Below are 72,089 nucleotides of genomic sequence, written 5' to 3'. Positions count from 1 at the left end.
GAGTTTGATGCTAAATATCCTGACTTTGCCAAAGAAGCAAGGAACTTGCGTCTAGCGCTCTCCACAGATGGAATGAACCCTCATGGAAACATGAGTACCCAACACAGTACTTGGCCAGTTGTGTTGGCCATCTATAATTTGCCCCCATGGGTTTGCATGAAACGGAAGTATCTGATGTTGTCTTTGTTGATATCTGGCCCTCGACAACCTGGAAATGACATAGATGTGTATTTGGAACCACTTCTAGATGATCTGAAGATTCTGTGGGAAAGAGGGATACCGGTGTTTGATGGTTATAAGAAGGAAAGTTTCAATCTGAGAGCTATGTTATTGTGTACAATAACTGACTTTTCGGCGTACGGCGATCTTTCTGGAAATACTGTACATGGAAAAGAGGCTTGCCCATTGTGTGGGGGTGATGTTGAATCAGAATATTTGAAGCATTCTTGCAAGCATGTGTACAGGGGAAATCGTCGATGGTTATGCCCTGATCATCATTATCATAAGCTTCACAAGGCGTTTAATGGGTGTCCTGAGCAACGTGGGAGTCCTCAGATTTTGAATGGTCATGAAGTGTATGAGAAAGTGAAAGATATTGAGATAACATATGGGAAGAAGGGACCTAAGTTGTCTACTCGTGGTTATAAAAAAAACCATGTTTTTTACCAAACTTCCGTACTGGCGTGACCTCCCGGTTAGACATTGTCTAGATTTTATGCACATTGAAAAGAACGTTTGTGATAATATAATCAATACTCAGCTGAATGTCCCGGGTAGGACAAAAGATAACAAGGCAGCTAGGGATGATAAGTACCTAAAAAAAAGATAGGGGAAGCCCTCAGATCTTGGAAGTTAAAGATTGCTGAGAACCACTTGTTCAACAAGGAAACTGGGGAGATGAACAAGAACCCACCAAAAAATAAGTATCCGTATGTCAGTCAGGACCATTGGGATAGCTATATCGCTTATAGGCAGTCTGACAAGTTTAAGGTAACTTAATAATAATAATAAGTAAAGAAGTATACTTAGTTTAGTGTTTGGTCATGCTTACGTACGTTTCTTGATACAATTTATTTGATGAAGGCTATGAGTGAGAGGAATAAGGCGAACATTTCAAAGAAAAAGACCGTCTTTTACGGCTCCCGAGGTGGTTATAGATTGATTAAGAAGAAACTTGTAAGTACATAATTGTTATAGTATTAGACTACTAGGTGTTTTAGTCGGATGTTATATATTTTCATAGTAATCATACATATTTTGAGAGGATATCAATGTGATGAATGAATTGTAGGCGAAGCTTGGAAAATTCAGTCGTCACGACGCTTGGGTGGAAGGTCACACTCCTAAGAATGGAAAGACGGAAACTGAATATGATAAGGACATCAAAGAGAAAATTGTAAGTTTGAATAAATATGTCACTCCTACCACTGATAGTCGGAGTTATATAATTGTGAGTTGCTTAATGGTTTTATGTGTATGTAGAGGATCTGTGAGAAGGAGGTAGAGGAAGAAAAATGGAAGCCTGAAGGACGTGATGACATTCTTGCTAGGGCAATCGGCAAAGCAGAGCATCCAGATCGTGTGAGGGGGGTAGGAACGCATGTTGGTATCACTAAGTATTTTGGGAAAACTACTTGACATGGTGATGCTTCCAAGAAGGTAATCTATAAATACTGTATTTGAGCCAACGTAATTAATTCATAACTATATATGCTGACATTAATTTCTACTACACAGCTACATAAAATAGCCAGGTTGATGATGAGAATGTTGGAAATTAGGGAAAAGCCATCAGAAAAGGAGTTGGATATGGTTCAAGAAGTCATAAAGGAAGCAGAGGAGGAGGAGGAAGAGGAGGAGGAGAAGGAGGAGGAGAAGAAGGAGGAGGAGGAGGAAGAGGAGGAGGAGGAGGAGAAAGAGGTAATAATATTTGTCATATATACAGTGTGTTATATGATTTGGAAAATCAGTACGTGTTATATGGACAAGTGTTAATGTACAGAAGGAAGCCGATGATGACATGACAAGGGAGAGGGAAATGGGAAAGGAGACTGAAGTGGGAGCCGAGGATCGATATCAGGCAGTTGAAGAGGAAGAGGATGCCAGGAAGGCCGTGACACAGGATGAAGTTGAGGTAGTTGATGATCAGATGTTCTTCTCAACACCGAAAAAGGTAATAGCTGCTAGTTTATAATTATTAATATCATACACGTTTTTTACTTAGGAAATTTATTAAAGGTAGTGAATGTATGTGTACTAATTGATTAAAGCTAACGTGAAGGGCGATTGCAAGGTGGCTTCTCGTCTGTCCTATTTACAGGGGAAACATAAAGTTGTTGTTGCCAGCGGATACGTGTTCAATTACGACCGGCTTCAGCAAGTTAAGGTTCATGGTATACCCCTTCGTCACAATTGCAAGAAAGTGGAAGTGTCCCAATTATATAAAGATGAGTATGAGGAAGTAAAAGTACCATTTCCTACTGAGGAGGTCACTTATTTGAAAGAAGCTAAGCCCTGAGCTCTTATGTGCAATGGCCTGACAAACTCATCAATGTTGTCATCCCCGAGGTACCTATATGCAGACGTTAATTATTACTTGTTCTTTAAATATATTAGGGTACGAATATTAACATATCGTAAGTACTTTAATCTTTACATTTGCAGAACTTAAGCAAATCCATGATGGCAGCTAAAGCAATTACTACTACGTTAACGAAAGTTGTTGCAGGCAAGCCTGCTTATGATTCTTATTATGAATCGTGTGAATATAAGAAAAAGATGAAAATTGCTTCGCTGATGGCTTTGCGTAACCTGGCTGTAAAGAGGTCACCTACAGGTGATGTAGTCATGATTAACATTGAAAAGGAAGTTATGGGCGCAGCTGATATAGCCATACTGGACCCGAAGCAACTGATGGAATTTGTCGACCTTGACAATTTAGATGTTGTTCACATTTTGATTTGAATGAAGTAAATTTTATTAATATAACTATTTAGTCATTTTCATTTACGAATAATGATGTTTGTTAAAATTATCAATTACAATAACAATCTTCGTTCCATGTGGTGTAATCGGTACCTCAATAATCAGTTCGCTGAGTGGAAGGTCCCTAGTCACGCCTACGGATTCTTGAGTCCTAAGGCGTTCTCTGTTAACAGAATTTCATACGAAGAACAAATCAATAGTATCGCTCGTCGGTTGATGTCGTCCTAAAAACTATGGCGTGCCCCCTACAATGAGAATATGTATGTATAGTACATGATTATTGTAATGAATCACAGTTGTATAAATTTATTATTAACATGCTTAAATGCGTGTAAATGAACTAACGGTTCAATGTCTCAAAATGAATAGGAAGCATTGGGTGCTACTGGCAATCCAAGTGGAAACAAAAACAGTGTACTGGATTGACTCTCGCGAAGGCAAACCCTCTGACAATTGTGTAAGGATGATAACTGAGTAAGTTTACAACCTTCAATAATGTCATTTGTTATTGTGTGACTTGAGCCATATATATGCAAATAATAATGGCATGTGTGTATATTTATGAATTAGTGTTTTTGAAGCAAAAAAAAAAATTATGTCCATTTGGGAAATATGAAAGCAACACTGATCTCAATTTTATCACGCCAATAGTAAGTGTATTCTTAATAATTACTCGTACCATTTAATTGATGTTTACGCGAGAGGTTGATTATCTAATTCAGCTGATTTGTGTGTGATTTATATAATAGTCTCCTAAAGCACCAGACGACAAACAATGCGCCTTTTACGTTTGTCACTCCATGTGGAAGGTTATCGACGGAAAACTTTCTACCATTCCGATACGGGTTAGTGTGATTTAAAAACTATTTCAGATGTAAATTGAGTTCAATTCTGTATACTTCCATGTATTATATCTATTTTGATTATATATATTTTAAATTGTAGTTTCCACTAATACTCAACAAAGCCCCAGAATATTCGCCAGAGGACATCAATCAGATGAGAAATATGTGGGCCAGTTATGTTGTTTCATTAGCGGAGTCTCAATAGTTTGCTCATGCTTTATGTACATGTGTGTGTGTATATATATAGTGCCATTATGTATTGACTTCTTTTGTTTTTTTGAGGAAGTTGTGTTTTGGCTTTTGATCATCCTGTTTATACTGTTTTGAAACTGGGTTTAATTGATCACGGGGTGTAATATTTTGATGCAGGATTGAATTTTTGCAGTGCACATCTGCTGGAATGCTATTTTCAGCAGCAGCTGAAAAATAGCATTACAGCAGCTGCTACAAACGCTGCTGAAAAAATAGCATTTCAGCAGCTGCTAGAACAAGCTAAAATCATTTTTTTTAAAAAAAAAAAAAAAAATTAAAAACGAAAACGGTTAAATCCGTTGCAAACAATTATTTGACAACGGTTTTATTTAGATAAATAACCGTTGACATCTTTTCCTTCCCATTCAAACCGCCAAAAATATAAGATAACGAACGATAACCGTTGTCGACTTCAAAATGTTAACAACGGTTTATTTAAGAAGAACCGTTGTCAAAGTTTCATCAATTGATAAATATAACAACGGTTTATCACACAATAAAACCGTTGTTAAATATTGACATTTAATTAAATAAGATAACGAAATGAACTGTTATCATAGATAATATTTAACAACGGTTTTGGAACCACTAAACCGTTGTCAATAGTAAACTAGGACAACGGATTTGAAACCGTTATTAATATCTAATAACGGTTTCTTAAAAGTATACCCGTTGCCATAAACATAATTAACAACAGTTTTATAACGGTTCTTGAGTAGTGATAACGGTATTATAGATCCGTTATTGATGTTATATAACGGTCATACAACCATGGTATATATTTAACAACAGTCGTTGCAATAACGGTTCCGTGTTTCTATTTAATAACGGTAATTGCATTATTTGACCGTTATTGGATGTCTTATTTGGCGTAGTGAAAAGATACGAGAATTATGCTAGGTTGTCAATCAAGCATTTCATCAAACATAACATGTGCATAAGTTGAAAGTACAATAAGCAAGCATTCATGTGAACTTATTAAGCATAGATCTATCCCATGATTACTCCCCTAATACCCCACTAACCCTAACTAGAAGACTACTCACTACACATCATGATTATTATGCTAGTAATGGTGTCAAACATCACAACACAAATGAACATTGATAAAACAAGAGATTAACAAGTAAATAAACAGGGATTAAGAAGGTTACCAACTTGGAAAGTAAAGAAGAACATAAATAAAGGAGAATCCTTGAATAAAGATGGAGAGTTGTCACTTAGTCTTCAAATACATACCCAAGAGATCCAAATGTAAATAACTTGATTTGAACAAAGGAAATTTGAAGGATAATAGAAGAAACCTTTGATTAATGATGGAGATTTGTCAATTCCCCAATACAAACCCAAAAATTCTTCAATTACAAGGCTAGATCTAAGATTGTTTGAGAAATAATTAAGCAAAGATTAAAGTATATATAGGGAATGATTAAAGAGTAATCTACTCCTAATCTAATCTAAGAGGGATTAATCTACTCTAAGGGAACTTAATCCCTTAATTATTACAAATGAAGTATATATAGTGGGTAAAATATTAGGTTAAGTAAGGGTAGATTAGGAAACATGCTTATGTGTCGAAGGAATAATCCTTTGCACGATTCAAGAGGATTCGCGTGAGTTATAGAGTAGTCTAGGCATCAACCCGAGTGGATTGAATCTGACTCGAGCGGGTTGTTCCCAACTCGAGCGGGTTGAGCGGCAATTCTTCTCCCTTTGCTTCTATGCTTATGATGCTTCCATATACTCCTTATCCCTATCATCCTTGGTCACCATTATTGCATCCTCTTAATACTAGTCCGTCCAAGATCATCAACAAGCTTCCGAGTATGCGCGAGAGAAGGGAATTTCGCCTCATTTATCTTCTTTCCTACAAGACATATGAAATGCACTAGGAAAGCAAATAGGAAGCAATTGGCGAATAAAATGGCTATGAAATGTTATATTCTTATGCAAAATAAGGTTAGTTAGGGGACTAAATGTGCGTAATTATGACCCATATTAGGTAGTTTGATGGTGATTGTCGGTAGCAGTAGTTGGTGGTGATTGTTGTTGGTGGTTGAGACTAAAGTTACACACGTCCTCTAGTAAAGTTGCACACTGCATGTATTAAAGTTATACACACGATACATTAAAGTTATCATAATTCAAAATTTATATAAAAATGACTTAAAATGACTAAAGTTACACCGTCATGGACTAAAGTTACACCGACATAGACTAAAGTTACACTAGAATTAAAATTGTATTAACTTGTCTTCAATTTTAAAAAAATTCAATTAAATTATCAAAAAAGAGTAAAGTTACACTATTATGGACTAAAGTTACACAGGCAGTGAACTAAAGTTACACTAAGAAAAAACTAGAATTACATAAACACAAAATAATGTATAAAATGGACTATACGACTGAAGTTATATTATTAAGGACTAAAGTTACACCTTTAAAGCACTAGAGTTACATGATTTTGAGTATATAAATTTAATTTATATAATTCTAAGTCAATATTGTAACTTTAATCCAAAATTGTGTAACTTTAGTCCATATTTGTGTAACTTTAGTACAAAATTAATTGAATTTATTAAATTTTAAGACAAGTTTATATAATTTGTCCTACTGTAACTGTAGTCATTTTTTGTATAACTTTAGTACAAAATTCTGTAACTTTAGTCCAAAATTGTGCAACTTTATTCCAAAAAAAAGAGAAATGAGAAGAATAAAAGATTTAATATTTTAAGGGTATAACTTTAATCCATAATAATATAATTTTTGTCTTAAATAGTGTAACTCTAATGTTTAAAGGATATAACTTTAGTCGTAAATAATGCAACTTTTAGTTGTAAATAGTGTAACTTTCATCACAAGTAGTGTAACTTTAGTCGTATAGTCCAAATTTATGTAACTTTTATATTTGAAGGGTCAAACTTTAGTCATAAATAGTGTAACTTTAGTCCAAATTTGTATAACTTTAGTCCAAATTTTTGTAACTTTACTCCTTTTTCATAAATTGGAATTTATATAATTTTATGTAACTTTAGTCCAATTTTGTGTAACTTTAGTCCAAAATCGTGTAACTTTAGTCCAAAATCGTGTAACATTAGTCCAAAAATAAAATTATATTTTAAACCAACACAATAACAAGACGAGATTGAAGTTGCACATAACGTCATTGAAGTTGCACATAATGTGTAATAAAGTTGTACATGATGTCATTGAAGTTACATGTAATGTGTAATAAAGTTGCACAAAATGACATTGAAGCTACACATAATGTGCAACTTTAGTCGTATTCATAAGACAAATGTTAAGAAAGTTAGACAAATTTAGATCTAAAAAATTATTAGTTCTAAATAAAATATATAACAAGACAAATGTTAAAAAATATAATTTGTTACTAAAAATTAAAAAGTAGATCTGGAAAATTCAAAAAATTTTAAAAAATAACAAATGTAAATTGTCAACAAAAATTAAAAAATAGAAAAAACCGTCTCACAACAACACCGACACACAAATACCAAAGAAATAAAAAAAAGCGAAAAAAATAAACAAATTGAGTTATACAAAATAGATCTGTAACTTTTCTATTTTATAAGTGTAACTTTAACCCATAATTATATAACTTTTGTCCTAAATGGTGCAACTTTAATGTTTGAAGGGTATAACTTTAGTCGTAAATATAGTGCAACTTTAGTCGTAAATAGTGTAACTTTAATCAACAACATGTGTAACTTTAGTCCCAACAACCATATTAGTATAAAGTTACAATAATTCATATTTTTATACTCCCTCCTAGTCTTTATAATCCCCCCCCCCCTTTATCTTTGGCACGATACTTAAAGATTACTATTAAAAATGAATAAAAGACATTGATGGGTTGTTGATAGGAGAGGGGGATGGATTATTAGGAGTTAAATAAAGAGTTGTGAGGTCAAAACATTAAGAAAAGTAATAAAATAGGAGTGAAAGAGTTGTGTGGGGTTTGGTGATAGGAGAGAGGGATGAATAAAATAAGAGTAAAAGTTACCAAAAATAGAAAGCGGAAGATTACTTGAATAATCCATTTTAGGAAATAGAGAAGATTATAGTGAATAGGAGGGATTATATAAATATATAACAAGACGATTTTTCATAAGACGAGATTTGAAAACAAAACCTGAAGAAAAATATATAACAAGACGATTTTTTAAGACGAGATTTGAAGAAATATAAAACAAGACGATGTTTGAAAAAAAAAAAGACGAGATTTGAGAAAATAAAAAAATAACCAACTCAAATCTGAAAACAGAAAAAAAAAAACACATAGACATATAAAAATAACTGACATAAAAAATAAAATGAAATAAGAAGTAAAAATAAAAAATACACCAAATATAAAAAAAAAAAAAGCAATGAAATCTAAAATAAAAAAAAATCGGAAAAAAAAAAGAGAAATGAGAAGAGCATCCGCTTCACTGCCACCGCCTCCACCACGGCAGCCTCACCCCCATGACACTAAACCTCAGGCGACCTTCTTTTTTGCATATTCGGACGAAGACATGAAAGATGAGGGGGTTGTGGTATGGTGGTCGTGGCAGGCAGGAGGTGTCGTGGCATCGTGTGTCGTCGTGGTGTCGCATCGGGTTAAATACGAGGTAGGTGGCAGAAGGTTGTGAGGTCGGTGGTGGTCAGATCTGGACGGTGTGATGGTGGTGAGTGGTCTGGTGGTGGTGTGTCGTACATAAGAGGATGACGATATTTTTTTTTGTGGTTTCGATTTTTGAGGAGAGGAATGAGGGTGAGAAAGGTGGTGACCGGAATTGGTGGGGTGGTTGGGTTGGTGAGCAGTGGGTGAGGAAGAGAGAAGAGGGTTTATTTTTAGGTTTTTATTTTGTTGGTAGTTTTAGAGAGAATGAGATATAGAGATACAGTAGGTGGGTGGGATAATGAGAGGAGATTAGGACATGCTAAATGTTTAAGGAGCTTGAATGATTAAGGGGGCTAATTAGACCAGATTAATTTGTAGCCATCCATTGAGATGTAATCTCATCCCTCCATTCCGTTCATCCAAAGGCCCTTAAAAAGACTTAAGGACTCCTAAGATATGAAGGACTTACTAGAACTCTCCCCATCCCCCCCCCCCCCCCTCCTCTCTCTCTCTCTCTCTCTCTCTCTATATATATATATATATATATATATATATATATATATATATATAAGAGAGAGAGAGAGGGGCAGGATCTCGTGAGTTTGGTTCTTACGGTGAGTTGTGAGTTTGGAAAATCTCAGCCACTAGATAAACAAAAATAAAGGACTGAGATTTAGATATCTTAATATTTTAAAACAAAAAAAACACACACATCACACTCCAGTTTTCACTACCCTAAAAAACACAAAAATCCCCAAATCAATTTTTTCTCTGTTTTCAAACCTTCATCAATGGCTTCCAATCTCCTCCCACTCACCTCACTCACTACCACCTCCACCATCGTCGACACCAAACATTCTGACATCAACCGTCGCAAATTCGCCATCAGAACCACCGTCAATGGCAAATGGTGGACTCCGCTCTTCGACATGTCGCCTGACGCCGATTACATTGACGGCGGTGAAAATAACGGTTGAATTTCCGGCAATAAAGGCTGCGAAGATAGTGGTACTGGTTAGGCACGTGCAAAGCACGTGGAATGCGGAGGAAAGAATACAAGGGAGTTCCAATTTCTCGGTACTTACTCCAAAAGGCGAGGCTCAAGCAGAGACTTCTCGTCAAATGCTTCTTGATGATTCCTTTGATGTTTGCTTCACTAGGTTTTTCTTCCTTTTATTCTTCGGTTTTTTGTTTGTTTGATTGATTTGATTTTTTATTGTTATGTATGATTTTGTTGTATTTAGGTTCAGTTTTGAACAAATTAAAAATCAAAGTAGTAAAAAAAATCAAAGTGACACCGGAATAACATCACAATAACACCAGAATAACAATAACACCGGAATAACAGCACAATAACATGTGGTAGAAAAAAGAAAAAAAATCAAAAGTAGTAAAAAAAAAATCAAAGTGACACCGGAATAACATCACAATAACACCAGAATAACAGCACAATAACATGTGGTAAAAAAAAGAGTAAAAAAATCAAAGTAGTAAACAAAATCTAAATGACACCGGAATAACATCACAATAACACCGGAATAACAATAACAGGAGAATAACAGCACAATAACATGTGGTAAAATTAAAAAAGAGTAAAAAAATCAAAGTAGTAAAAAAATCTAAGTGACACCGGAATAACATCACAATAACACTAGAATAACAATAACAGCAAAATAATACGTGGTAAAAAAACAGAAAAAAAATCAAAGTCGTAAAAAAAATCAAAGTTAAAAAAAAAACACAATAACAGCATAATAACACGAGGTAAAAAAAATTGTTAAAAAAATTAAAGTAAAAAAAAATCCGGTACAAAAAGAAAAAGAAAAAAAGGTAACATAATGAGAAAATTAAAGAAAAGTATAGGAGAAAAAAAAAAGTCAAAGTGGTAAAAAAAAGCACAATAACAGCATAATAACACGAGGTAATAAAAAAAAGAGATAAAAAAAATTAAAGTAAAAAAAAAAGTAACATTAGAAAAAAGAGAAAATAAGTAAATGACAGTGGTTTTATATGACATGTAAGATTAGATCTTGACCATTCATCTCTAATATAATCTAGTGGTTGAGATTTCAAAGCGCAAACTCACAACTCACCATAAGAAACCAAACTCACAAGATCCTATATATATATATATATATATATATATATATATATATATATATATATATATATATATATATATATATATATATAGAGAGAGAGAGAGAGAGAGAGAGAGAGAGGCAAGTTCAAATGAGTCCACCTATATATTTGAGTTCATAAGTCCTAATCTAAGCCATTAGATCTTCCCTATTTCCGTCTACTTTCGTGTTTTTGTGTAATATTGCAGAAATGTGAAGAATCCAGCGGAAATCGAGCCGAATCCGTCCCTAAGTGCTTGGCATAGGACCTGACGTAAAGTAAAGACTCGGGAAGCGAACTTGGTGCGCGTATCAAGGCCTGAAAGATAGATTTGCGAGAGTTTAAGAAGCGGATTACCAGCTACAGTGGTCTATAGACTGACTTACGTGGTCTATAGACTGTCAAAATGCTGAACAGAAGTCTGCAGGAAAGAGAGCAGTCGATCGACTGGTCCCAGTGGTCGATCGACCGCACCACGAGACTGACGTGCAAATTAAAAGACGATAGTTAGAAGCCCAATTGTAATTAGGTTTTAGGAATAAGAGTTACGTGACATTCCTATATAACGTAACCCCTTCCTACTCTTTTATTGATTCATTCATATTGGGATTCAGATTTACATACTTAGTTTACAGTTTGCATTAGTTCTAAATAAAGTTCTTTTTGGCATTCGGATTCGCTTTTTCTTATCTTCTTTCTTTCTGGTAATTCTTGCTCTAAGTTCTATTCCTTCTTTATAGATTAGAATTGACTAGTTAGAATCCCTAAGCCCTAATTCTTTCTTTATGCGATTTTATTGTTCATTTAATTTAGTTATGAATCCTGTTGTTTCCATCTCTATTTTTGTTTCTGTTATTATTTCCAGTATGAGTAGCTAAACCCTTCGTGCTAAGATGTAGGGGATCTGTAGGTTAGACGGTTTCGACAATAGGCAAACTGTTATCGGGCTCTGGTCGATCGACTGACTTCGTTGGTCGATCGACCGCCACGTGTTAGATTAGCTTCGACTTAATTAATTTAATTGCTATATTTGACGAATCGAGTGCACGCGACTAGTTGAATGCTTAGGAATTGACCGACCCGATAGATCGAAAGATATGGGAGGGAAATAGACTACTTAATTAAGGCGACTAAATTAATAAGATCGAGAGATAAGTTAATTTAGGCTTTTTGTATCATTAATCAAGAACGAAAGTTAGTATTAGTGAGATTTAAGGACCCGTAGCTTAGGCCGAAAGGTTGCTATCTGTTAAATTGGACCGAGAGGACTTTTAATTTTCCCGTCTAACATGCTTAAATCAGTTTACTTAGAGTTGCCGCCGTCGAAACTACAGTGAACCGACCATCTTAGCATCCTTTTAATATTTGATTTCATCCATTCCTTTTAATTGCTCATTTATTTGATTTAGTTTACTTTTAATTTTATTGCCCTTTAGTTATAGATCATTCAAATCAAATCCCCCCCGAAACTGTTACTTTAGACTAAAATTAGACAACTATTAATTGCATCGCCTCTCTGTGGTTCGACCCTGACTGCCACTAGCTATAGTAGTAGTTTGGAATATAAATTTATCTTTGATACTCTACGATGGTATCAAATTTTGGCGCCGTTGCCGGGGAGGCAATTGTTTAATTTTTAGTTGTTTTTATTTTAGTCTTTATCTTAGTTTAAGGGACATCTGTTCCTTAAACTATTCTCATATTCTACTTGTAGTTTCCTCTTATGCGGAGGTCACAGGGTGGTGAATTACGACCGTTAGATCCTGAGATCGAAAGGACTTTGCGTGAGTTGAGACGATCATCTAGAGTATTGCCGACAGAGGAAGAGCTGAGTACTCTGTCCACTTACTACGAGAACGAGTTATTTGAGGAGGATCCACCTTCGTCTCCTATTTCTACTTCCTCACCGAGTTCGTTACATCTCCGGATATGGTGAAGAAGCAAGTATAGCCAGTCACTCCGAGCCAAAAGCTGAGAATCTCTATAAGGGATTCGCGTTGCCAGCCGGGACGGAAAGAAAATTCGAAGCAAAACCGTCCTACATCAATTTGGTCGAGAGAAACCAATTTGGGGGAGCTGCGAATGAAGATGCAGCTAAACATATGGAAATATTCATTGACTACTGTTGTTCCATACCCCCACCAGCAGGTGTGACCCAGGACCAAATAAAGGAGACGATGTTCATATTATCGCTCCGTGATGCCGCTAGGGAGTGGTACCGAGATCTGGATCGAGCTGCCAATGGGATTACCGATTGGAATTCGCTGGCCCTAGCATTTTATAAGAAATATTTCTCTGCATCGAAGACCAATGCGATTAGAGCTCAGATCACAAGCTTTAAACAGGGTCCTGATGAAGATTTTCATGAGGCATGGGTCCGTTTCAAGAAGCTGGTGCGATCTATTCCGCACCATGGGTTTGAGAAATGGTTTCTGTGCAACCAGTTCTATAATGGTCTTTATGATGATCAGAGAGTTGTCCTAGATGCTGCAGCTAATGGGAGATTTCAAGAAAATAGCGGTGAGACAAAGGGGTGGAAAATCATCGATGACCTGGCCACCCATAAAGTTGAGCATGGGAATTCTAGAGGAAATCAGAGAAGATCAGCTGAATCTCCTGCTGTAGCTGCAATAGATGCCCTTACTGCGAGATTCGACAAGATAGATTTTGAGGGATCCCAAAAAGGTGGGATGTATAAAGTTAACGCAGTTTCAGACGGTCTCTTCACATGCAAAAGATGTGGAGGAGAGGGACATGTTTCGGAGTTTTGTACTAGTTCGAATGAAACATGTGCTGCCTTTCAACATTTTAGGCAGACTGGTACTTATCCCGATCCCTCCAATGTCCACCCTAATTTGAGGTGGACTAACCAGAATATCCTTAATCTGGGTCCACCACAGCAGCAGCAGCAAAGCTATGTGCCCCCTCATAAGCAGCAGCAATATCAAAAGCCTCCCTATGTGCCTCAACAGCAGCAATTTCAAGGTTCTGATATTTCTGAATTGAAAAACATGGTTCAGAATTTGTCGGGTTTGCTGCAAAAGGAGTCTCTAGCTAGAGAGACTTCTACAAAAAATGTTGGAGAGTCAAATTGCCCAATTGGCAAGCAAAAGTGCAACTAGAGCTCCGGGGCATTTACCGTCGCAGCCGGATCAAAAAGAGACTCTAAATGCGATTACTTTGAGGAGTGGGTATACCCTTGATGGGCCCGCTATGGTCGAAGATGTTACTGAAAAAGATGAGGCGGAACCGAGTAAGAAGAAGGCTGGAATGACCAGTAGCAAGAAAAAGACGATCACCGGTACATCGATCGATCGATCGACACACCGGTCGATCGACCACTCGGTAATGATGAAGTTTCTGTCTCGGAAGCCGATCGATCGATCGACCTACATGGTCGATCGACTGAAGATACGTCTGACCGTGAACTTTTTCGTCCTCCAATGCCAAATAACTTGAAGGACTACTTATTTCGGGGTACGACGACTCCGAAATTATCGAGGCAAGATCCAAATGCTGATGGGTCAGTTCCGGTTACAAAGTATGACCTTACGACGGTTAATGGTTCATTCCTGAGACGGTCTGAAGAAGGTTCGAGCTACAACAAGGACAAGGTAGTGGATTTTCAGCCTAAATCCACTGATGCCGGTATGAGAGACCTAGATGAGAGGGCTAAGTTGCTTCTTACAGCCCCTTATCCAGAGAGATTGGTGCCGATAAAGGAACATGTATCGTTTAACAAGTTTGAAAATGTTATTCGTAGTTTAAATGTGTAAGTTCCTTTCTTAGAATTAGTTAATCAAGTGTCTGCCTATATGAAATTTATGAAGCAGCTGTTGTCTAAAAAGAAGTCACTTGATACTGTGCAATCTGTCGCACTAACTGAGGAGTCATGTTCCTATTTGACTCATACTGCTCCACATAAACTAGCTGACCCTGGTAGCTTTTCTGTTCCTTGTAATATCGGGACCTTCTCAATTGAGAAGGCATTATGTGACCTAGGAGCTAGCATTAGTGTTATGCCATTGAGTCTGGCTAGGAAGTTCGGTTTGACTAAGTTTGCAATCACAAACATGACAGTACAGATGGCTGATCGTTCTGCGGTCCAGCCTATAGGAGTCTTAGAGGACATTCCTGTGCAAATAGGAAAGTGCTTTTTCCCAGTTGACTTCGTTGTGCTAGATATGCCCGAGGATGCTCATATTCCTATCATATTGGGTAGACCATTTCTTCACACTGCTGGTGCAGTTATAGATGTTGGCTCAGGGACATTGACCTTTAAGGTGGGAAAACAGTCCATTGTGTTTGCCCAGACCTATAAGAAGAAGGATGCTATGTACCCAGTAACTTGCAATGTAGCTAAATCTTATGTTGTGTTGCCTGACGTGTCTGCCCCTATGCCTAATCCTGTTATAACACCTCCGCCCCAGATTGGGAGCAAATTGGAGGAAGATCCTTCTGTTTTGAATGTTGCAGGAGCTGGTTTGGGGAAGTTAGAGCCGCATGTTGCTCCAGTTGTGAAGGAGCCAATCGTTCAAAGAGGCGGTCTAGGATGTCTTAGCTATGGCACAGATGAGGAGCCTGATGAGGAGCCAGTCAAGGTGACGGAGTCCGATTTGGATTTTGATGAGCCAGACGAGGTCAGTGATTGGGAAGATGTTAGAGATGTTAATCCGTTGAGTTATGCGGATATTGGAGTTGTTAGGAGCCCCGCTGAGGAAATGAGTACTGTAGAGGCTACCTCTTGTAGCCAGAAGCCGAGCAAGTGGGCCATTCCGTGACCATTCTTGATCAACTATTAGTTGATTAAGACTTTTTGAAGAAACATTTTATTGCTTTTGTTAGACTTTTTATTTCTTTGGTGTGCGCGAAACTTCGCTTTAATAAGTTTGCTTAGGATTTAAAGACTTTAGACTATTACTTTAGGTTTTGGGCAATTTTGGGCGCGTTATTATGTGTATTTGCAGGTTCATAGACCATATTAGCTCAATTTATTGAGCTAATTCGAAGAAATCAGAAACTTACAGCAGGTATCTCAGTCGATCGACTGGCCTGTGTGGTCGATCGACTGTGCCGCGATTCCAGGGTCTTCTGTTCCTGTCACCCTGGTCGATCGACTGGCTGCTATGGTCGATCGACCGCCTTCGCTGCTGTACCTGTTCACGACCATTCCCCTGCTGTGTTTGGTCGATTTGCGGAGTTGAGGGAGTCTTTTCTCCACTTTATTCTCCGATTCATTTCTGTTTTCTTCCGTTTTCTCATTTTGCACATAATTTTGCGTTTCGTAAATTGTTTTCTCGGAATTACGCACGGTACTTTTGTTTCTTTTCAGGTACCTATGGTAGCACTGCTGGCTACTGAAACCTCCTAGCTCACGCTGGTTTGGGGAGGTTTCCTGCTGCGCTTAAAGTCTTGTGAGTTTCCGAGTCCTTCTTTTATGTCAATTTTAGTTATAATTCCGCGAAATTCCAATTTCCTTTGCTTATCTTTCTTATATGATTTCGCACAATGGGGACATTGTGCAATTTGGTTTGGGGAAGGGTTTTGCGTTGCATTCATTCTGCTTTGCATTCACGTTTACATTTATTTGTCTTGCATTGTTGTTTATTTTCCTCTTATATACAGAAAATTCAAAAAAAATTGAAAAATTTCAAAAAAATACAAAAATATCACGTTTATTTTAGCATGTAGGTCGAGTCGGAACGGTAGTATTTCAATGATGACATTGCATTTTCATCTGTTTATGCCTAAGCCGTGCTTAATTGACATGTTATTAGTAGAATCACATATGCATACCTACGAGTTTTCGTTAATTTATTTGCTGAATCTTGAGACTTGACTTAGATTTTTGGCAAATTACATCATTTTCTGAGGTTTAGAGCTTATAACTGGTGACATTCATGACCAGTTTATCTAGGACTGTGAGTAGTTACTCCTTACAAGGCATGTTACATAAATTTGCATAAATATGAACTTGGTCTGCTTAATACCTGTATGCATTCGGTTTCTGGTTTGTTGACACATGTGGTAGAGGTCCCCTTTTCTCATTTTACCCATAAACCTCACATAGCCAAATTGCCCTTTTGTCCCATGAGCTACATACTATATTTAGCCTACCTTATCTGAGCTAGTATTGGTAGTTGTGGGAATGTGTTTATTGCATTTTGGTTATATTGCTCTTTATGAGAAGGTTGGTGGAATGTTGGAAAGGAGGAAAGAAAGAAAGAAAAAGAAAAAAGAAAAAAAAAAGGAAAAAAAGGAAAAATGATTCAAAAAAAAAAAGAATCAGTCGGTCGACCGTCCCACTTGGTCGATCGGCTGCTTGCTGCAGTAGCGAAAGAAATTTGGAAAAATCACATGGTTGAAGTTTTTATTAGATGGTGATTTTATTCCCATGTTTTATTATTATCATTTGGGGAACTACAGTTATAATTGGAGATTGTGAGATTAGTGCTAATCATTAGCACCGGTTTTATTGTTGAATTTTGAGTTTGAAGTTGGGATGTTGTTATAATTTGGTGTTTAGTAAGTTACTAGCTTGGATTTAACTCCTCTTATCCAAATTTATCTTAGCCCCTTCTCACCCATTACCTCACATATCCATATTTACCTCGGCATGTATCATGGTCATTTGTTTGGTTGAAATGCATATGTACGGTTGTAGAGATCCTTTTTATATTAGATTGCAGGCATGTCTTATAGGTCGTAGTTAGGGGAGTGTCATTACAAAATTACTTCTTTCTATCTTTTACATATATTCACCTATGCTTATGTGTGATATGAGCGACCCGTGAGAGTCCACAATGATAATTCTCTATAGTAGACGGTTCAACAGTTTTTAACGACTACATAACTCGTTTGCATGATTCATTTCGCTAATTGATTGTTAGTTGTGCATTAAATTGGTTTAGGCTTTACAGTTTGCATTTCGCTCTGAGATTGAACTCGTTCCATTTGGTCCTAGGATCGAGTCTAGTTCTTGCTTGGGGACAAGCAAGGGTTTGGTTTGGGGAAGTTTGATGCGTGTCATTTATATGATGTTTTACACCCTATTTCACACGCATTTCAGAGCTCAATTATGTAGTTTATGCTACTATTTTCCTTATTTCCGTCTACTTTCGTGTTTTTGTGTAATATTGCAGAAATGTGAAGAATCCAGCGGAAATCGAGCCGAATCCGTCCCTAAGTGCTTGGCATAGGACCTGACGTAAAGTAAAGACTCGGGAAGCGAACTTGGTGCGCGTATCAAGGCCTGAAAGATAGATTTGCGAGAGTTTCAGAAGTGGATTACCAGCTACAGTGGTCTATAGACTAACCTACGTGGTCTATAGACGTCGAATGCTTTGAATGTGCTCAGAGAAAGAGAGCGATCGATCGATCGGTCCTGGTCGATCGACCGCACCACGAGACTGACGCGCAAATTAAAAGACGAGAGTTAGAAGCCCAATTGTAATTAGGTTTTAGGAATAAGAGTTACGTGACATTCCTATATAACGTAACACCTTCCTACTCTTTTATTGATTCATTCATATTGGGATTCAGATTTACATACTTAGTTTACAGTTTGCATTAGTTCTAAATAAAGTTCTTTTTGGCATTCGGATTCGCTTTTTCTTATCTTCTTTATTTCTGGTAATTCTTGCTCTAAGTTCTATTCCTTCTTTATAGATTAGAATTGACTAGTTAGAATCCCTAAGCCCTAATTCTTTCTTTATGCGATTTTATTGTTCATTTAATTTAGTTATGAATCCTGTTGTTTCCATCTCTATTTTTGTTTCTGTTATTATTTCCAGTATGAGTAGCTAAACCCTTCGTGCTAAGATGTAGGGGATCTGTAGGTTAGACGGTTTCGACAATAGGCAAACTGTTATCGGGCTCTGGTCGATCGACTGACTTCGTTGGTCGATCGACCGCCACATGTTAGATTAGCTTTGACTTAATTAATTTAATTGCTATATTTGACGAATCGAGTGCACGCGACTAGTTGAATGCTTAGGAATTGACCGACCCGATAGATCGAAAGATAGGGGAGGGAAATAGACTACTTAATTAAGGCGACTAAATTAATAAGATCGAGAGATAAGTTAATTTAGGCTTTTTTATCATTAATCAAGAATGAAAGTTAGTATTAGTGAGATTTAGGGACCCGTAGCTTAGGCCGAAAGGTTGCTACCTGTTAAAGTGGACCGAGAGGACTTTTTATTTTCCCGTCTAACATGCTTAAATCAGTTTACTTAGAGTTGCCGCCGTCGAAACTACAGTGAACCGACCATCTTAGCATCCTTTTAATATTTGATTTCATCCATTCCTTTTAATTGCTCATTTATTTGATTTAGTTTACTTTTAATTTTATTGCCCTTTAATTATAGATCATTCAAATCAAATCCCCCCCGAAACTGTTACTTTAGACTAAAATTAGACAACTATTAATTGCATCGCCTCTCTGTGGTTCGACCCTGACTGCCACTAGCTATAGTAGTAGTTTGGAATATAAATTTATCTTTGATACTCTACGACGGTATCACCAAGTACTACAACAGCAGAACCAGAAAAAATTCCAACGCGTCGACGGAATTCGCGTATGCAATCCAAGGTTCACGAGGAAGTCCCACCAGATTTACCTCCTAGCAACAACAAGAGGAAGGCTCCAGAAACAAGCAAAGAGACAAGGCAAACTGCAAAAAAAAAAAAAAAAAAAAAAAAAAAAAAAAATCGTTCTGACAAGTATAAGCTTATCCTCACTCGTATGAGTCCTTCCTTGATCACTAGTTTGACAAGTTGGACCCATCCGAAAATCAAATTGAAGCCATACATAGTATGTGGTTTGGAGGTTTGTTACAGCTGAAGTCAGAAGAAATCAATGGCCATTTGGCCAGATGGATTGTCGAGACGTTTAATCCGTTCGACTGTTCATTGATGAACCACAATCTGGTTATCTCGGATGAGGATGTCCATGTTGCAACTGGACTTCTTATGGGACCGATTGACGTTCTTCCAGTTGGATTGTACTGTAAATAAAAGGAGTATACAGAGGCTGTCAAGAGATTTAAAGATCAATTTCCGACCTCAGATATTACCAAAAGGGATCTCTTAGAAAAGATGATGGAGCAGCGGGATGGTGGGGACGATTTCAAGAGGAATTTCCTCATCTATATCGTCAATGTTCTGTTGATGGGGGTAGTAGGTGATCATCCCAGCCCTCGGATCTTAAGCTCCCTTTCAAATCTCTCTGATGTCCCTCACATGAATTGGTGCAAATTTGCACTGTCCCATATGATATCCAGCATCATGTCGTGGGAGGCGGCTGTAGCTAAATCCCCTAAGATTTATTTTAAGGGACCGATTCTGATTTTCCAGATCATCTACTTGGATCAAGTTGTTTTCATGATGAGGACAGTGCCTCGATCATTTCCCTTGTTAGCGAATTGGACAGATGAGAAGATAAGAGAAAGGGTTAAGTTGGAGAAGCATAAGGGATACGGCTTTGGAAAGGGGTCTGTTGAACTCATATTTGTTTATGTTGCACCTGAACCTGAAGCTCAATGTCAACCTGAACCTAAACCTAAACTTGAACCTCAACCTCAACCTCAACCTCAACCTCAACCTCAACCTCAAGCTGTAGCTGAACCTGAACCTGAACCGGTTGATGGGAAGAAAGAATCTATCAAAGTTTTGGCGGGCACAGCCATTCGACTTGCAGACATTTATGGTGAGTTTACCAAAGCAGTTAAAAATGCTAAGTGTAAGGCTCCTGGTTTCCTGGTTGTCACCCAAATGTCAAAATTGGCCGATTCTTTATTTGAAGGCTTCTCCCTTTCACAGCAGAGTAGAGAAGAAGGTGAAAGGGAAGGTGTTGAATGTGAAAGGGGGGGTGATACCGAGGTTGCTGAGGATTTAGGTGTTCATGCAAGTTTTGATAAAGTGGAGCAAGAAGAGAAGATGGAGGAGGATGAAGTGGAGGAGGATAAGGAGAAAGATCAGTATGAAATGAAGGAGAGAAAGGAGGAGGGGGCGGTAGAGGAGGAGTTGAAGACAAAAGAGGGTAAAGTGGAGGAGTTGAAGAAGGAGGATGTTAACATGAGTTGTTTAGATGATGCGTTTCTAGGCGATCCCTCTGTCATGGCTGAATTAGAAGGACTCCTTAATGATGCATACACTCATGTTGGCAAGGTGTTTGATTCACATCATGAAAATATGTTGAAGGAAAAAATGGAAAAGGAAAAGGCGTTTATGGAAGGACCATCTTTCAGCCTTTTCAGTGGTGATGATGCACCATATACCTCTCAAGAGTTCCTTGAGTCGAGGTTGTGGGCTGGAAAAAGTGTTCCTCATGCAAGCACATCAACTACGGTGCCTGTTCTAGTAGTTCGTCCTTTATCGCCAATATCGCCAATTCTGATCTCGTCCCAACCATCCCAACCATCGCCTGTAGTTATCTCCTCTCAAGTATCATTGGATGAATCGCCAACTGTGCCCTCTTCTCCCCTAGTAGAAGAGTCCCCAACTGAGACTCTGCAAACTAAGAGGGTGCTCCCTAAGAGGTGTGTTGAGGTCGCGGATGTTTACCGGTCGCCTTTCCTTATCAGAAACGTGGACATGTTTCGTGACTTGAGTCAGTCGGAAAGACTGGTAGGAGACTATGCATTTTCAGAGGACATAGATGAAGAGTACGTATCACTCTCCTATAAATTTTTATCTTATCTTATTCAGCATATATGTATTATATTTTCTGTCTAACACTAAGGCTTAATTTTATCATAACTGTATAGGGAGGTTTAGTTTAGCCATGCGGGCAAGACTCTCACACGAAGTCATATGAAGAGTTTGCTTATTGATCGTCGAGTTCATACAGATGTTATTTCTCTGTGGTGTGATTATTTGAATGAGCGAAACAAACTCGGAGATCGTAAATCCCCTTGCCGTCTATTTTATACAACTGACGTAAGTTTTCCATTTTAATTTTTTTTCTCTAATTGTACATGCATGAAGTTGTATGTACATCAATAAACTTATGAATGCATAAAGTAACCTTGTAGATTCACAAAATACCAATCTAGGGGCATTAAACAACATTGTACATGCATGAAATAGGTGTCCTATTATTCCAGGATTTTATTCTCTAATACAGGTCACCTAATTTAATGAACAGATTGCCTCATTGGATCTCAACTTTGTAGACGTGAAGTTGGTAAGTCCTTCATGATTCTTGTATTACTATGGTTGTACTCAACTAAGCGTCTTTCTTTTCATTTTCGTCTTTTTTTTCATTGTTGTCTTTGTTTTCATTGTCGTACAGGTTTTCATTCCTATTGTTACCCTCTTGCCACTTCTTTTCTGTTACTATGTTGCGAAGAACTTGTTAGAAGTTATGCACTTGATGCCTCCGTCAACTGACTATTCTTGCCATGTTAAATCTGTGGTATGTCTTCAGATCTTTTTACAATAAAGTGGCTGATTTTCGTCTAATTTTTGTGAGAGATTATTTACTTGTCATTGTTTTTCCTTTATCAGAAGAGCTTGTTGCTTACGCTTTCAAGTAAGATTCCAAAGATGGCGTCTGTGTGGCTTTTGGTGCCTAAGTTGTATCTTCCGCACTTTGACATAGATGTGGAGCATGATACTGGAATCTACCTCATGCGTCATATGGAGATGTACAACGGGGTTAAGGCACGTTTATGTTCAAAGGTGGGTCTAAAGGAAGTAAGTCTGTATTTAAATTCACCTTTTTATCTAGTGTTTTTAACTAAGTCTCATGACAGTAGTAGCCATAAAGATGCATCAATTAGTGTTGTAGTTTCATGAAATAGCCTTGTATGTGCATTAAATATTAAGGCACTGATGTTGATTTCTGTTATTGTTATTGTTTAGAGAGTTGATGTTAAACGTTACATTGTGAGGGTTTGCAATGAAATTTTAACTTGGCAAAACAACTCTTACAAAGTTCAAGTGACGGCTGCAGCAAAGGCTTACAAGAATGGCGGTCAGATTCGGTAGTGCAAAATCTTAAGTAGCTTTGTTTTCCGTTTTTCCTTTTTCCTTTTTCCCTTTTTCCCCGTTAATCAAGGAGCTTTTATTTTCCTCTTTTCCCAGTAATCAAGTGCCACAAGATGGATATACAGATGCACACTTGATCAATTATATTCGGAAAAATGGGGCAAATAAGGAGTAAGTTCTAACTGACCATGCAGCTTTTTTGAAACTTCGGTTTTTGTCCACTCTTTGATGTTCCATGTTTTCTCATTACAACATGTGCATCATTAGTGAAGTCGTTGTAGAAATCGACTGGTTGCAAGTAACCCAAGACGCGTTGCAAACCTTGCTGCCAGGAAATTGGGTAATGTATATGGTTATTGATGCTATTGGTATTCGTACGACACTCGGAAACCCAAGTGTTGTGTATTTTCCAACAATAATAAAGGTATTCATATTCCTTATTGAGTCCATATGCTTCTTTTTGGTTTTTGAAATTTCAAAGAATTTTGACAAATGTTCTCAAATTTAAGGAAATTGTCGGTAAAAACGGGTTTCGAAGTCAATACATCCTACTTGACTACTTGCCCCTCAATCTAAACACAACCCAACTGGTAAATAAATACTCTTACTTTTTTTTCCATGCCCTTTTTTTTCCAATGCACTTTTTTTTTTTCATTCGAAGTCAATACATCCTACTTGACTACTTTGTAATATTTCAGGCTTTCTTTCCTTATAGTGTGGAGAGATCACACTGGTTTGCTTGTGTTGTTGACTTCGGGAAAAGGATGAACTTCATACTCGACTCCAACCTGCCCAGGCGCCCTGATGTCAGACGTAAATTTTACTTGATCAGGTATGATTTATTAGTGGCAATCTTTATGTGCATGAAATAACCTTGTCTATGCATGACATAACCTTGTATGTGCATTACATAACCTTGTATATTTTATTTCAAGCCTTTCAATATTTGCTGTCAAATGAAATTTATATGTAGGATTTGGATGAATATGCTGAGAGTATGATTGCACATCTTATCAAATGGGACCAAAACAAGAGAAAGGTAAATATCAAGAACTTTCGAATGCCTAATTTTAATTTTGTCTAATTTTAATTTTCTTTTCATTAGATTCTGTCTAGGGGGGACCTTTACGTAACAATATTTCCTCCCTTTTTTGTAGGATTATCACTAGGTGTTATTTTCTAAACACTTGAGTCGAGTGATGTGCAAAGGGAGTGGTAGAGAACCTAATCCTACATTCGAAACACTGAGCCTTGCATTTTTTTGATCTGATTCCTTGATTTGAGTAGACTATGGAATATTAGATTCTTAGTACATGTTAGATTCTGGAATATCTAATACACTAAGTCTTGAGAGTACATACTAGATTTTGGAATATATAAGTCGTGTAAGACATGAAGTCATGTTTCATGACTAATTCTGAAAAAAAACATGTCATGAGGCAACGAAAACGAGAGACCATTTTCAAAATTGCACAACGAAAAGGTCGCACGGAAATCTCTCTAACATCGTACATGCATTAAAAAATGTTCTATGTGCATGAAATAACAATGTGCATGCATGAAATATGTAATTCATGTGTCCTGCGACAAATCTTAAATATGTAAGTCATGTGTCCATGAAATATGTAAGTCATGAAATATTATTAGCTTCGACGGTTGGGGATGTGGTAGCAAAGAAGGATGTAGTGGTGGATCACATTTATCCGATTTCTTAATACTTGTCTTATACATGCATTAGAAAACGCTCTACGTGCATGAAATAACCATAACCTATATTGATCATTACACATTAAGTTACTGATTTTCCTCTTAAATATGACTAACACGACTCGGTAAACATAACTGGGGCCTCAAAAGTGAGCCAAAATTATCAGACTAATATGCTGATAGGACGGGCCCAACCTTCTCTTACACCATGGTTCAAATCAAGACATTTAATCACCTTCATGTTTCTTAATACTCGCCTAATATGCTGATAGGACGGGCTTTAATTAAAATTAAGCCCACATCAATTAATCACATCTAAGTGTTGGGTTATTCTCATTTTTTATCACATGAAGCTATACATTATTTGTTGATAAAGTCATAACAAGTCCAAACAAACAATGACGATATAATGTTGGGCTATTCTCATTTTACCAACCTTGTCGTACACGATGATTCAAATCAAGACATTTAATCACCTTCATGTTTCTTAATACTCGCCTAATATTTGCCTGAAATAACGCTGTAGTGCATGAAATAACGTTGTATGTGCCTGAAATAACGTTGTACGTGCATGAAATAAAACTGTATGTGCATGAAATAATGGTACCAGGAAAACTCCTATTTTATATCCTCTAAATCAGAATAACAATTTTGTCTTCCCCTGCTCAGCTCATCAACTCGAAAATTAGACGATACTAGTCAAAAAATCTAGAAAACTCACTTTAAACAAGTGTTACATTCCTCTTAAGCCAAAAAACAAGTCCAACATCTATCAAATAAAATAAAAAGTCCAGAATTATTCAATAATGCTTTAAATATTCTTTACAAAAAATTACTTTACTCAATGTCGGGTGTCCTTCAGTCACAATTTCTACTATCATGGTTCGCCATCTCCCCACAAGCCCTGCATTTTATTAGCGGTTTCTTGTTCACTTCCGCAACTCGTTCTCTTTGTGAGATCAGTCTTTTCCCCGAGCCTTTGTTTTTGCACTGCCTTGGAGGCAAAACCATAATCTCACTAGGGATGCTTATTCCTAAAAGCATCCCAATTTTAGCATTCTTATCCTTTTCCTTTGCAATACCACTATTGCCATTTTCATCAGGGACATTTGTTACCCTTTCCTTGAACTCACGCAAAATTCCAAGCAACTCATCACAATAAACAGGACTCTGTTAAACTAGTGACACACAAGTGAACAATTCCGACCACAATTCACTGATTTTGTTTTTATGTACATCCACTACCCTGCAATCAGCAAGCAACTGCCCATCAGAATTGAAGATTGGCTAGGAGGTTGCTAGTTTGCTCCACCTACTAAGTAGATATTCACTTGGAACTTTCTTAAATCCCCGATCTTTAAGGACGCACAGAATATGTCGACAGAGTATTCCGTGTCTTTCAAACTTCTTGCAAGTGCATACCAGTTTCACTTCATCCATCTTGAAACCAACCACATATGTTTTTTTTCTTTCTTGATCTATGATGTCTATGTAGTCAATTGCATAGTTATCATCTTTTTGTTTATCCCCAACCCCACATGAAAAGCAAGCCGCTTTTAATTCATCTTGAAACTCGTAAAATATTTGGGCGTGTAAGTATTTGCTGCGTGTTTTTCAAGAGCAAGAGGAGTTGATAACGAGGGAGAAGAGTTTTTTTATTGTGCAATGAGTTTATATTGGGTCCATCGTTGCGCATCGATTGCACTCTCAAATCGCATCCAAAACTCAACAAGGGTTAGATTAGGATTAGTGAAGTTGCTAAAAAAGTGGTTTTCTGATTCAGACCTTGAGGTAATTCTCATCAAACCTCCTAAAAATAGGTCGCGAAAGTATGCCGGAATCCACATCTGCCTAATGCCATATTTTTCCTTAAGCCATTCATTCTCAGACAACCCATGAAATTCAACTATTCTTGTCCAACTTTCCTCAAATTCATGTGGTTCCACAACTTCACCCCAAACACATGAGTTTATCTCCTTGAGAAACTCGGTTTCTTTACATATTGAAGGCCCTACTTTCTCAGGCATTTTCTTCAATATGTGCCACATACAATACCTATGTTTGACCTTATCTTTCCAAACTAATTTCATTCCTTCTTCTATCTCCGCATCTTCATCAGTTATCAGACAAACTGGATGACGACCCTCTATGGCATCTAAGAACTTATTAAACAACCAGGCAAATAACTCTTTGCTTTCATTAATAATGAGCCCAGCACCAAAGATCACACATCTCTTATGGTGATCTATATAACACCCCGGCTTATAAAAGAAGTCCTCGTCAAGACATTCCTGAATAAAACGGACTGTTACCATCTCGGTTTCCCGAGGTAGTGAATAACAAATTAAACTCCAAGGCAATTTATATAATATTTTAACTTAATTATTACAAATTCTCTTTTCAAATTAAATTACAAGAACTGACATAAATAAAAGTGAAGTCTTCTAGATGATGATCTAGTTACTAAGTCGTCTGATCCAGTGTCTCACGCCCATCCAGCTCCCGTCCTATCTCTTAAACCTGTCAAGTCTGCTCCCCATAAAACGGTTCATCACAGGTGTTCACGAATACACAGGGTCAACCACGAGGTTGAGTAGGGAAAACAATAAAACAATAAAATATGATATGCATGATACTCCGTCACCTCCATCTCCATCTCAACTCATCACACACATCTCATACCCCGAACGCCCACCATACCGATCCCCGGTAGACTATAAATATCGACCAAGTCGATCTGCCACTCAATAGGCGAGGACACCAGGGCAAGTCCTGCAGAACCCGCCCGGGCCTTATCACAACATCACATCGTATCTCAACATCGTCACCACCACATCCTCCTCCAACTCCAATGCATATGAAATGCTCAACGAGAATTAATGCAATGCAATATGTATATAAATCACAATCGATAAATCATAAAGTCATGCCGCTTACCGATGTTGTGATATCATACTCAATACGATCAAATCAGTCAATCACCTTTCCGAATATAAATGACAACGTAAATCAACAACCAGAATCCAAATAACACAATTCAACAACGTTAATAGAGTAAGTGTATTTCCCTACCTCAAGTGCCGCAATTCCCATTAAGCGCTTAAGCGATCCGAAAGTAAAGCAATGAATTTGATTATCGATCCTTCACGAATCCGTCACCTAGCACAATTATAATATTTATAATTACTAACTACTAAATATAGACATCCCCCAAAATAGAAGCTTTCCCGGTATAGTAACTTTTCTTTTTTTAGCAAACCCGACTCAAGATAATTAATTATGATTAATTATTATTTTATTTTAAGCAACTCGGAACTAAAACCCAAAATGGTAATTAAAGGATTAACGAATTATACTTTTAAGAAAACCCGCATTAACATTTGAACCACTCAACACCCGACTTGAATTATTAAGTGTCTCTAGAATAATTTATTTAAATGACTCGGGATTTAATTTAAATAACTAATATGATAAATAAAGATTAAACGAGTTATACGATTTATAAATACCCGAATCAATCCTTAATAACACTCAAACAATCCCGACTCAAACCCGTCTCTAATTATATTAAATAATTCGGGAATTAAATTAACTACATTATTTAATGACACGGGAATCACATTAATTAATTAAGAGTACGGCCCATTAACAATTTATATCGATTAAACTATGAAAACCCGATTCAAACAACTCGAATAACCCCTCACGCACCACCGTCCCTTCACACACTCACACACCCCTCACGCACCACCTAGACCACCACGACAACCACCGGACTGACACCCACTCGACCCCGCCGCAAAAGAACACCCCCACTCAGGGTCGACCCTCGCCGGCGAGATGAACCACGGCCGTCTTTTGGCCTGGTTCACAGTCGTGCCTCCCCAAACACCTCCTTTTCTCTCCTGACCACCACCGCAGCCAACAACCTTACCCCTGCCAACCACCACGACCTTGCTCTCCGTCATCCCACGAACACCGACATCACAAAGACCACCGTCTCGACCTCCCCTAGTCCACGGTGGTGCCACCCAAAACCCACCTGCCTAAACTCCCCGAAAACCCGTGTAATAACCCGTTTCTACCACCCATGTCGCCGCTTTGCCTTTTTCCGCCATTATCACCACCAACAACCACCCTAAACACCACCAATACACTCGCCCCTTACCACCCATTACCTATGCCCAGACACCAACCACCATCATCCCCACCCTAAGACACGAACAACACCCAAAACCCACGACATAAACAATGAAAACGAAAAAAGGGGTGTTGAATGCTTACCTTGTCGCCACCACCACAAACCACCACGACCACCCATGACCGTCGACAATAGTCCCTAGCTCCTCCTTGCTGCACTGACGATACCCACGCTCTCTCTCTCTCCCTCGAATTGTGTGCATACCGAGATTGGATCTGAAGAAAAGAGGGAGGCGGGTTGAGGGAGGCTGGTTGAGTGATTAGGGGTACTATTAGGTTTAGGGTTAATTAGGTTTAGTTGGGCTTAGGGTTATTAGGGTTTGGGTTAAATGGGCTGGACGTGTATTGGGCCAGCTCAAATGGGTCACTGTTTAATTGTTTAGCTCACCTTTCGAATTCCTTTTAAACCCGTCTTTATTAACTTGCGATAGTTTAACTAATTATCGACTCAACTATTTTCCCGACATAATTGTGATATAAAATATATAATAATTAATATAAAATAATATCCGTTTAATTAATTATATTATATAAAAATACGGGGTATTACAGTCTTCCCCCCTTAAAATGAACTTCGTCCCGAAGTTCGCTCCCGTACCCAAACCTCAGAAGGGTATTGCATATCGTACTTACGGACGTCACGCATTTCTAACACGGTTAACACACACTTTTGACACATCAATTAATTATACAAATACGAAATGTTACATTCTGCCCTCCTAAAAATAAACTTCGTCCCGAAGTTTAGCTCGTCTTTACTTAACCCAATTAACTACAACTAATAACTACCTGCGAACACAATGTATAACAACTATATAATCATCTGAGAACACCGTCATCTTCCATCTAAATTCCGATCTCAAACTCAAGTAACTCAATAACCATGGTCGCACTGGACCGTAAACGTAACTCGGCGCAAAGGCCCCACAATTCAAACTCAATACCAGTAGTTTAACTATACTCCCCTTTTTCACCTCAACCAACTAACGTAGGGAACAAAACATATAGGACTTACTTTCATAGGTAACCTCACGACGAAACATCAACTCGGTCAAAACTACAATCTATAAACAAGTGCAAATTAAGTATCAAGATTTTACAATCCTACCCAACTAAAAACATGGTTACGTCCTCGTAACCTTCATTATTATAACAAGGTTCTCAAACTACTGCTAACAACTGAAAGAGGATAAAAGATTCTCAACTTTTCGCTTAAGTTAACTAATCCCTACCAAAGACAATCAATATGCAAGTTCTCCCAAGGAAGCTACCGTTTACCAATAAAATCATTAGTAATTATTCATTTCTCTCATCATTGTAATCTCATACCTTAGAACATAGGGAATCACTCAACCTAAGAAAAGAATTAGGCTCAAAACTTAATAAATCGCTTTATGAAAATTTATAACCTAATAGGTCCAGTCTGACTTTCCTTTATATAATTGTACAGGTTTAGGTCAAGACACAGAATCATCAATAAAATGAAGACAACTAGCTTCGTAGTACTTATCATCTTCGAAATATTTTAATCCCCACAACAAAAGGGTTTGGTATTTATTCATGAATGACGAAAGCACCTTGATTGGTAATTTTTACAAACTTATTGGTCGATTCAAACAAGCGAGTAAACAACGATATTGGAAAGTTAACATACAAGACTATCATGCATAAAATTTCGTTCTTGGTATTGAATATATTTAAACTGCACCAACACAATGACATACGAGATTAATGTATTTAACTACACCAATTTTACAATATTAGTTACCTGTCATGCTAATATTAACGTACCATGTTGACACACAACTCACTTAAATCACCACATTCATTTCTCGTTTGGACATTCGTAATTAACCACACCCACCAAGTCGCTATATGAACGAACAACATGACTAAATTATCCCGCTACTTATGACTCCGTTCTAGTTTCATTCCTCCAGACTAGCAATTATCATGGACACATACAACCAGACACTGACTGGAAATCTCATTCCGAATTTATACTCATATGACCAAAATTTAACTTTATTTTCAAAAACTTTTACTTTCTTACTGGCTGGTGAATAATTTTCTTAACATAATCCTATAACAGAGCCGTCCATAGAATCTATTTACAGCTTACTACGAACTCAAAATCAGATAAACTTAATTCAATTGCTTTAAACCAAACGAGCGTAGGTGTCGACTCATATATCGTAATTTACAGTTTCATCTTGTTCATTTCAGTCTTATCTTTATTAATAAACGACTATTACCTCAATCATCAGGATTTTAGTTGCACTTCTTTATTTAGTTATATTCGCGGCTCAATTAAACGTAACTATAACGACTATCATTTAAACCAACGCATATCATGTGAATCATAAAAGGGTTATCCCATTATAATTGCTAATATAATTATCATAACAATCTCTATTAGAATATAATTGATAATAACGACTCGAGAGTATAGATATGTCAAATGTCGTGCTACTATTGCAAAAATCATTTTAGCATTTTATGACAATATGATAACGAACATATTTAATAAGGAATAACGACACGGTTTATTATCATGTTATAGGTTTTAGGTTCAACTGAAATAATTTAATGAAACGAAAGTTATAAGTATAATTATAGGCACACAACTCACATGAAAGTCTTTAAAACTCAGTTGACATCCTACGTGGGTGGACATTTAGACACGATCATTACTACCATCCATGTGTAAACATTTAACATAATTATTATAATTATTCATGTGAGTATATTAGCACAATTAAATTAATATTTAACGCCATCAACTTACAAAGATATGACAATATGGTTTTATATTTATATATATATCCGACCACTATGCAAATATGATTAACGTACCAGAGATATTTCAAAGATGCCAAACATATATAAAATATGCAAACAATCGGACTCGTTTAAAATATTTCACCATTGATTAAGAATCAATTTAAGCTATTCAATCTTACTCACACTATCATGCCAACAATGTTATCAACTAAACCTTAAATTTTATCGCTTGTTAAGATACATAACTATTGGACATGCGTGCTACTATCGTCATATAAAACATTATAAATTCACATTACTAAGGCTCATGAATTACTCAAACAACTATCTGAAAACTCAACCTAGATCACACATTTTACAAGTCATGTTTCACGTTGTAACTTTCGGAGATCACGAATAAATAACCGTTCGATTAAAACTTGATTCATATTATTTTTATAAAACACCGAGAGTTAAAAACGCAGGGGAAAAATAATTAGGTCTACAGCACAAGAATTTCATTTTTAAAGAATTTTTTTTTTTTTTTACAACTCACTTGGTCCAAACAAACATGTGACAGCCATTGGTTCAAAACTTGGGTCAGTTTGCAAAATTTATTATTTAATATTGAAACATCAAGATTTTTCGTGGCTTATCAATTTGAAAACATAAGCGAATTTTATGATCGATGGAGTTGGAATTATGCGAAAATTATTAATACAATTTAAATGAGGATTTTATAAAATCATTGGTCAAACATCACTGCACGGGAACTTCCTAACCACCGTTCACTAAAGTATTTATTACTCCTAATCTGTATATCATATAAGCATGAAACAAACGCCAAAAGAACACTAACTCACGAGGCTATCTCCCATAAATTTTTCATCCATAGGCAAATAACAGAAAAGAAATGGCAGTAAGGTCAACAAAAGGGTAACACCAACCAGAACGAGTTTTATCACCAAGTCATTCATTTTCTATGTCCCAATTCTTACACTATACTATCGATACTAATTCATCCTAACTTAAATCTCACACTATACCATTCGTAACATCTACCCCATAGAATCCCTTCGCATCTCGATCTATTCCGTATATCTAAATCACGATTGTTATGACTATAAACATGCAATTCAATGGTGTTTCTAATTACTATCACAATACTATACTAGCATGGCTTTGGGATCACATAACCGCATATTACTTAGTCATAGTAGTGCTATCAACACATCATTCATACAATTTACTTACCGTAGCGTTGTCCTGCAATAATCAATGTATCAATCATTTAACACTTAGGCAACGATATTTGAATTTTCTGTTCAACCTCAAGCAACTATTCTACCCTTTCTCTCGTATACACTCATGGTTTCCGGTTCAACTGAGAGGACCACTGGTTCGGTGTGAGGGGGCCCCTAACTCATACCTTACCTTCGTGTGCTCCTAACAGTTCTATCCTGGGGTTCATTTTAATTAGACACATCCTATGTTCATTGGGCTCATTGGTTTAGGCCTGAGGATCGTTCGCTCTGATACCACTTTGTAACACCCCGGTTTATAAAAGAAGTCCTCGTCAAGACATTCCTGAATAAAACGGACTGTTACCATCTCGGTTTCCCGAGGTAGTGAATAACAAATTAAACTCCAAGGCAATTTATATAATATTTTAACTTAATTATTACAAATTCTCTTTTCAAATTAAATTACAAGAACTGACATAAATAAAAGTGAAGTCTTCTAGATGATGATCTAGTTACTAAGTCGTCTGATCCAGTGTCTCACGCCCATCCAGCTCCCGTCCTATCTCTTAAACCTGTCAAGTCTGCTCCCCATAAAACGGTTCATCACAGGTGTTCACGAATACACAGGGTCAACCACGAGGTTGAGTAGGGAAAACAATAAAACAATAAAATATGATATGCATGATACTCCGTCACCTCCATCTCCATCTCAACTCATCACACACATCTCATACCCCGAACGCCCACCATACCGATCCCTGTAGACTATAAATATCGACCGAAGTCGATCCGCCACCAATAAATGAGGACACCAGGGCAAGTCCTGCAGAACCCGCCTGGGCCTTATCACAACATCACATCGTATCTCAACATCGTCACCACCACATCCTCCTCCAACTCCAATGCATATGAAATGCTCAACAGTAATTAATGCAATGCAATATGTATATAAATCATCAATCGATAAATCATAAAGTCATGCCGCTTACCCGATGTTGTGATATCATACTCAATACGATCAAATCACTCAATCACCTTTCCGAATATAAATGACAACGTAAATCAACAACCAGAATCCAATAACACAATTCAACAACGTTAATAGAGTAAGTGTATTTCCCTACCTCAAGTGCCAAATTCCCATTAAGCGCTTAAGCGATCCAAAGTAAAGCAATGAATTTGATTATCGATCCTTCACGAATCCGTCACCTAGCACAATTATAATATTTATAATTACTAACTACTAAATATAGACATCCCCCAAAATAGAAGCTTTCCCGGTATAGTAACTTTTCTTTTTTTAGCAAACCCGACTCAAGATAATTAATTATGATTAATTATTATTTTATTTTAAGCAACTCGGAACTAAAACCCAAAATGGTAATTAAAGGATTAACGAATTATACTTTTAAGAAAACCCGCATTAACATTTGAACCACTCAACACCCGACTTGAATTATTAAGTGTCTCGGGAATAATTTATTTAAATGACTCGGGATTTAAGTTAAATAACTAATATGATAAATAAAGATTAAACGAGTTATACGATTTATAAATACCCGAATCAATCCTTAACAGCTCAAACAATCCCGACTCAAACCCGTCTCTAATTATATTAAATAATTCGGGAATTAAATTAACTACATTATTTAATGACACGGGAATCACATTAATTAATTAAGAGTACGGCCCATTAACAATTTATATCGATTAAACTATGAAAACCCGATTCAAACAACTCGAATAACCCCTCACGCACCACCGTCCCTTCACACACTCACACACCCTCACGCACCACCTAGACCACCACGACAACCACCGGACACGACACCCACTCGACCCCGCCGCCAAAAACACCCCCACTCAAGGTCGACCCTCGCCGGCGAGATGAACCACGGCCGTCTTTTGGCCTGGTTCACGATCGTGCCTCCCAAACACCTCCTTTTCTCTCCTGACCACCACCGCAGCCAACAACCTTACCCCTGCCAACCACCACGACCTTGCTCTCCGTCATCCCACGAACACCGACATCACAAAGACCACCGTCTCGACCTCCCCCTAGTCCACGGTGGTGCCACCCAAAACCCACCTGTCTAAACTCCCCTGAAAACCCGTGTAATAACCCGTTTCTACCACCCATGTCGTCGCCTTTTTCCGCCATTATCACCACCAACAACCACCCTAAACACCACCAATACACTCGCCCCTTACCACCCATTACCTATACCCAGACACCAACCACCATCATCCCCACCCTAAGACACGAACAACACCCAAAACCCACGACATAAACAATGAAAACAGAAAAGGGGTGTTGAATGCTTACCTTGTCGCCACCACCACAGCCACCACGACCACCCACGACCGTCGACAATAGTCCCTAGCTCCTCCTTGCTGCACTGACGATACCCACGCTCTCTCTCTCTCCCTCGAATTGTGTGCATACCGAGATTGGATCCGAAGAAAAGAGGGAGGCGGGTTGAGGAGGCCGGTTGAGTGATTAGGGGTACTATTAGGTTTAGGGTTAATTAGGTTTAGTTGGGCTTAGGGTTATTAGGGTTTGGGTTAAATGGGCTGGACGTGTATTGGGCCAGCTCAAATGGGTCACTGTTTAATTGTTTAGCTCACCTTTCGAATTCCTTTTAAACCCGTCTTTATTAACTTGCGATAGTTTAACTAATTATCGACTCAACTATTTTCCCGACATAATTGTGATATAAAATATATAATAATTAATATAAAATAATATCCGTTTAATTAATTATATTATATAAAAATACGGGGTATTACAATCTACCCCCGTGAAAGGGCCAAATTTCATTCTATACTTGTTTTTCCTAAAGGTAGTGTCAAAAGATGCCATGTCCCCAAATAGCATATAATTTTTTATACTAATAGGGTCGGCCCAAAAAATATGTGACAATCTGCCTTGGGAGTCTACCTCAAAGTCAAAGTAAAACGGTGGACACATGTGTTTTACTTTCATAAAATGCTCAATAACCATTTGAGCATCACCTTCACTAAAGTACTTTTTTATGTCTCTTGAAATTTTTTTAAAGTCTTCCAATGATGCACCCACATTCTTATACCCTATGACATACTCCTTGAATATCTTAAAGGACTTAACAGGACCTAGGTTAAGCTTCGAGTTGTCAACTATCATTTTTTTGTGAATAATGTTCAATTCTCTCGATTGCGTCAAATGCACCATTGTTAAGGGTGTTTGTGGCATATGATTGTGACCTTCATCAAAATCATAAATTTCATATTGACCCTCATCAATTCGCCTAAACTTAATCAACGCAGGACATCCTATCCTAGTTCGTTGCCTCCGTTGTTGTGTCCCCTTTGCTTCACACTCCCCAGCCTTATCACACAAATATTTTTTATGCGTAACAACGCCCTTTGAAACTTTTTGTGATCCTAATCTAGTCACAAATCCACACTCTTTCGCATATGATCCATAAAACTCAATACCGAGCTGAAGAGTAGGGAATACCATACCAATATTAGGCTTAAGATGAATAGGACACTCAAATATCCGATTTGTGTTGCTTGAAGAAGCTTATGTCTCCTCTTCCTCTGCATATGTGATGAAATTAAAGTAAGAAATATGTTATGTTGGTAATTCAAGTAGGCTGCCCAACCATTTACATTTAATTACAGACCCACTGGTATACCACATCTTATTCTGCGTCTTGTACGTGCATAGAAAAGCATTGTATGTGCATTAAATAAGCTCTTATATGCATGAACTAGGTAAAATCTTGTTTCCTAATAAACAGTTTGTGTGAGGTTAATATACAGTTTGTGTGGCGTTAATATACAGTCCCCTTATTTTTCCCTTTGCAACAAAGACAGTCATGAAACAAAAGAGAACCTTGAATATACCTTAAATAAATTCAGAAGTCACAACCTCGGGAACATCAACTTCAACTGCAAGTGCAGACTGAGCTGTATTTAGTTCAACAATGGCTCCTTCATTTGCAATTACATTTGAACAAGTATTTGATAGTATTGAGGAGTTGTCATTATTGCTGTAACAAGAAACATCACAAATTAAATAAGCAACAATACAACAGTATAATTCATGAAACTGAGTCCCTGATTTTAACAAATGTAGGTGATTTTTCAATTTCTCCAACCCTAATTTCTCAACTAAGCCATTCTGATTTACAAAATCACAATTTAATGCGCCTAAAAAGGAATTTGATGCACATAAACATGAATTTGATGCACATAAACAGTCTCCAATGTCCTGATTTCAACAAATTTAGGTGATTTCTCAATTTCTCCAGCCCTAATTTCTCAATTAAGCCAATCTCATTCACAAAATCATAAATTGATGCACCAAAACTTGAATTTCATGCTCATAAACAGGTTTTAGATGCACATAAACAGTCTCCAATTTCACGATTTTAACAAATTTAGGTAATTTCTCAGATTTCCTAACCCTAATTTCTCAGTTTCCCCAATTTAATTGACAAAACCCTAAACTCAGAACCATAATTCATCAATCCAGAAATTTAATCGATGAATCAAACCCATTTTTAACAAATTTAGGTAATTTCTCAAATTCCCTAACCCTAATTTCTCAGTTTCCCCAATTTAAATAACGAAACCCTAAATTCAGAAGCATAATTCATCAATCCAGAAATTTAATCAATGAATCAAACCCTAATTTCACGAACAATCTAATACGATAATCAAACCCTAAATTCAACTAATTTAATCGACTAATTCAACTAATTTCACAAAAAAAGATCATCAATATCGAAATTTTACCTCGAATTAAAAGGCTCCATTGATTGAAGCAGCGTTGAAAGGTTGATTGTCAAAGAATTTATCGTTCAGAATGTGGCGATCGATAGTAGAGAGTAAATTTGATAGTCGAAGAGCATGTCGTGACGGTGGAAAGCTTTGATAGTCGAAGAGAGAGAAAGTAAGAAGAGAGAGAAAGGAAATTTGGAAAATGATGAGATTAGTCGGGGTTTGGGGGGGTAGGCGCGTAAGATTTGGTTGGTTGACTTAATCTCAGTTTTGTGTATTATTAGATCAATGGTTGTTTAGTCGTTCTAATGGTTCTCATTATATGGGTGGTTCTCACCGGATCTCGACTATATATATATATATATATATATATATATATATATATATATATATATATATATATATATATATATATATATATATATATATATATATATATATATATATATATAGATTTAGGATCCTATGAGAACCTCCTTTCCATGAGAACCATGAGAACCATTGCCCACCCTCAGATTAAATAATTGTACGTCTAAGATTAGACCCACGTCCTTCCTATTTTAAGTGTGGTGATATTTTCGTCTTTTTAGCTCTTCCTGCTCTATCTGACTAATTGACTATCTTCCTCATTTATCCTTCCTTTATTTTCTGAAACTCACTCTTTTTTCATTCATGTACTCCCATTTATCGATTCTTGCTTCAAATTCTCAATTTTCTTTTATCATCAAGGTACAAAACATGGAATTTCATCTTTATTCCTTTTCAAGTCTCGATTCTTTGTTTTCTCCCACATAATTGATATTTTGTGTGTTTAGTATTCTAGAGTTTGTAATTGATTTTATTCTCAATTTTGTGAGTTTCTACTAGTTATTGGTTACTCTTCTACAAATTAATGCTCAATTTGATGGTATTTGTCATGTTATCTTAAATTTTGTTTCCTATTATTTTCCCCTTATTTTTGGGGTTTTAGCTGACTTTTAGTCATCCTTGATAATTTTTCATTTATTTTTTAAATTTATCATGTTATCTTAAATTTTGTGTCCAACTATTTTCCCCTTATTTTTTGGATTTTAGCTGACTTTTAGTCATCCTTGATAATTTTTCACTTGTTTTTTATTACTTACTTCGTATATCACTTGTTCTTGTCAATGTGTAGCTCTAATTAGTTTCAACCTGTTTATCCAGTTGAATACTCCCTCGTCCCGGTTATTTGTTGTCCTATTTCATTTTGGATTGTCTCAGTCAATTTTAAGAATAAACTTGATGAGCAATTTGAACCTTCACACTCAATTTGCTCCACTTATCATTTAATAATTGGTCCTTCCTCTTTCTTTGATCTTTGTGCCAAAATCAAAGGACAATAATTGACCGGGACGGAAGGAGTATTATGGAATTGTATTTAGGTATTTGTTATCGGTGTTATTTGTGTGTGTTGCTTTAAGTAGTCCTCAAACCATTTAGATTGCATGTACATTTTATTACTTCTGCAAGCACCTATCACCTGCATGCAGTGCATGTCTTCATAAGTTTAGATGTTGCATTGTCTTTTAGATTTATAATTGTCAGTATGGATTCTCTTGTATTTATTGTCGTTTTTAATGAGTTATTGTGTGATTCGGTGTGAAAGGACTTGCGAATTAATGATGGTGAACAACAACTTAGTGATAACACTAATGAAGCATAGTTTATCCTTATTATCTTTGACTTTATGCTACACTTAACATGTACTTTTAAGCAAGTAACTTGTTTTGCAGTATTGATTTATATAGCAAATGTTTTTAGTGTTAGATCATTTATTTGTACTTGAATGATAGAGTTGATCGTATTGTACTGCTATGCCAAATGTTGAATGTATAGTGATGATGTTAAAGTCTCTCGTCATCCGTGCACGATGAAAGTATTCTTAAATTCCTTGTGGTTGAATATTGCATGTCGGTGTAGTCTATGGACAATGTAGAAATAGATGCGCCAACTTCATGATTTGACGCCAATTTTAATCTACACAGATTCAAAACAACAATAAAACTTAGTAAACTCACTAATACGATTTATCATATGTTCTTACGAACTTATGATACAAATTTTCTGAACTTATGGTACATGAGTTATGAACCTTTAATAAATACATCATGTTATTAAAATAACTACTGATAATTTGTCAAAACACGTGAAAAACAAACACTAAACATTAAACATCCCTAGACACACTGTAAAACTACTTGAGGTACAATGCCAAATTCTTAATATTTATCCCAAGGCATGAAATACCTAATACGATCAATTAAATGTTTTTTTGAACCTATGGTACATATTTACGAACATGTGGCACATAAATTCTGAACCTTTAGTTGAACTACATAAGGCACAACAAAGATAGTTACAAATACATCTTTAAATAAATTTTCCCCAAACTTTTATCAACTATTGTAAAACATGAAACATTCACACAATCTATAAACATGAGCCACTCAGAAAATCTATGATATTAAAGTTTTGAATCTTTAGTATATACATCATGCTATTCATATAGCTACCAATAATTTGCCTAAACCACGTGATCAAACAAATCAGACAACATTAAACATTAATGTGTACATTGCCAAACTACTTGATGTACAAACCCCAACAATTACTGTTTTCGCAAACCCGAATATGAGTCTTAAAACATCAAACACTAACAATTACAACCCTATCAAACTTCTGAACCTATGGTACGTGTTTGCTGAACTTATGTTACGTATGTTATGAACTTTCGGTATATACGACCTAGTATTCACTACCAATTCAATCGTCGAAACAACCTCTAATAATTTGTCAAAACCACATAATAGACTAAACCATACAATATTAAACAACACAAGGTACATTAAATAACAACTTACATACATTCTTAATAATTGTTTTTGAAAATCCGAACAGGAATCATAAAAACGAAACACCTAGATTTATAATCAAAAACATGTGAAATACAATTAATCAGTAGAATTCAATTCGGGAAATTCGAATAATTGACTATTAGCAATGAAGTATGGTTAGTAATTTTGTTTACCTGTTGTTTAATTTAATTATCTGAGTTTCTTGTACATGATGATTTCCTTGTAATTATTTTGATGATCTTCGTTGTCTAATCAATATAATTTCCTTGAGTTTCTTTCGCATGTAATCGTTTTTTCTTTTGATGAGAGTAATTGGGGAAGCATAGGTTCCGTATAGTTTATCTAAGGGGGAAGGTTATTATAGTAATCTTCTTGTTATGTTAAGAAGGGATGACTCGTGTCAATCTTAAAATTGATCTTCTTCATCCAACGGTGGATAGGGGTTCTCATGGGAAGGAGGTTCTCATAGGATCTCCACCCTATATATATATATATATATATATATATATATATATATATATATATATATATATATATATATATATATATATATATATATATATATATATGGTGGTGGGAGTATATACATATGTATACGTAATTATTATTATTATTATTATTATTATTTTATTCCGTCTCATACATAATACGTAGAAATATAATATAATTTTATATAATATATTTACCCATTTACCGTTGACTAGCCTTTGACCAAGGTAATAAAATACGCGGTATTACATAAGCAAGTTCGAGTCACATTCGGGCCTCAGGTCAACCTTATCGGGTCGGGTCAGCTTTGTCTGGTCTAATAGCGACCGCATGCTAAGCACCGATTAAAGGATATAGAGTATCGACCAAACATATAACCGTATATAGTCTGTGTATGTCAGTTAATTGAACCTAACCCACCTCCCCCCCCCCCCCCAATTGATATTCATTGTTGACCGAAATCCTGTAGACGTGTTTTATATATTTAATATCATCTTAATTGAAATGACGTTCATTACTACAAATCAACTTTGTGACCTAATAGTTTAGAATCACTTTGTGACCTAATAGTTTAGAATCTACTTATAGGTAATAAGCCTTTTAAACCACAATCAATAATAAAAAGGAAAAAATTTATAGCTCTCTCTCTCTCTCTCTCTAAAAAGCTCTCCCCTCTCTACAAAAAAAACCAAAACCCTAACTCTTTTGTTCCACTGTCGCCGCCCTACCCATATCGTCCTCCCCATCGTTCTCTCAATCTATCGCTGGAGATGTGGATTCTCTTGGGCCCATCTCCAGTGATTCGATTCGTCTCCACCTTGTCTAATACATCACCACATCTCCTTCTTAGCCTTGTCGCCTGGTCGTGATGCGGTTCTCCGTCGGTCAAACCCTTGTTGCTCTGTCGCTGGCCACCTCCGTCTTCCCCCCTCTTCCGTTTTTGTCTTTTGGCGCCCTGATCGTTCCAGAGACTCTTCCCTGTTCGTGGTCCTGCCTTGTGCGTCTTAGGGTGGTGCCGGAGAGGTGATCCCTCCCCCCTGCCCCATTACCCCTCCTCTCCGGTAAGTCTCATCCTCTTTATGTGATTTTGGAGTCCTCGTCTCTTATATGGTGTGCATAGAGGTGACACGATGTTCCCCTTCCCCTCGTCCCCTTCCCTCGCCCGTTGGTTCTTTGGATGACATGCATGGGTCCTGGTTCATTGTCTAAGTCGGTTTTCGGGTTTATTTTTTTGTGTTGGTCTTGGTATGGGTTTTTCTGGTCTTTCCGTCTTTGAGTTGTTCTGGTCTTCAGGGTCATTGGTTTTTTATGTTGTTGTTGTCGCTGTTGATGGGGTTGGGTAGGCTTTGTGTATGGGTGGCTTCCTGCGTGTGGTGGCGGGCCCGGATGTGGGCGTCGTCCAGTTTGGCGTTGGGGTTCATGGTGTCGGTGTTTTACATAGCTCTCGAGTAGGTTTGGTTTAGCATTGTTTGGTCTGGATGGTGGAGTTGGTTGTGGTGGTTCCCGACTTTTTCATAAAGACGGTTGCTCTTTGCTTTCGTCTTGTCCTGTTTATACTAATAATAACCTCTTTTTGGCTAAGGGTGTCCTGTCCCTTATACATTGGAGTCAGTTTCTTAAGGGGTTAATAATGACGACGGTAACATTGCATCTGGTTCGTGTTGTGCCCATCTTTCGCCGGTCTTCTGAGATGGTTTTGGTTAGGGGACTGTTCAGGTTGATTTCTATTTCGTTAGCTATTTACTTACTCGCTTTTCTAGGCTACGAGTGTCTTGCCTATAGGGATTGTTTACTAAAGTATAGGAGTTTTCTCTCCTCTGGAGGTTTGGTCTGCATTTCGCCTTTTTTCTTTTTACGTCTTAGTGGCATAAGTGCACTTTGGTACCTCGATGGTTCAAGTGCCTCGTTGGTCATTTGGCCAGCTCTAATGATAAGCTAGATCATTTGGCCAGCTCTAATCGTCCCTCTAACAATATTGTGGAGGTTGAAGTTGATTTCCGTGTTCAGCCAGTCGCACGCCATCTATACAGTGCTGTTAGCTGATGTAGTTAGTTAGTTGTCTTAGTTTGTGTTATTACTAAAATAAGTGCATTTGACCAAATGAGTCAAATGTCATCTCTATAAGAACCATTTTTCACAACAGCCAAAAAAAAAAATCAGTAATAAAAAGGGTACAAAAAAGTATATAAATAGGTACGGCATAAGTAACTCTTAATAACTTAGTGAGAGATCGTCTTTTCAAGTGTTAGTGTAACAATAATAACAACCACCAACAACAACAACAACAACCACAACAACAACAACAACAACAACAACAACAACACTAGTGTGTGTTTGACCTAATTTTTTATATTGTTTTTGGACTATGAATAACTTTTTGGCCAAACACATTAAAAGTAAATTCCCAAAAACTCAAAAATCATTTGTTTGCTATAAAAATAGAAACACCAAATTGCTTCTAACTTTTGAAAACTACTTTTTAAAATTATGTTTATGAAATAGAAGCCCATTTTTAACAAATTACGTCAAACATGCGACAAAAAAACATGTGATCAATGACTAAATCTATACCGGGCTATGAAGCCAATGACGGTCATTCATTTAGCCATTGATCACATATTTAGACATGATCTAAAGTTTGACCTATCTGTCCGCTCTACAAAGTGTAACAGAAATATATAGCTACGTAACAAGACATGAATAGCAAACAGGCTCATTTGCATAATAATACTTTCCTAAATTGATGGGTTGAATAAGCATCAACGTCAAGACGGACAATACGTGACAAGCACCCACCAAGCTATGAGGCTGAAAGCCCTTGTAATTAATAAGATTTGAAACTCTCAACAACTCTTTTCATTTGTACTTCCTCCGTTTATTTATTTATCTTTAGTTTTGACACAAAGATTAAAAAAAAAAAGTTAGTTATTAGATGATAAATGGACTAAATTGCATGTGGAGGATCAATTGCTCATCAAAGACATTTTCAAAATAGAAACGTAAATAATTGACTAAGACACCCAAAATAGATTAGGTAAACAAATAACGGGAACGGAAGGAGTAACTACGTGCTCAATATTAAATATCTTATTGGGATTAATAAGTTTATTTTAAGTGATTAGAAACTTGATTAACAACCATAGCACAACCTGGTTTGACCTATTAAAACTTCATTAACTGTACCACCCTACACAATGCTGTTTTGAGCTTATCACGTCTTGCATTGCCAGCTTGTAACGTTAAATTCTTTATTATTCCTTCACAAACTAGATTCTCTGTTAACAAAGAATTTAGTTGATGTTTCTTTGACAGGAAACAAACCTTCTTTCTTCTTCATTTGCCCACAAAATTTCAACATTAACAACAAAGATTGAATTATCACAAGATATCGGAATTTCAGACTGTTGCATGGACAATATCTGGCTAAGCTATGGGTAGTGAAATTCTAAGGTCATCATCCGGTAAGTCACAGAGATGGCTCAAAAAGAAATCAAGAAAATCCGAACAGCCCAGTTCTGCTGACGTTTCAGGTCCGCATCTGTAGTTTCCCTCCCTTGTTCAGCCCTCCACCCCCTGAAAACATGTAAACAGAATTATATCCTTCATAAGGAGGAAAAAAAAATAAGTCTCAAAGTTTCTTCATCCGAAATAGATATCCCACTCTAGTCAGTTCATCACAATTGAGAATGAATAATTATGAGTTTTCTTGCAGATAGTGAACCCGAGGAGCAGCTGAGTCATAGTTTTAGGGACTCCAGTGGACTCAAATCATCAGGTTTAACCCATGAACTCAGGTAATAAATATATTTTCAATCTTTCTACAAGTTGATAAAAAGGCATTATGAATGCCATTGATTTTCTGTGTGCTTACTGTATATCGAACAGGATTTTTGTTGGAACATGGAATGTGGGAGGAAAATCACCGGTAGGAAACTTAGCTTCAGACTTAGAGGAATGGCTGAATCTAAAGAACTCGGTTGATATTTACGTTCTCGGGTAGGTAATGCATGATGAAAGCAATATTTATATGTATTGATTCTATATAATTAAGAACATGCAGTTATTGAAATGGCGTTGACAGGTTTCAAGAGATCGTTCCTTTAAACACAATTTCGGTAATTGGAATGGAAGATAACACAGATGCTAGAAAATGGAACCTGCTGATAGGAAAAACACTCAACAACAGAGAAGGATGTGTTTGGTTGACACCAACACTGAGTCCATTAGACACTGATGAATATGAGTATGCTAAACCAGCAAATTCTAAAGGGCAAACAGGTCTTAAGAGGAGCACAACTCCGATGAGAGAGAGGTCAAAAACTCAACATGGGGAGCAAGGTGGAAGTGCTAGTGCATATAAACTGATGGCTAGCAAAAAAATGGTCGGAATTTTTATTACAATATGGATGAAAAGGGATCTCCTACTAAAATATCGCATTTCAAATGTCAAGGCAAATCCTGTTGCCTGTGGTTTGATGGGTTATTTGGGCAACAAAGGAGCAGTTTCAGTCAGCATGTCAATTGATGGAACCAGCTTTTGCTTCATCACCGCACATTTGGCATCTGGCGAAAAGAAAGGGGACGAACTACGAAGGAACCAACAAGTTGGGGAAATTTTCAAGCGAACTGTTTTCCCTCGACTGCCTCAAGAGTTTGAGGATACTCTTCCTCCTACCATATTAGGACATGAGTAAGTTTTCTAAACACCATATTATCCTCCCTCATAAATTCCTCAATACGCATTAAATAGTAACAAAATGTGCAGATATAATTTTAACTCCTGTATGCAGCCAATAAAACTTTTGAAAATTTAAAAGAAATGTAAAATCATAAGAAACGTGTTGACTTTCCGCCTAATATGTATATCCACCATAGGCAATCGACATAGCTTTTTACCAATTCAGAGTGTTGAATTAGTGATAAAGCTGTAATAGCAGATAAGACAAACAAATACACAGAGGGAGAAGGAACATTCTCAAGAAGGGGGGCCGAGTTGTCAATGGAAAATACCAAAAATATTGCCCCGTTGAAATTTTGATGTCGTATTTTCTGAAATTGGTAGATGAAATGTTGTGAAACAGACGAATTTTCTGGTTTGGGGATCTCAACTACCGGTTATGCATGGAAGACGACATGGCAAGGGAGCTGATAAGAAAAAAGAAGTGGAAAGAACTACAAAGGTTTGACCAGCTCAAAAAGGAACAACAGTATGGGGGAGTATTCGAAGGCTGGAAGGAAGGTGATATAGAGTTTGCACCCACCTACAAGTACTCTGTAGAGCTTGGTAATTGTTACACAGGAGACAAGCACGCCCCAGTAGTTCCACATTCAACAGAAAAGCGAAGAACCCCAGCGTGGTACATCCAACAATCCAATACTCCCTCCAATCCTCTATTTTCTTCCTCTTTAGTTTGGGCACAAGAATTAAGAAATGGAGTATTATATTGATAAAAAGTTGGGTAGGTTTGGTGATAAGAGAGACATGAATAATTAAGAGTTAAATAATGAATTGTGGGCCACAAATATTAAAGTAAGGAATAAAATAGGATTAAAAAAGTTGGGTGGGTGGGTAATAGGAGAGAGGTATGAATAAAATAAGAGTAAAAAAGTAACCAAAAATAGAAAGGGGAAGAAAACCTGAATAACCGTTTTAGGAATTAGGGAAGAATATGGTGAATTGGAGGGAGTATTAAACTACTTCTAACCATTATGTATGATCCTTATGATCTATAGAGAATTCTTCTTTGCAGGTGTGACAGGATAATGTGGTTTGGGAAAGGAATAGAACAACTTTCCTATTTTCGCGGAGAGAGTAAATTCTCAGACCATCGCCCTGTTTCAGCTCTTTTTACCACAGAAATTAACACTTCAAAGCCTGCAAGTTCAAACACAGTTTCACTGGGCAAATTTCTTTCATCAATGAATTTCTCAAAATATAATGTAAGCACTCTACACTAACACGTTATCATTACTCTCTTTTTTTTTTTTTTCCTGTTTTTCTTTTCTTGTTCCATTAAGCAATGTGACTTATTCTGCCTTTTGTCACAAGGGCTAAAATTTGGAAGCAACTCATGTTTTTTAGTTGACATCACAGCAAAATTATCTTAAAATGTTACTTTGTTACAACAATAGGTTCAAAGTACTCCCGTGAAGGTTCAAAATACTCCCGTGAAGGTTCAAAGTACTCCCGTGAAGGCTCAACGTACTCCCATGAAGGTTCAAAGTACTCCCACACAGGTTCAAAGTACTCCCACACAGATTCAAAGTGGTGATAGGTGTACATTACTATCACTGATTAGGGCAGAAACTGAAGAATGAGTGAGTGGAAGAGAATTAATTGTAGATACTAGGCCATAGTAAAAAGCTGGTGCTTGAGTTGATGTATGACTTTAGTCTCCTGAGTTTCTACAGACCAAGATAAATGTGCAACAGCAATATTTGTGAAATTGTTTCCCTGCTACAGCCTCGGTATACTTTTTCATTCTTGCATCCTCCTGCCATTGCAACAACATATGGGTATAGCAAAACTGAGGAAGACACGCTTATACATGGTTAGGCATTTTTCTCGCTTCTTTTGCGTGTTTTCTTTTCTCGGTTGTCTACCACTAGACTTCACAGGATATGATACGCTAACACTGTAACAGAAGGACGTTCACATAAATCAAGGAAGTATACACATCGGAATCTTCTCTTTCTTTTCTTTTACTTCTAGAAACGTGTACATCTGAACATTGTACATGATTGGATTTTTTTGTTTAATACTTTAATGAAATGATTTCAGTACAAAGACAACATACGTACAGATATATATATATATATATATATATATATATATATATATATATATATATATATATATATATATATAGAAATAGGATCTTGCCTCTATATATATCAAATTGCTTTTTTAGTGAGCTGCGGGAAAAGGTGAAATAACATGCAAGCAAGTCAACTCGAATTAAGTATTCCCAATGTAATGATTTTTTTCTATCGAAGGCATTGAATCAAATGTAAGGGTGTTTAGCCAGTAATGTGCTATTTGCAACTGTGAATGATATGATAGGAAAATGTATTACTTACAGGATATTAACTATGCTCCATCTCTTGAAGCAGTTCAGCCAAGGACTCTGTATTATCAAGATGACAATTAGGACAAAGACAGCTCCGTTGCAACTCTTCGCTGGAGGTTGAACATTTCTCCTCCATTTCAGAACTCAGCTTATGTCTAGTTAAGGACAGCAAAATAGAAAACATAATTGTTCAATTATTAGGGGTCACAAACATAACCTCAATCTGTTACCAAAATACTAGTAAGATGTACAATCAAAAAAAAATCAGGCAACTTATTTATAACTATTATGTATTTCACTCCATTTTGTAGTACCCATCATTGTTGGATAAATGGCTTGCAAGAAAAAAGCGTCCCGTTATAAATATAAATAAAAATAAAAATAAAGCAACGGAACAGGATATCTTGTTAACTCCTGCAACTCTTTGATGTCTGTCATAACCATCTTTACTAGATCCCGTTTTCTCCCCGAATCAACCATTTCTTGATACAGCTGTAGAGTTCCAGAAGCAATAGCAGTTGGTCTCAGAACTTCTTAACAAAGAAAAACAAACAAACAAAAAAGAAAGAAAAAGAAAAAGAAAAGAAACTAATCCACAACATGATTAGTGTAGACCTGATTATAGAGAAGCTGTTCCCTTCCACACTCTTCTTCTTCTGCAGCAGTTTGAGCAACCATGTAGGAGATTTTCTGCTCAAAATCTCTCACTTTTGCATCTTCACGGCTAACATGGTTGCATTCTGCCAGAAAAACCAGTCGGTATCTGATTTAGAATGGTTTAAGTAATTAAGTCAAATTCAATCACAAAGCATGTAGATAGACACAGATACTGAGAAAGATGTATGCTGTGCTAGGACAATGCACTAGAGACAGATAGCTTGATGCTTTCATAAGAAAGTGGAAACCATAGTCTGTTTTCCGATCTTTGTTATATGGCATACAGCCTTCCCACCTAGAAGGCTAGAATAAAGCTTAACCAACCGACCCAAAATGGGCAACCAGGCAAAACAAAGCATTCAGTTTGGAGGCATAGGCCTTGAATCTCGCTTTATCCAGATTACTAACGAAAAGGGCTGCAAACAAGAAATCTTTCACACAATAGTAGCACAAACATTAGGCCTTCATACTCTAAGATCTATTCTTTTGATACTAGATCTATGAAGATCATCATGCTAAATTTACCATGCACAGCAGGATATTACCGGATGAAGCTCTCAAGCCACTTCTTTTAGATAAGTTGGAGGAGCCCTGGAAATTCCTGCATATGTTTTATCAATCAACTTAAGATAAGAATCTTTTATGCATGACTTCATACATAAGTTAAAACCACACCCTCAAACCATCACTTTTTAGTTATTTTCAACCCAAATAAACTATCCCAAACGAATAAAATCTGCCATATTTGTCAAGAAGCTTGGGTCAGCTCCATTTACTAAACAAAGAAAACAATTTCTCTGCCCAATGTTTGTTGTGAAAAAAAGCACAATATTTCTGTGGGAATTCCAAGGACAAAATTCACTACCATGTTTTTATACATTGTATGCATCTAAGAGCTCATAGATAGTTAGATACTGCACTGCTTATATAGCTAGAAGTAGCTACAACCAACTCATGAACAAGGATACAAGGCACAGCCTAAGATTCTAAGAATTTGCAAGTGACAGGCAAAGATTTACAAAAATATGAAAAATACAGTTTATGGAAACATGTTCCTTTAAAACTGAATACATTTAACAGTTCGAAGCATAATGCTAAATTGCAAATATATAAACTCTTGCATAAATAGTATCATAGGAGGCTCGTCTATAGGACAAACCTGATTTCAGACTTGAAATCGAGCATCTGATTTATAAACTCATCTCTGTATAAAAAACACATAAATGATTTATTTATACGTCACTGTACCATATAACTATGGCAAAGCCTTAAGACTTTGAATCGAAGAAGTTTAATTAAAAAAATGATATGGTTAACAGACAGAAGCTTACTTACCTAAGAGCAGCTTCTTTGTTCTTCACAGGAAATTCCACATCAAAAGTATGCAGTTCAACAACATTAGATAATTGGCTGAGATTTCACAAACAGAAAGTAGATAGTACTCAAACTGAGAATACAACCTTAAGAGCATCAACATCAGATCCTACTTTAGAAATCTCATCCTGAATTGATGCGATCCGCGCCTAAAAAGCAATATATGAAAGAGAATTAGACCTAGAGAATATCTTGAAAAGAAAACTCCGAAAGCTTCAAAAATATATACAAATTACTCATAATTTTGCTGACTCAATACAAATCAGTCGAGATTCAAACCGCGTAAAAACAATTGGATAATCCTAAGCATATCTGCATTACTCCTAATTTTACTGATTTTACCTAAACAATTAAAAGGTTATACGATCAAACTTAAATGTAAAAAAAAGGCAACGAGTATCTGAACTACTCAAATAACGATCTGCAAACTCGAAATGATTCCTAAAAATGATGAATTAAGCATTTATATAAAATATAGGAAGAGAAATAGACCTCTAGGGTTTGGATAGAAGTTTCGGCCATGGAAAATTCAACCTCGTAACCTTTGAGGTCTTGCTCGGCGATTTCCTTGAAACGTTTGGTGTTCTCCAGCTCATTGTTTACTGCGTTCACATTTGATTGAAGCTCCTCGATACGCTTCTTCAGATTGAACACTCTTTTCTCTGCATATTAAGTAAACATTAAAATCAAGTTGCGACAATGTCGAGAGAAGTAAGAAAGAGAGAGCACACAGAGACAGACCTCCTTGTGATTTTTCAGCAGCGAAATCGCGGATCAAAGTGAAGAGTTGCTTCTGAGAATCAGTGGACGCCATGGTTGCCCCTCTCCCAAGCTTTTTTTCTTCTATTTTAGGTTTTCTTTCGCGCTTCTTTCCTTCTTTTCTGGACTCAATCGCTTTCAAAGAGTGCCCTCCGCCTACACACTTCTACGGTTTAAAATTTGGGAAATGAGATGGCGCCCGTTGATACTAAATGGGCGATATGGGGTACTATAGTAAGAAGGCCTCCGTTTGAAGATTTTTCATGATCTTCGATTTGGTGAAAGTAGAATTATTTAACCAAAATTTCAGTCCTTATTTTTTTGTAGCGTTTGGCAAGTAGCTTATTTAACCAAATAAGCTACCTGAAATGAAATGCTACCTAGAGTAGCATTTGAGATTTCAGGTACCTGATTTGGTTTAATTTTCCGGTTTTACCCTTTAAATCTATATAGTTAAATAATTATCATATCCTTTTACGTCATTTCATTAAAATCAGTTACCTTTTCAGTTAGTTTGCCAAACATCTTTTTGCATAATCACCTTATCCGTTCCTAATTTTCAGCTACCTTATCAGTTACCTTTTCAGGTTTCAGGTACCTTTTCAGTTTTCAGGTACCTTTTCAGGTTTCAGGTACCTTTTCAGTTAGTTTTACCAAACAGAGCCTAAATTAGTCTAGATCCCGCGTAAATACGCGATATATATAAACATTTTAATTTTTAATGTATTATTTATAGATTTTAGATTATATTAATGAATTTTTATAAATAAAAAAAATTAATTTTAAAATTATTTAAGAGAATTGAGTAATCCATGAAGAATATTTTTTTATGAAAATATTTTAATTACCTCAAATTATTTTAATAAATTCTTTTTCTGTGTCACGAAATTAATAATAAGAGTAATCGTTTATGTTTATGTATAGATTATAGGTTTATCCCAATTTTGTTTTATTTTAGTGAAAAGATTTATTTTTAATTTTAATGATGAAAATATTATTTTTAAATGAAAAATTAGTTTAACGACTGAAAATCTAATCTGTTTACATATTTAAGCTTGAGCACGTTGGAGGGAAAATTTTAGAGAAGTTTTATTCTCTTAATTAATATATAGGGAGATAATAATAGGATTTTTGTTTGTTAAAAACTACCTAATATGTTAATTTCTTTTTTCAAAAAACCACCTAATATATCTAACTTTACAAATAACCCCCATATTTTCAAATCTTTTTTCAAAATAATGCTCATAAATGAAAAATTTGTCATTTTAGTGTGTTCTAAACCTATTGACCAAAATAGTGTCCACCTCTTCAATCAACTCTTGAAAATTACACTTTAGTCCTTTAATTCATGTATACAATTTTGATTTATTTTTATTGTTTTTTGGGACAATTTATACAATATTATAGAAAGGCTAACATTGAGCTCTCATCATTATGCCACATGTCACTGCCTAAATGCAAGATGTTATCTAAATAAGAGAATTCTTCCTTCGACGTATTTGGCATTCAAGCTGCAAATAAACAATATAATGACAACCTCTTGGATTTCCCCTTATTGAATACTCATCACTATCTTCTTAAAACAAAAATAAAATAAAAACGACATTGCCATCAATTGCAAACTCACTAACTTCCCCTCACTATAAAAACGTCACCTCCATTAATCAACAATTCAATGTCTCACCTCATATTACTACATCACTACACTTATTTTCCATCAATTTAATCGACGGTCTTTAGCCATAGTGATAACATAATTTTTATGAAAGTTTCGCAAAATCTGTTTCATATTCTGATTTGGCCCGTTTTGATGATATTATTAACAATTGTAGAATTTGTTGTGGGTTTCTATCATCATACCTTTATATGTTCATGACACAGAAATACTTCTTTGATATTTGTGATTTTATTGACGGCTAATTTGTTATGAGTATTTGTCTAAGTTTATTGTCCCTCTACTAATTTAGTGTTCATGTATAAGAAAATGTTTTAATAATTTTGTACTTCTAATTGCCATCAAATGCAGGTTATTAAGGCAAATTCATCTGAGATCGTCTCTAAACCATTTCGCTTGAGGTTAGTAGCTTTGCGGTCCCTATTTTTTTATGATTTGTCAACTCTTGCTACCCCTTAATCTAATGAACTATTATACGGTGTACTTGATTTTGAGTGAATCTTAAGATAAGTCTAACATGGGCCGACCCAATACAGTCTACCCATGAGCCTTCAACGGCTAGTAGAAAGTAATATGGGCTTAGAAATTGCCCGCAACAAAACCGGACTCTTCATATCGCAACGGAAATACGCCCTCGATATCATCACCGAATCTGGGTTACTTGGGTCTAAGCCTCACTCCATACCCATGGAACCTAACCACCGTCTTGCATCCACGACCACGGCTCCCTTGACCGACCCGCAACCATACCGAAGGCTCGTTGGGCGTCTGGTTTATCTAACCATTACAAGGCCCGAACTTACCTACTCCGTCCATATTCTTGCCCAGTTCATGCACTCTCCTAAACTCGAACACTGGCATGCTGCTCTTCAAGTGGTAAAATACCTCAAAAATAATCCGGGTCAAGGCCTTCTCCTACGGGCTGATAACGATCTCCGTTTACATGCATATTGCGATGCCGACTATGCTACATGTCCGATCACCCGCCGCTCCTTATCCGCCTATATCATGTTCCTTGGAAGTTCGCCCATCTCATGGAAAACAAAGAAACAATCAACCGTCTCCCTATCATCCGCCGAAGCCGAACATAGGGCCATGGCCTACACAGTTTGCGAGTTAAAATGGCTCACCGGCCTTCTCCAATTTCTGGGCATCCATATCAACGACCCGATTGATCTTCTATGTGACAATCAATCGGCTCTCCATATTGCCAACAACCCGGTCTTCCACGAAAGAACAAAACATATAGAGGTTGACTGTCATTTTATACGAGACGAGATTCTCAAAGGATTGATCAAACCGAGCTACGTGCACACAAAATCGCAACTAGCGGATATTCTAACCAAAGCTCTTGGACGCACACCATTTGAAGATTTATTATCCAAGTTGGGCGTTTCTACCTTACACGCATCAACTTGAGGGGGGTAACACGGGCCGACCCAATACAGCCTACCCATGAGCCTTCAACGACTAGTAGAAAGTAATATGGCAATCAATCCTCCTTAGCCATATTTGCATATATTCCATATCATTTGTTTATACCATTGTATCTTTGTATATATATATAAGTCATATGTATATCACAATAGAATAATAAGAAGAACACAATTACATTCTCTGCATTCATTTATAATAAAGTCGTTGATGAAACTATTTAGTAAGCCAAATGGTGTTTTGTTTGGATAAATAAATCCTACTTTTTATTAAACTTTGTTGAATTGTAACAGGAAAAATGGGAAAAAAATATTGTTCGTAATTGATCTCTCTGCCTTCTGTCTGAGTGAGAATGAGACCATTTATTGATCGCGGGAAAAGTCCACCTAGGCTTGACGATATTAAATTTAACTTTTGAAATGTTCCATTTTAAATTTTGTCGCTTGTGTTAAGTTATGCGGACTATTGATAATTTTTAAGACTTAAGAGTTTTGGTATGCACCTTTTTTTTGAGTGGGATCTTCTGTTCCATTTGGTGTCCCAATGTGTGTCACTCCAATCACCTTCTAACATATCAACAAATTAATATAATTATTGCAATATTTTATTTTGTAATAAGTGATGTGTCAAAAGGTGGGTAGAGTGACACACACAATGGAATACAAAAGTGGGACAAAAGATCCTTAATGCCTTTTTTTTCATGTATTCTCTTCAACATTTTCGTTTAATAGAACGATTAAATAGATCGTATTTTTATGGGTTTTGCTTTTTCACATACGAATTTTACTCTTTCACATATGTATTTTACAATTTTACCCTTGTTATTTTTTTCCCGCCCTCAATCAATTGAATTTTTTCATCTTCCTTCCTTTCACCTCCCTACGATAGCCCGCTCCATCGGACTTACTCCAGTCGGCCCGTGCTCTGGCCGACCATGCTCCGGCCAGATGATGACCATTATGTCGCATTCCACACTGACGAGGATAAAGATAAGGGAACAAATCTCGTTGCCAGGATAATTGTTGGTGAATTGGAGATAAGTCACCTGCTGCTTCTACTGCCGCATTCCAAGTAGATTGCTCCCTGCAACATTTCTACTCCCTCCATTCAACTTTTATCACCCCATTTCAATATAATACCCCTCACATATAATAGAGAAATGAGGTGATAATTGTTGAATGGAGGGAGTATTTAAGTTTCATTTGTATCTTCCCCAAGTATGGTCTCCACTATTTATAAAATCAAGCCTCTCCAGTATTCGCCGACTTTTTAATTTACGGACTAAAGAAATTCAATGAATCCAACCATAATAATTGATGATAAACAATTAAACAGATTAATTTCACTAATTGATACCCCTAATAATTTTAACAAAACATATTATTAATATGGGTTTTTCTAACGTGTGCAACGTGTGCCCTAAGGGCACACATTAATAACCCATATATGGTAAGTTTAACAACAAATTCATATAAGATACTCAAGTATATTCTCATTTTTACCATATTTAATGAGAATATAATCTCAACCACTCCAACTACTTAATTATTCTATTAACTCCAAAATTTAAAACCCTCACTCTCTCCTAAACCCTCACTCTTCCTTCTGCTTACCCGCCGGACTTCCGTCATTTTCACCGGAGCTTCACTTCATCAGGTACTCCCTTCTTTCTTTAAGTTTCCTTTCTTTTCTTCTTTAACCATGGGCAAAACCCGCCACGCCACCTCATCTTCCACTCCGGCTGACTTAAACCCAGACCCTACCTTTCCGTCCCGCAATCTTTTCGTTCATCCCCATGATTGTGACTCTTCCCTAACTTATGCCGACATCCCCTTAATCAAAGAAATAATGGGGCTCGGTGACGGGGTGGATATTGCCATCTGACACGTCTGTCGCGTACCTGTCAAAAATAAACCAACTGGTTCCAACTAACTAATATAGCTAGGGAAGTCGGGTCGAATCCACAGAGAGGTAGGAATTTGTCTGCTAAGCTAGGTTCGCCAAGGTAACCAATTTGGGGGTTTTTAAATTGTGATTCTAAACTAACAGAGTAAGGAAAAGAGAAATAAAAGGAGGAGTTAACAGATAAAAGAGAATAGCTAAGACAAGCGGTTCGCCATGATCATCTGGTCGAGTAATCTAGGTCCCAGGTCAATGCAGTACGGTCTAAAGGGTAGCGAACGTCACCTTTCGGTCCTTGATTCACCCTAAAGTGTAAACAGTTTAACTTTCGCCCTCGCTGCAATACTCTATTATTCGCTACTAGTCTCCCTCTTCCAACCTTTCGGTCCAGGTCAAGGTCCACCAAGGATAAGGGTCTAATTGCGTCGACTCAATTAGGCAATTACAGTTATTTGTAGCATTTAAACAACAAAGACGGTACCGGTATTAACCTAGTAAATCGATTACTCTCCCTTCAAATCATGGGTCCCCTATAGTCTTAGCATAGGGAATTAGCTACTCATAATCATCAGATTAGCAATAACAATAACCAAACAATTAAAACCAACCATGATGAATAATCTAATTGACGGAACGATTATAAAATAAAGAGAGAAAAGGAATTAAAAACAATAAATACGATAAGGAAGTAAATTAAATTGATAATACCGAATTCGAGTAGCAAGGTAGAGAATAGAGTTCCCAAGAACAGTAACAAAAGTAACAGATGAAAATGTACGTAGTAAAAGAGATGAGAGCAACGTAGTGTTCTCCTCAGTCTTATACTGAAAAATTGTCTTAAACCTAATCTATGGACTGATTACAAAAGCCCATAAAGGATTAGGCGGAAATAAACTAAAAGCACACGAAAACCCCTCGATCGAGTAAGATTATTACTCGATCGAACGCCAAGTCCCTCGATCGAGCTAGGACATCCTCTCGATCGAGCACTGCTCGCAGAACATCCTCGATCGACTCCTTAAGCTGGTCGATCGACCAATCTTGAGTGTGTAAAGCATTCGATCGAGTACTAAAGCACTCGATCGAGCTATATAGGCGCATCAGGACTTGAATATCTTCCTTAACTTCAGCTCATACGTCCTCTAAGTGTAAGATTCCTAAGCTCCGGCTCCTTATTTCCCATGAATGCATACAATTGGAACAATTAAGGCTCGATTTAGCTCCTCCTCGGTCAATTCCTACAAATTACAATAAACGGACCAAAGTAGAACATTCGGGGGTATTTGTAGCCAGATGCGACATAAAAAGCACAGAAATGCGTGTAAAAATGAGGTGAAAACCTTATATAAAAGACACGCATCAAATCTCCCCAAACCAAACCTTTGCTTGTCCCCAAGCAAATATGAATGCAACTAAGGGTGAACAAAAGAACGGGACCAACGCATCAGCTACAAATCATCCACTAGAACCAATTTAATGCAACAAAATGACAAAGTAGCAACTGAAGAGTGCAAACGAGTTAAATTAATGTTTCAAGCTTACTGAACCGTCGACCTTGCAAGACTCAAAGATGTCGGACTCTCACGGGTCACTAGTCACTCAAAATCAGGTACAGGGTGAGTATATATGTGAGAGATAGGGAAGAATCAGACACTCACCTAACTCGACCTATAAGAACATGCATGCAATTGACATGAATAAAGTCTCTACAACCGTACATATGCATTCCAACCATACTAATGACCAAGACACGTGCCGAGGACTTACATTTCGGGTTAGTGAGGTAATGGGTAAGAAGGGGCTAAAATGAATTTGGATATGTGGGGTTAATAGCTAGGCTAGCAACAACGGATTCCAAATATAGACTGCATCCCAACTTCATACTCATAACAGCCAGATGAAACGGTGCAAAATTATGCACTAAACTCACGGAACCAAAAAGTCGTCAACTCCCCATAAAATATAAATAAGGCATGGGAGCGTGAAGCATTGTGCAATTCTCATTCTTTTTCATTCCTCTCTTTTTTGAATTTTTCTTGTCTTTTTCTGTTTTTTTTTTTTTCGCTTTCTTTCCTTTCGTTTTTTTTTTTTGTTTTCTCGTTCCATTTTTTCAACAATTCAACACATTTGTTTTTCTTTCTTTCCCTTCAATTCTTCCACCATCTTCTGAAATCAGATGAAATAACCATATTGCAATAAAACATACCAAGAACTACTCGTTACTAGCTCAGCTAGGGTAGGAAAAATTATAGAAAGTAGTTGATGGGACAAAAAGGCAATTTGGCTATGTGAGGCTCATGGGTAGAATGAAATAAGGGGAACCGCCCCTCCTAACACGTGTCACCATCCACAGACCGAATGCATACAGGTATTAAGAAGACTAGACTCATGCTTGTGCAAATTAATGTTACATGTCTTAAAGAGAGTACTACTCACATCCTAAATGAAACCGGTCATGAATGTCACCAGTTTGATAAGCTCTAACCTCAGAATGTATTGTAGCTTGCCGACAAAAAGAATCAAGTCTATTCGTTCAGATAAGAGAGAAACAAAAACTCGTAGATTATGCACATAAACATGCCAGCTAAATGTCAAGAATATGCTAGGCTCAAGTAAGGATTCAAAGTAGCGTCAATGTTCAAACGTTCCGACTCAATTTAAACATGAAAATTTTGAAAATTTTTGAATTTTTTTGATTTTTTGAATTAATTAAAACAACAATGCATGCGGAAATAAATAAACTTGCAAGCAAAAATGCAAGAAACATGCAGACACAGATATGGATGCATACCTCCCCAAACCAAACCGTACAATGCCCTCATTGTACCAAAAATAGGGAAAGAAATGCAAACTGAAAAGAAAAGGAGAAGTGGAGTCGGAAGACTTACAAAACGTCATATAGCGGGACCTCCCCAAACCGACCATGAACATGGGAGGTCAAAGGAAGTCAGACAGTGGCTATGTATACGTAAAGTAGCGGCTGGAAGTCAAATCCCTTCGATCGAACACGTGGAACAGCTCGATCGAGCACAGAATCACTCGATCGAGTAAGCACGGGTAGGGATCTGGTCGATCGAGGACATCACCCCTCGATCGAGTAGCAGCTGCATCAGGAAGTGCTCGATCGAACACATAAACCCTTCGATCGAGTACTTAACCTGCAAGGGACGCATAAAAGCAAGGAAGGCACAAAAATTGTTCATAAAGCAGCGTCTAACGTTTAACGTAAAGCTAAAGAAAAAACAGATAGTTCAACAAAAGTACAAATAAAACTGTCCGGGCTGCCTCCCGGAGAGCGCTGGTTTAAGAGGTCCCGCACGACCTGTCTGGTATCAAGTAACTGGCGCGTCGAGCTCGTCGAAGCGCAGTACTTCAACGCGATTGTCCGCTTCACTCGCCTCATGGTAATGCTTCACATACTGGCCATTCACCTTGAATCTGTGGCCCTCGGAATCTTCAAGCTCCACGGATCCAAATTTGGTAACAGCTGTCACCGTGTACGGACCACTCCATCTGGACTTCAGCTTGCCAGGAAATAGTCTCAAACGGGCATTGAACAGCAACACCTTCTGCCCCACATGAAACTCCCGAGGTAAGATTCTCTTGTCATGCCATCTTTTCGTCTTTTCCTTGTAAATGCGCGAGCTGTCATAGGCATTAAGCCTAAACTCTTCCAATTCATCTAGCTGCAAAAGACGATTCTGACCACACAATTTAGGATCATAATTAAGCTCACGAATTGTGATACCTGTCGAAGTGAGTACCAAAAATAATATTTATAATACCAAACTACAACTAGCAAGCGGTAGTAAGGGTCGATCCGCAGGGAGGTAGGGAGATAATAGTTGTTCCTAATTTTAGTCTAAGAGTAACAGTTGTGGGGGTTTTGATGTAAATTATAACTAAATCTAATAACATAAAATAAACAAGTAAAAGTAAATAAGGACGGTAAACAATGATAAAAGAAATGCTAAGACGGTCGGTTCACTACAGCTTCGATGGCACATAAGTCTAGGTAAGTCTCGAAATACGGTCGCGAAGGATGGGGAAAACAAGTCCTCTCGGTCCATGTTAAATAGTAGCTACCTCTCGGCCTATGCTACTAATCCCTAAGTCTCATTAATACTAACTCTCGTTCTTGATTAATGATTCCTAATGCAAACTAAATCACGTTATCTCTCGATCTTAGCAATTTAGTCGTTTTAGTTCGTTAATTATTGTCCATTCCTATCTCTCGATCTACGGGATGGTCAAGTTTAAGCATCTATCAAATCTCCTCTCGGTCTCATTGAAAGGTAAAGCACTTAACGAAACAAACAAAGCAAAACCAGACGCGAAGTCGATCGATCGACCAGCTACCCCAGTCGATCGACCAACCGGCTCAGTCGACCGACTGGTTAAGCCAGTCGATCGACCAAGCCCTAATGCGAGGTCACCTATTCTAATGCCATCTACGCCATAGATCCCCTACATCTTAGCGGGGTTGATTTAGCTAGACATAACGGTGATAACAACAACAGTAGAATTGACGAAATAAGCAAATGATTTCATAATTAAAATAACTAAACAAACAATAAACATGAAACGTTAAATTGGCTTTGGGATTCTATCTAGCAAGAATTAATACTACTGAAACGAATAAAAACAATACTGGAATTAAAGAGTAGAATTACCGAGGCAAGGGAACAAGATGAATCCGAAAGTAAATAAGATGCGAGCTTTATTCTAAACTATGAATAATGAATGTATAATAGGAATTGTATATTCTAAGCTAATGAATGATGATTAAAAGGTAGGCAGGGGTTACGTTTAAATAAGAGAGTCACGTAAAACCCTACTCGAAAACCTAATTACAATTGGGCTTCTAATCTCGTCTTTAATGTGCGTCGATTAAAATAGCGATCGATAGACCACACAGGTCAGTCGATCGACCAACCTCCGCTGTACAGTAGCTTCGATAATCGTGCTCCGGTCGATCGGCCAAGGTCATCATCGATCGACCAAGGGTGCCGTCTGACTGCATTCGACGATTCTGCAGCGCGCACTGATCTTAAAACAGCTGCCATTTCTTCGTTACTTGGTCAAATCAGGCGTTCTACGCGACGTTGGAAAGCTAAGAGGATAAGATTTCACCTCCAATTGGAATCACTCGATTATATGCTCTAGAACTCGAGATATAGCCATCTGAATCAGCCTGCAATATCGAGAAATGCTTCTTTGCTTCTTAAACTCGTACGCACCCTTGCTTTTGCTATCTTTAGGACTTGAAACGCGCACCAAGCTCATTCCTCGAGTCAATACTCCATGTCAAATGCAATGCTAAGTACTTAGGGACGGATTCGGCTTATTTTCCGCTGAAATCTTCATGTTCCTACAAAATCACAAGAAAAGGAAGAAATACACGAAACAAGGGAAATAGTAGCATAAACTACTCAATTGAGCTCTGAAATGCGTGTAAAATAGGGTGTAAAACATCATATAAATGACACGCATCAAACTTCCCCAAACCAAACCCTTGCTTGTCCCCAAGCAAGAACTAGACTCGATCCTAAAACCTAATGGAACGAGTTCAATCTCAGAGCGAAATGCAACAAGTAAAGCCCAAACCAATTTAATGCAATAACTAACAATCAATTAGCAATGTGAATCATGCAAACGAGTTATGAAGTCGTTAAAGATCGCTGAACCATCAACTGTAGAGACTTATCAAATTGGACTCTCAAGGGTCGCTCAAAACACTCAAATAAGCACAAGGTGAATATATGTAAAAGATAGAAAGAAGTAAAATTTGTAAAGACTCTCACCTAACTACGACCTATAAGAACATGCCTGCAATCTAATATGAAAATAATCTCTACAACCATACATATGCATTCCAACCAAACAGATGATCATGACACATGCCGAGGTAAATATGGATATGTGAGGTAATGGGTAAGAAGAGGCAAAATATTTATGGGAATGTGGAGGTATAGGTGATCAAGCTAGTACCTAAACAAAACCATATGACAACATCCAATTTCTTGCTCAAAATCAACAATCAAACCCGGTGCTAATTATCAAGCACAAATCTCGCAACTTCCATAAAAGTCAACCACCCAAAGAATATAGATGATAACATGGGAGTGAAAATCACCAAATCATAATAATTGAAACATGTGATTTTTCCTTTCTTTTTCTCAGGCTGCAGTCGATCGACCAAAGGAAGCAGTCGATCGACCACCCTCTTCAGTACAGCACACTTTTTTTTTCTTTTCCGAATCATTTTTTTCTTCTTTTTTTTTTCTTTTCTTTTCAACTTTCTCAATTCTTTTTCCTCCTTCATTCTTTTTCCAACATCATCTCAATGAGAGCATATAACCAAACCGCAATAGACATATTCCCAAAAACTAAGACTACTAGCTTGACGATGGCAAAGCAAATATAGGATGTAGTTAAGGGACAAAAGGCTAAATTTGGCTATGAGAGGCTCATGGGTAAAATGAATAAAGGGAAACCTCTACCACATGTGTCAACAAACCACAAACCGAATGCATACAGGTATTAAGCAGATTAAGTTCATATTTATGCATATTTATGTAACATGTCTCATAAGGAGTAACTACTCACAATCCTAGATAAACTGGTCATGAATGTCACCAGTTATAAGCTCTAAACCTCAGAAATATGATGTAGCTTGCCAAAAATCTAAGTCAAGTCTTAAGTTCAGCAAGATAATTTAACGAAAACTCGTGGACTATGCAAATGATTCTACTAATAACATGTCAATGAGCAAGGCTTAGGCAAAAACAGATGCAAATGCAATGTCATCATAGAAATACTACCGTTCCGACTCGACCTATATGCTAAAATAATCATGCATTTTTTGAATTTTTTTGAATTTTTTCAATTGTTTTGGAATTTTGTATAAATAAATGTGAAATGAACAACAATGCAAGATAAAATGTAAACGCGAATGCAAGCAAATGAAATGCGACGCAAAACCCTTCCCCAAACCAAATCGCACAATGTCCCCATTGTGCAAAATCATGTAATGAAATAAACAAGGAAACGGGAATTTGCGAGAAAATAAGTAAATATGACATGAAGTGGAACGTGGGAACTCACAAGACTTTAAGCGCGAAAAAAAGGAAACCTCCCCAAACCAAATGAGCTAGGAGGTTTCAGTAGCCAGCAGTGCTACCAATTAGTACCTGAAAGACAAACAAATACCACGCATAAAACCGAGAAAACAATAATGAAGCGGTAATTATGTGCACAATAGAAGAAAAATAGAAGAAATAAGTTAATTGACGGAAGATAATGTGGAGTAAAAAACTCCCTCAATTCCGCAAATCGACCAAACACAGCAGGGGAAAGGTCGTGAACAGGTACAGCAGCGACAACGGTCGATCGACCATAGCAGGCAAATCGATCGACCGAATGAACAGAACAAGCTCCTGGAAGTCGCACCTCAGTCGATCGACCAGGGTGGGCAGTCGATCGACTGAAAAACTCGCTGTAACTTTCTGATTTCTTCGAATTAGCTCGAGAACTTGAGCTAATATGGTCTATAAACCTGCAAACGCACAAACTACCGCGCCCAAAATTGCGCAAAACCCAAAGTAACAGTCTAAAGTTTATAGAAAATCCTAAACAAACCAAACTAAGCGAAGTTTCGCGCACACGAAAAACGATAAAAGGTCTAAAAGCAATAAAATAGATCAACGGAAACTCGCGAAAAATCTCCGACCAAGGCTTCGCCACATGAAGTAGCTTCCGCAGCTCATCTCGTGTGGACTCCACTCTACTCCGACTGGAATACTCAATGGGTCATCTCTAGCATCTTCCCAAGCATGGCCATCATCTTCTAGCTTCTCACACTCAAGATCTGACTCCGAAATTTTGACTGGCTCCTTCTTCTTGGGCTCCTCATCCGGCTCCTTCTTCTTGGGCTCCTCATCCGGCTCCTCGTCAGTTGCATAGCTCAGACATCCCAAACCGCCTCTCTGAACAATGGGCTCAACTGAGTAATCGCGGCTCATCCTTCCCCAAACCAAATGCAATAGATGAAATGACAAAAATCGTCCTCCAATTTGCTCCCAATCTGGGGCGGAGGTGTCATAACAGGAATAGGCACAGGTAATGAAGGAGGAGTGTTAGAAAGCACAAAATAAGATTTCTTTTCAGAAATCATATTACAGGTCATGGGCCACATGGGGTCTTTCTTCCTAGGGGACTGGGCAAACGTAATAGAGTGCTTCCCTACTTTAAATCTCAAAGTTCTTTCCCCTACATCAATTATTGCACCAGCAGTGTGCAAAAACGGTCTTCCCAAAATAATTGGGGTGTTGACATCTTCAGGAATATCCAAAACAACAAAGTCAACAGGAAAAAAGAACTTTTCAATTTGAACAGGCACATTCTCTAAGACCCCTACCGGGCGAACCGCAAACGGTCGACCATTTGCACATCATGTCGAGAATAATGAATCTAGTTAATTTCAACTTCTTAGCCGTACTTAAAGGCATAACACTGACACTAGCCCCTAAATCACATAATGCCTTCTCGATTGAGAAGGTACCAATATTGCAGGGACAGAAACTACCCGGGTCGATACGGTTTATGAGTAGCAGTGTGAGTTAAGTACGAACTAGACTCTTCAGTTAAATGCACTGACTCCACAACATTCAAAGACCTCTTCTTAGCTAGCAACTGTTTCATGAACTTCGTATATGCAGGTATTTGATTAACTAGCTCTAAGAAAGGAATTTGCACGTTAAGACTACGCACGACATCTTTAAATTTATCAAATGTTACCTCATCTTTGGTCGGCACTAGTCTCTCTGGATAAGGGGATGTCAGAAGTAGCTTTGCCCTCTCTTCTAGGTCTCTCATACTGGCATCAGTGGACTTAGGCTGAAAATCCACTACTTTGTCTTCGTTGTAACTTGACCCTTCTTCAGACCGTCTCAGAAATGAACCATTAACCTTCGTAGGATCATACTTTGGAATTGGAACAGACCCATCAACATCTGGATCTTGCCTCGATAATTTCGGAGCTGTAGTACCCCGAAATAAGTGATCCCTCAAGTTGTCCGCATCGGAGGACGAAAAGACTCACCTATAGCGTCGTCGTCGATCGACCATGCATGTCGATCGATCGATCGACTTCTACAGAATGAAGATGGCTGCTGTATGTCGCGGACTGGTCGATCGACCGGGTGAAGTGGTCGATCGACCGTGATTACTGCTGGTCGCCTTTTTCTCGCCCTTTTTCTTCTTCCCTTTTTCAGCAGCTTTCTCGGGTCCATCGAGAGCAGACCCGCTCCTCAGCGTCATTGCATGTACGGTCTCAATACGCTGATTTAGAGAGTGAAATTGACTCGGATCTCACCGCATTTTGATCCAATGTTGCAATATGAGATATCGCCTTCGCGATTAAGACCTGATTCGCCGCATTGCTTTTCCGTACCTCCACCATAAGCAACAGACAGACTAGACTCGTCAACTCGCAACTTCGTTTTTCAACTCTTGTCTTGACGGAGTGGATGGTGGTGGGGCTTCATAAGGAGGCTCACATAGTTGATGCGGTGAAGTAGGAGCGTAATTATATGAATTGTCGAGCTGAAGTTGATGAAAAGCAAACATCTTCTCCTTAGGATGCCTGCATGCCTCAGATGTGTGTCCCGTTCCGCCGCATCTCCCACAAAACGGCACCTGCTCATCCTGAGAATGGAACATGGCTACACCCTTCTGAAGTACTGTAGATAAGACCTGTAGGACCTAATAAAACAACACTAAAGAAGATGGTAAGAACTGCCTCAAGGTACTCGGTCTTCCCTTGAGGCGAAAAACAGACTAAAATGAAAAACAACTAAAACTAGCGCTGCCTCCCCGGCAACGGCGCCAAAATTTGATACCTGTCGAAGTGAGTACCAAAAATAATATTTATAATACCAAACTACAACTAGCAAGCGGTAGTAAGGGTCGATCCGCAGGGAGGTAGGGAGATAATAGTTGTTCCTAATTTTAGTCTAAGAGTAACAGTTGTGGGGGTTTTGATGTAAATTATAACTAAATCTAATAACATAAAATAAACAAGTAAAAGTAAATAAGGACGGTAAACAATGATAAAAGAAATGCTAAGACGGTCGGTTCACTACAGCTTCGATGGCACATAAGTCTAGGTAAGTCTCGAAATACGGTCGCGAAGGATGGGGAAAACAAGTCCTCTCGGTCCATGTTAAATAGTAGCTACCTCTCGGCCTATGCTACTAATCCCTAAGTCTCATTAATACTAACTCTCGTTCTTGATTAATGATTCCTAATGCAAACTAAATCACGTTATCTCTCGATCTTAGCAATTTAGTCGTTTTAGTTCGTTAATTATTGTCCATTCCTATCTCTCGATCTACGGGATGGTCAAGTTTAAGCATCTATCAAATCTCCTCTCGGTCTCATTGAAAGGTAAAGCACTTAACGAAACAAACAAAGCAAAACCAGACGCTGAAATCGATCGATCGACCACTACCCCAATCGATCGACCAATGCCAAATCGATCGACCGACCGTTAAGCGATCGATCGACCAAGCCCTAATGCGAGGTCACCTATTCTAATGCCATCTACGCCATAGATCCCCTACATCTTAGCGGGGTTGATTTAGCTAGACATAACGGTGATAACAACAACAGTAGAATTGACGAAATAAGCAAATGATTTCATAATTAAAATAACTAAACAAACAATAAACATGAAACGTTAAATTGGCTTTGGGATTCTATCTAGCAAGAATTAATACTACTGAAACGAATAAAAACAATACTGGAATTAAAGAGTAGAATTACCGAGGCAAGGGAACAAGATGAATCCGAAAGTAAATAAGATGCGAGCTTTATTCTAAACTACGAATAATGAATGTATAATAGGAATTGTATATTCTAAGCTAATGAATGATGATTAAAAGGTAGGCAGGGGTTACGTTTAAATAAGAGAGTCACGTAAAACCCTACTCGAAAACCTAATTACAATTGGGCTTCTAATCTCGTCTTTAATGTGCGTCAGATTAAAATAGCAGTCGATAGACCACACAGGTCAGTCGATCGACCAACCTCCGCTGTACAGTAGCTTCGATAATCGTGCTCCGATCGATCGACCAAGGTCATCGATCGATCGACCAAGGGTGCTGTCTGCACTGCATTCGATTCGACGATTCTGCAGCGCGCACTGATCTTAAAACAGCTGCCATTTCTTCGTTACTTGGTCAAATCAGGCGTTCTATGCGACGTTGGAAAGCTAAGAGGATAAGCTTTCACCTCCAATTGGAATCACTCGATTATATGCTCTAGAACTCGAGATATAGCCATCTGAATCAGCCTGCAATATCGAGAAATGCTTCTTTGCTTCTTAAACTCGTACGCACCCTTGCTTTTGCTATCTTTAGGACTTGAAACGCGCACCAAGCTCATTCCTCGAGTCAATACTCCATGTCAAATGCAATGATAAGTACTTAGGGACGGATTCGGCTTATTTTCCGCTGAAATCTTCATGTTCCTACAAAATCACAAGAAAAGGAAGAAATACACGAAATAAGGGAAATAGTAGCATAAACTACTCAATTGAGCTCTGAAATGCGTGTAAAATAGGGTGTAAAACATCATATAAATGACACGCATCAAATTGCCCACCAAGCCTTACATTCCAGCTCAACAGGTAAGTGACACGATTTCCCATAAACTAACCTATAAGGTGATGCACCAATTGGTGTCTTAAAGGCAGTTCTATAAGCCCATAACGTGTCATCTAGCTTAAGACTCCAGTCTTTCCGTGATTTAGAAACTACTTTAGACAAGATCTCTTTCAGCTCGCGATTAGAGACCTCTACCCGACCACTAGTTTGGGGATGATACCCCGGCACCACGCCTGTTGGACACCAACTCTGACAAGATGGAAGTGAGTTTCTTTTCTTTAAAATGCATTCCCCCATCACTAATGACGACCCTAGGGACACCAAAACGGGGAAATATGATCTTTTTGAACATTTTTATCACGGTCTTACCGTCACAATGAGGTGAAGCAATTGCCTCAACCCATTTTGACACATAGTCTACAGCTACTAAAATGTACTGTTACCTTTCTCGGACGGAACGGTCCTTGGAAATCAATGCCCCAGACATCGAAAACCTCAACCTCTAGGATGCCGTTTTGTGGCATCTCATGTCTCTTCGAAATGTTCCCTGATCGTTGGCATGCATCACAAGCTGAAACAAAAGACTTGGCGTCAGCAAATAAGGAGGGCCAGTAGAAACCAGACTGAAGTACCTTAGCCACGGTGCGCGATGGACCGTGGTGGCCACCATATGAAGAGGAGTGACAGCCTTCCAGGACTATTTTGGTCTCCCACTGCGGAATACACCGTCTGTAGAGACCGTCTGCGCATTCTTTAAACAAGTAAGGGTCATCCCAGAAATACTGCTTAGCGTTATACGAAAACGCTTCTTTTTTGATGAGAAAGGTCGGCGGCGGCACTTGCTACGACAACGGTTAGCTATATCTCGCATACCAAGGTTCCTGGTCAACAATAGACGATATAACAAAGAATTAAAGAATCGTCGGGGAAAGAATCATCAATAGGTAGAGAATCTTCCCTTCTTGTCGCATCAGTCGCGACAAGTGATCAGCTACAACGTTCTCGGCTCCTTTCTTATCCTTAATCTGCAGTCAAACTCCTGAAGAAGGAGTATCCATCTCGAGAGCCGCGGTTTGGCCTCCTTCTTAGCAAGGAGATGCCTCAAAGCTGCATGGTCGGTAAAGACAAAGGTGACTTCGACCCAACTAAATAAGTACGAAACTTTTCTAAGGCATAAACTACAGCTAATAGCTCCTTCTCAGTGGTAGTGTACTTCACTTGAGCCTCATCCAGAGTTCGGTTCGCATAGTAAATAGCATTCAAGGCTTTGTCTTTCCTCTGGCCTAGCACCGCTCCTAGTGCATAGTCACTCGCGTCGCACATGATCTCGAACGGCAAGTCCCAGGTTGGGAGGTCAGTATGATCGGCGCAGAGACTAAGGCCTGCTTTAACCTGTTAAAAGCGAAAGACAAGCGTCGATAAACACAAAAGGGGCATCCTTAAGCAACAATGTGTAAGTGGTTTAGCAATTTTGGAGAAATCCTTGATAAACCGGCGATAAAAGCCGGCGTGACCAAGGAAGCTCCTCACCCCCTTAACATTAACAGGAGGTGGTAATTGCTGAATCACTTCCACCTTTGCTTTGTCAACTTCTATTCCCCTATCAGAAACTAAGTGCCCTAAGACAACTCCCTCGTTGACCATAAAGTGGCACTTCTCCCAATTCAGCACAAGGTTAACCTCAATACAAATACTGCAACACTTTCTCAAGGTTAGACAGACAGTTAGAAAAATCACTTCCGTATACACTGAAATCATCCATAAAAACTTCCATGATAGACTCAATATACTCTGAAAATATCCCCATCATACACCTTTGGAAGGTGGCGGGGGGCATTGCACAAACCAAAAGGCATTCTCGCGATACGCAAAAACGCCCTTAGGACAAGTAAATGTAGTCTTGGCCGATCGTGCAGGTGGATGGGGATCCGAAAGAACCCGAATACCCATCTAAATAGCAGAAAAATTTATGAGAAGCTAACCTTTCTACCATTTGATCAATAAAAGGAAGGGGAAAGTGATCTTTCTTGGTGGCGGCATTCACTGTCCTCGTAATCTATGCACATCCGCCAACCAGTCACTACTCGGGTAGGTATTAATTCATTCTTCTCATTTTTAACTACAGTTGTCCCTCTTTTCTTCGGGACTACCCGTACGGGCTTACCCATCTAGAATTACCTACCGAATAGATAATACCGCATCCAACACTTCATTACCTCACCATCACAACATCCTCGCATCTTCCGGTTCACCGACGCCGACCACATCCGCAAAGGTTTGTGATCCTCCTCCAACTCTATCCTGTGCATACAAATATCGGGACTAATACCCGTGATATCATCCAGTGAATAGCCCATTGCTTTCCTGTTTTTCTTAAGTACAAACTAACAAAGAAGTCACCGATCATCACTAAGCTTGCACTAACGATGACCGGATATCTTGCTCTGTATCGTCTAGAAAGGCATATTTAAGATGAGATGGGAGAGGCTTACGTTCCGGTACCTTTACCTCAATGGAGCAAAGAGTGCTGATCATTTGTTCCACCTACTCTCCCTCATGCTCATCTAATTCATCAACAAGCAAATCCAATGCAGCGTCATCGTCCTCTCGGGCTATCTCGCACACTCATCAAAAAGCATGAGAGCTTCCAATGGGTCCTTCATAAAAGAACCCGACCAGAAGTCATAAATAGACTCATCAATGATATCGACCGAATAGCAAGTGTCTTCTATCATTGGGTGGGCTAAATCTTGGGCAAATCAATGTGATAGCGTCATCCCCTCTCGCAAGAGTCGACGCCCTTGTCTAACATCAATAACGGCCCCAGCTGTACAAAGGAATGGTCTTCCTAAAATAATTTGGGTCCGGGTGTCCTCAGCTATATCCAAAACAATGAAATCTACTGGGATGTATAGCTTGCCTATTTTCACAGGCACATCCTCCAAGACACCTAAAGGTCTCCTAACATCTATCACCATCTCGTAGGGTAATGTTAGTCACCTTGAAGTGACTCATCTTCAATTTCTTGCAGACAAGAAGGGGCATGACACTGACACTGGCACCTAAATCGCAAAGGGCCTTATCAATAACCACATTACCTATGACACAAGTAATAGAAAAGCTGCCCGGATCTTTCATTTTTGGAGGGGCCTTATTAAACAGCAAGTTACTAGACTCTTCCATAAATGAAATTGTCTCAAATTCGCTCAAATTTCTCTTACGCGTCACAATATCCTTCATAAACTTGGCGTAAGTGGGTACTTGAGTAACAAGTTCGGAGAAAGGAACAGTTACCTGGAGGTTCTTCACGATGTCTACGAACTTACCGTACTGTTGCTCGATCCTTGCGTCCTTCAGACGACTCGGGAAGGGTACCCTGGTAGCGATGAGTGGTCCCGCAACCTTTCCTTTACCCTTATCAATTCGTGACGTCTCCACAGCAGGGGAAGATGACACGGTGGCGGTATTAGATGATAAATCAGGATTCCCGCCACTTGCAGCACTGGGTCGAATACTTTTACTGGTCGATCGACCAGTTTCTTCTTCAATTTCATTCGATCGACCCGTCTTGGCACTCGATCGAGTGCTTCCTTCGGCATGGTCACTCGATCGACCAACTTGGAGTTCTGTACTTCTCGATCGACCGCCATTGTCACTCGATCGAGTGACTGGATGATTAGAACCGCTCGATCGAGTAGATGAGTTGCTCGATCGAGTGGTCACTGCACACGCAGCAAGTATTTCCTGCAAGAACTCGTCTAGATCATCATCTGAGTCATCATCAGCTGCCAAAACCTCGTCCTCTCCATGAATAAGGTCATTTTGAGAATTCATGGCACTGACGGGATCGCAAATTGGAGGAGTCTTGGTTTGGTCTGCCACGAGTGTTAACTGCGCGACTTGTTCTTTCAATTCCGATATAACAGCATCAGATTGCTGTGACCTACTCAACATGATGGATTTCAATTCGGCAATTGCTTCTCTTGAAGAAGGAGAGACCGGTTGTGGTACGGGTGTAGAAGGGGTAGAAACGCTTTTTATCTCGTCATATAGCTGGGAGAAAGGAACTCCCTGCTTGAACTTCTTATATGCTAGGGCGCGCTCTATACTTGACGTACACTCATAAAGATCGTGCCCTTCTTCACCACATCTTCCACATGGCTCTGTATGCTCTGTAATCGTAGGCATTTTGGCAAACAACTTCAAAACAACGGCTTATCTCGCAAAACTCGGTCAAAACTTTGCAGAAAATGAGATAGTCCCAAGGAATAAATTCCTCGAGACAAAAAGACAAACTTAGTTAAAGCAACAAATATGCGCCACCTCCCCGGCAACGGCGCCAAAATTTGACACGTCTGTCGCGTACCTATCAAAAATAAACCAACTGGTTCCAACTAACTAATATAGCTAGGGAAGTCGGGTCGAATCCACAGAGAGGTAGGAATTTGTCTGCTAAGCTAGGTTCGCCAAGGTAACCAATTTGGGGGTTTTTAAATTGTGATTCTAAACTAACAGAGTAAGGAAAAGAGAAATAAAAGGAGGAGTTAACAGATAAAAGAGAATAGCTAAGACAAGCGGTTCGCCATGATCATCTGGTCGAGTAATCTAGGTCCCAGGTCAATGCAGTACGGTCTAAAGGGTAGCGAACGTCACCTTTCGGTCCTTGATTCACCCTAAAGTGT

General features: G+C 37.9%; 3 protein-coding genes across 5 annotated transcripts; 1 reads left to right on the top strand and 2 right to left on the bottom strand.

The window, feature by feature from the left end:
- Positions 1–25,383: 25,383 nt before the first annotated feature.
- Positions 25,384–44,277, bottom strand: LOC141613655 (protein FAR1-RELATED SEQUENCE 5-like). The gene is made up of 6 exons (XM_074432398.1): positions 44,189–44,277; positions 36,649–36,769; positions 35,713–36,213; positions 26,311–26,687; positions 25,762–25,771; positions 25,384–25,695 (listed from the first exon to the last, which is right to left on the bottom strand). The coding sequence occupies exons 1-6, from the start codon at positions 44,275–44,277 to the stop codon at positions 25,384–25,386; spliced, it is 1,410 nt and encodes a 469-aa protein (XP_074288499.1).
- Positions 44,157–50,928, bottom strand: LOC141611800 (uncharacterized). 3 transcript variants are annotated; one of them, XM_074430440.1, is made up of 10 exons: positions 50,710–50,928; positions 50,461–50,630; positions 50,055–50,117; positions 49,930–49,949; positions 49,754–49,798; positions 49,140–49,195; positions 48,553–48,677; positions 48,341–48,429; positions 47,948–48,086; positions 44,157–44,440 (listed from the first exon to the last, which is right to left on the bottom strand). In XM_074430440.1, exons 1-9 carry the CDS (start codon positions 50,780–50,782, stop codon positions 47,954–47,956), a joined length of 774 nt encoding a protein of 257 aa, XP_074286541.1. In that variant the 5' UTR covers positions 50,783–50,928; the 3' UTR covers positions 44,157–44,440; positions 47,948–47,953. The 3 variants fall into 3 exon arrangements, with proteins under 3 accessions (XP_074286541.1, XP_074286540.1, XP_074286542.1); XM_074430439.1 differs by lacking the exon at positions 44,157–44,440 and adding an exon at positions 46,925–47,361; XM_074430441.1 differs by lacking the exon at positions 44,157–44,440 and adding an exon at positions 47,389–47,502.
- Positions 44,475–47,423, top strand: LOC141613654 (type I inositol polyphosphate 5-phosphatase 8-like). Its single transcript, XM_074432397.1, has 7 exons — positions 44,475–44,661; positions 44,753–44,863; positions 44,949–45,557; positions 45,949–46,224; positions 46,618–46,807; positions 47,000–47,104; positions 47,331–47,423. Exons 1-7 carry the CDS (start codon positions 44,564–44,566, stop codon positions 47,421–47,423), a joined length of 1,482 nt encoding a protein of 493 aa, XP_074288498.1. The 5' UTR covers positions 44,475–44,563.
- Positions 50,929–72,089: the final 21,161 nt, after the last annotated feature.

Source organism: Silene latifolia, chromosome 11, assembly GCF_048544455.1.
Source record: "Silene latifolia isolate original U9 population chromosome 11, ASM4854445v1, whole genome shotgun sequence".
NCBI lineage: Eukaryota > Viridiplantae > Streptophyta > Magnoliopsida > Caryophyllales > Caryophyllaceae > Silene > Silene latifolia.
This window is presented reverse-complemented; position numbering and strand designations above follow the sequence as displayed.

What these genes read in the sequence shown, in the direction of transcription:
- LOC141613655 (XM_074432398.1), bottom strand. Translation starts at nt 44,277, where the DNA reads ATGCAACAGTCTGAAATTCCGATATCTTGTGATAATTCAATCTTTGTT. An exon ending in GCAAATGAAGAAGAAAGAAG is followed by an intron (nt 36,770 to 44,188) that starts GTTTGTTTCCTG and finishes TTCTTGTTACAG; the next exon opens with CAATAATGACAACTCCTCAA. An exon ending in TTGAAGTTGATGTTCCCGAG is followed by an intron (nt 36,214 to 36,648) that starts GTTGTGACTTCT and finishes CCTACTCTTCAG; the next exon opens with CTCGGTATTGAGTTTTATGG.
- LOC141613654 (XM_074432397.1), top strand. Translation starts at nt 44,564, where the DNA reads ATGAGTTTTCTTGCAGATAGTGAACCCGAGGAGCAGCTGAGTCATAGT. An exon ending in GTTGATATTTACGTTCTCGG is followed by an intron (nt 44,864 to 44,948) that starts GTAGGTAATGCA and finishes TGGCGTTGACAG; the next exon opens with GTTTCAAGAGATCGTTCCTT. An exon ending in TGAATTTCTCAAAATATAAT is followed by an intron (nt 46,808 to 46,999) that starts GTAAGCACTCTA and finishes TTACAACAATAG; the next exon opens with GTTCAAAGTACTCCCGTGAA.
- LOC141611800 (XM_074430440.1), bottom strand. Translation starts at nt 50,782, where the DNA reads ATGGCGTCCACTGATTCTCAGAAGCAACTCTTCACTTTGATCCGCGAT. An exon ending in CTGATGTTGATGCTCTTAAG is followed by an intron (nt 49,950 to 50,054) that starts GTTGTATTCTCA and finishes TTTCCTGTGAAG; the next exon opens with AACAAAGAAGCTGCTCTTAG. An exon ending in GAGTTGCAGGAGTTAACAAG is followed by an intron (nt 48,087 to 48,340) that starts ATATCCTGTTCC and finishes AACTAGACATAA; the next exon opens with GCTGAGTTCTGAAATGGAGG.